The following is a 72,089-nucleotide window of genomic DNA, read 5'->3' on the forward strand; positions in this document are numbered from 1 at the left end:
ATCAGGTTCTACCTGTTCTCTCTCCCACTCCCTGTCTCTTTATAGCTCTTACAATGTGCCTTGGCATACATTCTACAAGTGTCTGGAACTGTATTGGAGGGATCTGGAATCATTCTTCCACGAGATATTCCATAATTTGGTGTTTTGTTGATGGTGGTGGAAAACGTTGTGTCTCCCCAGGGGTAACAGCTCCTCTCTCCCCAGGGGTAGCAGCTCCTCTCTCCCCAGGGGTAACAGCCCCTCTCTCCCCAGGGGTAACAGCTCCTCTCTCCCCAGGGGTAGCAGCTCCTCTCTCCCCAGGGGTAACAGCTCCTCTCTCCCCAGGGGTATCAGCTCCTCTCTCCCCAGGGGTAACAGCTCCTCTCTCCCCAGGGGTATCAGCTCCTCTCTCTCCAGGGGTAACAGCTCCTCTCTCTCCAGGGGTAACAGCTCCTCTCTCCCCCAGGGGCAACAGCTCCTCTCTCCCCAGGGGTAACATCTCCCTCTCTCCCCAGGGGTAACAGCCCCTCTCTCCCCAGGGGTATCAGCTCCTCTCTCCCCAGGGGTAGCAGCTCCTCTCTCCCCAGGGGTAGCAGCTCCTCTCTCCCCAGTGGTAGCAGCTCCTCTCTCCTCTAGGATTTGGAGACATCGGTGGCTTAGCCCATAGCAGTAGGGGGGTCCGGGAAGGAATTTCAACAGCTAAATCCATTAATACATCTACAGTGTATTGCCAAAAACCACTCAAAATATTCAAACATAGACTCTGACCTGTCCAATGAGCCAAACTGATTAAAGAATCCCACAGTACCTTAACTCCTCTCTCTCTCTCTCTCTCTCTCTCTCTCTCTCTCTCTCTCTCTCTCTCTCTCTCTCTCTCTCTCTCTCTCTCTCTCTCTCTCTCTCTCTCTCTCTCTCTCTCTCTCTCTCTCTCTCTCTCTCTCTCTCTGTTATGAGATATTTTTGTCAGATGTTACTATGGTATACTGAAGTATAATTACAAGCATTCCATAAGTGTCAAAGGCTTTTATTGACAATTACATTAAGTTTATGCAAAGAGTCAATATTTGCAGTGTTGACCCTTCTTTTTCAAGACCTCTGCAATCCGCCCTGGCATGCTGTCAATTAACTTCTGGGCCACATCCTGACTGATGGCAGCCCAGTCTTGCATAAAAATGCTTGGAGTTTGTCAGAATTTGTGGGTTTTTGTTTGTCCACCCACCTCTTGAGGATGGACCACAAGTTCTCAATGGGATTAAGGTCTGGGGAGTTTCCTGGCCATGGACCCAAAATCCTGATGTTTTGTTCCACAAGCCACTTAGTTATCACTTTTGCCTTATGGCAAAGTGCTCCATCATGCTGGAAAAGGCATTGGTCATCACCAAACTGTTCTTGGATGGTTGGGAGAGGTTGCTGTCGGAGGATGTGTTGGTACCATTCTTTATTCATGGCTGTGTTCTTAGGGAAAATTGTGAGTGAGCCCACTCCCTTGGCTGAGAAGCAACCCCACACATGAATGGTCTCAGGATGCTTTACTGTTGGCATGACACAGGACTGATGGTAGCGCTCACCTTGTCTTCTCCGGACAAGCTTTTTTCCGAAGCCCCCAAACAATCGGAAAGGGGATTCATCAGAGAAAAGACTTTACCCCAGTCCTCAGCAGTCCAATCCCTGTACCTTTTGCAGAATATCAGTCTGTCCCTGATGTTTTTCCTGGAGAGAAGTGGCTTGATCGCTGCCCTTCTTGACACCAAGCCATCCTCCAAAAGTCTTTGCCTCACTGTGTGTGCAGATGCACTCACAACTGCCTGCTGCCATTCCTGAGCAAACTCTGCACTGGTGGTGCCCCGATCCAGCAGCTGAATCAACTTTAGGAGATGGTCCTGGTGCTTGCTGGACTTTCTTGGGCGCCCTGAAGCCTTCTTCACAACAATTGAACCTCTCTCCTTGAAGTTCTTGATGATCCGATAAATGGTTGAATTAGGTGCAATCTTACTAGCAGCAATATCCTTGCCTGTGAAGCCCTTTTTGTGCAAAGCAATGATGACGGCACGTTGTCACGCTCTGGTTCCGGGACTTTGTTTGTTGAGCCAGGGTGTGTACGTTTCGTTGTGTTTTGTTTGGTTGGGTTGTCATGTGGTTATGTTTCCTTGTTTGTATTGAGTGACTCCCAATCAGAGGTAACGAGTGTCAGCTGTCGGCTCGTTATCTCTGATTGGGAGCCATATTTAAACTGTGTGTTTTCACCTTGTGTTTGTGGGTTTTTGTTCCTGTACAGTCATTGTCACTGTGGACTTCTCGTATCGTCATTTGTTTTGTGGTTTTCGTGTTGCACTTTAATTAAATAAAGTCATGTTCGCTCAACGCGCTGCGCTTTGGTCCACTCCTCTCGTAGACGATCGTGACAGAAAAACCCACCGTAAAAGGACCAAGCAGCGTGTCCAGGAGCAAGACAGCTGGACATGGGAGGAAGCGCCGGGTAAGGAGATCGAGAGGCTGGCGATGGCCCAGGTGGGCAAATCGTGGTCCTGGGAGGACATGCTCGGGGGCAAGGGACCTTGGGGGAGGATCAAGGCCCTGGCGAGAGAGGAGCAACGGCGTCCAGCAGGGCCATCGTTGGAAGGACGAGGCAACCCCAAAAAAATTTTTGGGGGGGCACATGGCTTGGGCGGCTGGGCAGCAGGCGGCTGCCACAGGACGTTTTGGAGAGAGGTCACCGGGTGTTGGGAGGCAGAAGGCAGGTTGGCGAGGCCTGGAGGTAGGCGGAACCAACTTCCCCGTACTCAGGCATGGCAGCATGAGGCGGGGCAGGTTCCGCGGTATGCGCGGAGCAGCGTGCACTGTGCCACGAGTGGTCCGGCACAGTCCTGTACGTCCTGTGCAAGCACCCCGCACGTGTCGTGCGAAGGGGGGGGATGCAGCCAGGACGGAGTGTGCCGGCTCTACGCTCGTGGTCTCCAGTGCCTCTCCCGCGGTCCCGGATATCCTGCTCCCGTATCGCGTGCTGTCATGTCGATACGGGTTCACAGCCCTGTACGTCCTGTGCGGATGCCCTCACGAGAGTGTGTGAAGGTAGGCATCCAGCCAGGACGGGTGGTGGCCGCTCTTCGCTCCAGGTCTCCTATCCGTCTCCACAGTCCAGTGAGGCCTGTTCCTGCTTTACGCACAAAGCCTACGGTGTAGCGTCGCCAGCCCAGCCCGGCCTGTTCCTGCCCACGTACGAAGCCTACGGTGTGCGTCGCCAGCCCAGCCCGGCCTGTTCCTGCTCCACGCACCAAGCCTACGGGGTGCGTCGCCAGCCCAGCCCGGCCTGTTCCTGCTCCACGTCACGAAGCCTACGGTGTGCGTCGCCAGCCCAGCCCGGCCTGTTCCTGCTCCACGTCACGAAGCCTCCACGGTGTGCGTCGTCAGCCCAGCCCGGCCTGTTCCTGCTCACGTACTAAGCCTAGGTGTGCGTCGCCAGCCCAGCCCGACCTGTTCCTGCCACTCGCACCAAACCTACGGTGTGCGTCGCCAGCCCAGCCCGGCCTGTCCCTGCCACTCGCACCAAACCTACGGTGCGCGTCGCCAGCCCGGCCCGGCCTGTTCCTGCCACTCGCACTAAACCTACGGTGCGCGTCGCCAGCCCCGGCCCGGCCTGTTCCTGCCACTCGCACCAAACCTACGGTGCGCGTCGCCAGCCCGGCCCGGCCTGTTCCTGCCACTCGCACCGCAAGCCAAGGGTGCGAGTCGTCAGCCTGGTCCAGCCCGTTCCTGCTACTCGCACCAAGCCAAGGGTGCGAGTCGTCAGCCTGGTCCAGCCACGTTCCTGCTACTCGCACCAAGCCAAGGGTGCGAGTCGTCAGCCTGGTCCAGCCCGTTCCTGCTACTCGCACCAGGCCAGGGAGTACAGTCGTCAGCCTGGTCCAGCCCGTTCCTGCTACTCGCACCAAGCCAAGGGTGCGAGTCGTTAGCCTGGTTCAGCTCGTCCCTGCTACTCGCACCAAGCCAAGGGTGCGAGCCGTCAGCCTGATTCAGCCCATTCCTGCTACTCGCACAAAGCCAGGGATGCGAAGTCGTCAGCCTGGTGAGGCCCGTTCGGCTCTACGCATCAAGCCTAGGGTGCGTATCGTCAGCCAGGTCCGGTCCGTTTCCTGCCTCACGCGCTGAAAGCCAGGGGTGCGCGTCGTCAGTCCAGATCCTACCAGCTGGGTCAGATCGGACCGGGGGCGCTACGGGGGATTGAAGAAGGGTGGTGGTCAAGCCCGGGCCGGAGCCGCCTCCGAGGAGTAATGCCCACCCAGCCCTCCCCTGTTTGGGGTTTTTGAGGGCGTGCTGATCCGCGCCTTTTAGGGGTACTGTCACGCTCTGGTTCCGGGACTTTGTTTGTTGAGCCAGGGTGTACGTTTCGTTGTGTTTTGTTTGGTTGGGTTGTCATGTGGTTATGTTTCCTTGTTTGTATTGAGTGACTCCCAATCAGAGGTAACGAGTGTCAGCTGTCGGCTCGTTATCTCTGATTGGGAGCCATATTTAAACTGTGTGTTTTCACCTTGTGTTTGTGGGTTTTTGTTCCTATACAGTCATTGTCACTGTGGACTTCTCGTATCGTCATTTGTTTTGTGGTTTTCGTGTTGCACTTTAATTAAATAAAGTCATGTTCGCTCAACGCGCTGCGCTTTGGTCCACTCCTCTCGTAGACGATCGTGACACACGTGTTTCCTTGCAGGTAACCATGATTAACAGAGGAAGAACAATGATTTCAAGCACCCCCTCCTTTTAAAGCTTCCAGTCTGTTATTCTAACTCAATCAGCATGACAGAGTGATCTCCAGCCTTGTCCTCGTCAACACTCTCACCTGTGTTAACGAGAATCACTGACATGATGTCAGCTGGTCCCTTTTGTGGCAGGGCTGAAATGCAGTGGAAATGTTTTTTTTGGGATAAGTTCATTTTCATGGCAAAGAGGGACTTTGCAATTAATTACAATTCATCTGATCACTCTTCATTCTGGAGTATATGCAAATTGCCATTATAAAAACTGAGGCAGCAGATTTTGTGAAAATGAATATTTGTGTCATTCTCAAAACTTTTGACCACGACTGTATACACACACTTAGAAATATGGGTACAGTATAGTTCCCTGGAGTACAAAATATCAAAATACACAATGTACCTTCAGAGATATGTAATGTATTGTCAAATACTTTATGATGATAGACTTTATGATGATAATATATGCCTAGGAACTAACTTGGTTAAGGCCACAGGACTGAAAATGAACGAATTCAACGACCATGTCTCTGTCACTAACAAGTACAGTCAGTGGTAACGTTACAGTTCACTATAAAAGGCAAGACACACTGGGAAATGATTTAGGAGGTGTGGCTTAGTGGGGGCAAGGCTTTCACATTACCTGGAGTGGGAGACGTACCGTGCTACAGACAAGCCCCCTTTATGAGAGTCACAAGTACGCATCAGGCACTGAAGGGAGGCAGTGTCATGGTGCGTTTGTTACCAAGTGGGAAGTGGGAATTTACTACATAATACTGGGAAAAATCCACTTGAACGGCCCTCCAACTGGTAATTACTAGTGGGAAACTGGTCTATCATCCTGAGCGCCCACTTCTCCCACATGGTGACCTCTGACCTCACCTACTGAGGAAATGGTTTCTAAAACAGCATTTCTGGCAGTTATATGCAACAACAAAACATTATTTATAAAAATCTATCTGTTTTTGAACTCTATAATTTGGTTACAAGCATGATAACTGTACTTTTAGTTCATGGTTGACGAAGTTGTTGGCCATTAGCCAACCACCGTTTATCAATGAGTTCAAATTAAATGAATGCATCCAACTGCTTTTTACGACTTCAGAACTGGTAAATTCCCAAACTTCCACATGGTTACAAACGCAGCATCAGAGTGTAAACTTGAGAGACCAAACATAACAATCCTGTCACAACAGAAAATGCCATTGTGAATGCTGAACAATAGGAATGTTCTTTTAAAGAGTCCTTGGCAGTTTGCACAGTGCAAGAAATCTTTCGGATTTCCATTTGGGAAACTGCTTTGTTTACAAGGAACTATAACACCTTTGCCTTCTCTTATGATTTGCCTGTTGTGTGCTCTGTCCCCACGTTGTCTCAGTATGGTCAGTGGGAGCTTCCAGTCTTTGGAGTTCTTTGGGAAAAAAGGGCCTTTTGCCACTTCAGCTTCACCTTTATGAATCATTTCCAGATTCCGGGCAATTTTTGATTGTGGTTTCTCACAAAAGAGACAGTAATGTTTTGATCAATCTTTAGTCTTTGTAACGTGCATGACTTCAAGTGAACTTGTGGATTCTTGCACAGAGGTGTCAACTCGTATTTCTATGTCCCTTATAGGCCTTTGTTCTTCCGTACAGTAAGAAGCTCTAAACTGCTCTGCGTTGCCACGTTCTGTTCCTGGCACATATTCATCTTCTGTTGTTTCTATGTTGCTGATTGGAGTCTTCAGAATCATATCCAAGCATTTGTTTGTTGAGCTGAAATCATAAAAACAATCAGAATTCATACAGTTGTTTTACTGAATACATTGTCTGATCAATGAAACATGAACTGTTTTACTCCATCATATCAACTCTTATTTACTAAACCAATAACTGTTCAATCATGTCCTGATTTTTTCTGAAAGGGTTATTTCATATAATCAAGAAAGAAAAACTGTAATCATTCCATTACCTATTTTGTAAGGCTAATGCACAGAATAGTAACGCCCCAAATCCTATGGGGACAGCCAAAGAACCCTTTTAGGTTCTAGATAGCACTTTTCTTTCCTAAGAGTGTAGAAAGATGATATCCACAGTATTTTGGCCTGAGCTCATGGTCTTCCTCTACCTCTTCTGTGACAGCCAGGGGGAGCAGGAAGCTGACTAGTGGTGGTTATTCAGCATGAATAACAAGAGCTTGACCTGTACGCTCTTGTTGGCTGGTCCTCACTACATGTTCGTCGTCAAACCCACTGGCTCCAGGCCCATCCTATAAATCACTGCAAGGCAAATCCCCGCCTTATCTTAGCTCATTGGTCACCATAGCAGCACCCACCCGTAGTCTGCGCTCCAGAGGTATATCTCACTGGTCATTCCCAAAGCCAACACCTCCTTTGGCCGCCATTCCTTCAGTTCTCTGCTGCCAATGACTGGAGCAGATTGCAAAAAATCTCTGAAGCTGGAGACTCTTATCTCCCTCAATAACTTTAAGCATCAGTTGTCAGGCACCTTACGATCACTGCACCTGTCCACAGCCCATCTGAAATTAGCCACCCACCACCTCATCCCTATATTGTTTATTTATTTTTGCTCTTTTTGCACGTATCTCTATTTGCACATAATCTCTTGCACATCTAGCATTCCAGTGTTAATACTATTGTAATTATTCTGCCACCTATAGCCTATTGAGAACACCATATGGAACTTGTGCTTCTCATATGAGGTGTTGAGTAAAGCTTAAACCATGTATTTAGATCGTAGGTAGGTAGTTTATTTGGGTAGTTATGTAGGTTCCCGTAGGCAATTTTGTAGGTAAGTATTGTTTACCTATTGTTTAAGTATTATTCACTGGCGGAGCCAGCACGGGCAGCAGGTGGCTACTATTAGCGTTTATTGGTTATTATCTGTTTAGGGCAATGGTGAAGTGGTTTCCAATGTTAATGTGCTAGCTAATGTGCCAGCTAGCCTAGCGTTTATTTTTTTGCTGCGTTATGAAAGACTTGGCACGGACATGAATTATCTGTTTTGTGTGTTAACACACTCTTGGTACCTGCTAGCTAGCTAGCGGGTAGCTACTGGTAGCGTTTATTGGTAATTATCTGTTTAGTGCAACGGTGGAGTTGTTTCCAATGTGTATGTGCTTCGCTTGCGTTTAATTTTTGCTGCGTTACGAGAAAAGAAACTAACACGGACATGAATTATCTGTTTGGTGTTGTTAACACACTCTTGGTAGTTTGTTGTAAGCAAGTATTGGTGCTAAACTGTGTGTTATTGGATGCTAGCATGCTAGTTAGCTGTGGCGTCATAGCTAGACATCGTGGGCTGTTGTGGTTAGTTACTGTGGGTTGGCATTGTTGTTCGGTCGGTGCGGAGGTAGCAGCTAGCTAGCTAGCCATTCCTCAAACAAGGTCACACAGTCGCAATTGCTAATAGCTCAACAACACGGACACGAATTATCTGCTTATGTGTTAACACGCTATTGAGTGGTTTGTTGTGACCAAGTGTTGGTGCTAAACTGTGTGTTTTTGGATGCAAGTGTTGGTGTAAACTGTGTGTTTTTGGATGCTAGCATGCTAGTTAGCTATGGTGTCATAGTCAGCTAAGCTGAATAAAGTGAGTTGAGTCTATTCCTTTACGAACCGCGTGGTTCACAACAATTCTGATTTCTAAAGGTGGAAGTTGGTAGGGTTTTTGTTCGGGTGGTTCAGTGGAAACAATTATAGTTTATGAGGTGAGGCGTTTTTGGTGAGGAGGCCCTGCTCTCTCTACTCTCTCCCAGATGTTTAGTTCATTTCATTCCGATCTCCTCTGCATTATTGTAGCCATTTGCTACAGCCTGTTCAACTATGCCTCTGCCTATCCCCGTTCTCTCCCTCTCTGCACAGGCTACTCAAAGCGCCCCACACCGCGTGGCTGCCTCCTCCTAGCCTGGTGGTCCCTGCACTGCACCCCACACCTGGAGTTCAGGTCTCAGGCAGCCTCTGGAACTGCCCCGTTCTACCTGCCAGCAAAGCTGACTTCCATCCCAGCCTATGCTAATCTCCAGTCCCTCGACTTCCTGGCAGCTGACGGAGGCATGGATTACCACTTAAAACCTGCATACTCTACTGCTCTCTCCTCATCTGACCATGTGTTCTCGCATACCCCGCATCTGGTCAGAGGTGGTGGCTCAGGAATCCTCATCTCTCCCAAGTGGACATTCTCAATTTTCCCTAACCCATCTGTCTATCTCCTCATTTGAATTCCATGCTGTCACAGTCACTAGCCCATTTAAACCCAATATCCTTGTCATCTATCACCCTCCCAGGTTCCCTTGGAGAGTTCATCATCGAGCTTGAGCCTTGATAAGTTCCTTTCCTGAGGATGGCTCACCCCTCACCAGTTTTGGGGGATTTCAACCTCCCTATGTCCACATTTGACTCATTTCTCTCTGCCTCCCTTCTTTCCACTCCTCTCCTCTTTTTGACCTCACCCTCTCACCGTCCCCCCTACTCACAAGGCAGGCAAACGCTGCCTCATCTTTACTAGATGCTGCTCTTCTACTAATCTCACTGCAACTCCCCTCCATGTCTCCGACCACTACTTTGTTTCCTTTTCTCTCTACTCGCTCTCCTCCCCACACCCACTCACTCTGCCCCTTCACTCAGATGGTAATGCGCCGCCCGCAACCTTCGCGCTCTCTCTCTCCCTACTACTCTCCCTCCTCTTCCATCCTATCATCTCTTCCCTCTGTCAATCCTTCTCCCCCAATCTCCTGATTCTGCCCTCCTCACCCTCCTCTCCTCCCTTTCTGCATCCTTTGACTCTCTGTGTCCCCCTATCCTCCCGGCCCGGCTCGGTCCTCCCCTCCAGCTCAAGGGCACGGTGACTCATTGCGAGCTCACAGAACAGAGCTCCGGGCAGCGGGCAGAAATGGAGAAAACTAAACCCCCTGCGACCCGGCATCTTTTCACTCCCCTCCTCTCTACATTTTATTCTCTGTTTCTGCTGCATATGGCCACTTTCTACCACTCTAAATTCCAAGCATCTGCCTCTAACCCCTAGGAAGCTCTTTGCCACATTTTCCCTCCCTCCTGAATCCCCCCCCCCCTCCTCTCTCTCTGTGGATGCTTCGTCATCCACTTTGAAAAAGAAGGTTGACGACATTCGATCCTCGTTTGTTAAGTCTAATGGCGCTGCTGGTCCTACTCACACTGCCCCTACCCAGCTTTGACTTCTTTCTCCCCTCTCTCTCCAGATAAAATCCTGCGACTTGTGACTGCAGCCCCCCAACAACCTGCCCGCTTGACCCCCATACCCTCTCTCTTCTCCAGACCATCTCCGGTGACCTTCTCCCCACCTCACCTCGCTGATCAACTCATCCCTTACCGCTGGCCATGTCCCTTCCGTCTTCAAAGAGCTAAGTTGCTCCCCTTCTCAAAAACCAACACTCGATCCCACTGTCTCAACAACTTTACAACCCATATCCCTTCTTTCTTTTCTTCAAAACTATTGAGCGTGCCGTCTTTGGCCAACTCTCTTGCTTGTCTCTCAGAATGACCTTCTTGATCCAAAGCAGTCAGGTTTGAGGGCTGGTCATTCAACTGAGACTGCTCTTCTCTGTGTCACGGGGCTCTCTCCCGCACTGCTAAAGCTAACTCTCTCTCCTCTGCTCTTGTCCTTCTAGACCTGTCTGCTGCCTTTGATACTGTGAACCATCAGATCCTCCTCTCCACCCTCTCCGAGCTGGGCATCTCGGCGCGGCTCACTCCCTGGATTGCGTCCTACCTGACGGTCGCTCCTACCAAGTGGCGTGGCGAAGCTGTCTCCGCACCCCGTGCTCTCACCACTGGTGTCCCCCAGGGCTCAGTTCTAGGCCCTCTCCTTTTCTCCCCTATACACCAAGTCACTTGGCTCTGTCATATCCCTCACGTGGCCTCTCCTATCATTTGCTACGCTGGCGATGCACAACTAATCTTCTCCTTTCCCCCTTCTGATAACCAGGTGGCGAATCGCATCTCTGCATGTCTGGCAAACATATCAGTATGGACGGCGGATCACCATCTCAAGCTGAACCCTGCAAGACGGAGCTGCTCTTCCTCCCGGGGGAAGGACTGCCCGTTCCATGATCTCGCCATCACCGGTTGACAACTCCGCTGTGTCCTCCTCCCAGATCGAAGAGCCTGGCGTGACCCTGGACAGCACCCTGTCGTTCTCCGCCAACATCAAGGCGGTGACCCGCTCCTGCAGGTTCATGCTCTACAACATTCGGAGAGTACAACCCTGCCTTACACAGGAAGCGGCACAGGTCCTAATCCAAGCACTTGTCATCTCCGTCTGGACTACTGCAACTCGCTGTTAGCTGGCCTCCCTGCCTGTGCCATTAAACCCCTACAACTCATCCAGAATGCCGCAGCCCGTCTGGTGTTCAACCTTCCCAAGTTATCTCACGTCACCCCCCTCCTCCGCACACTCCATTGGCTTCCAGTTGAAGCTTCGCATCCGCTACAAGACCATGGTGCTTGCCTATGGAGCAGTGAGGGGAAAGCGGCACCTCTGTACCTTCGGGCTCTGATCAGTCCTTACACCCAAACGGGGGCATTGCGTTCATCCACCTCTGGCCTGCTGGCTCCCTTCCTCTGTGGAATGCATAGTTCCCGCTCAGCCCAGTCAAAACTGTTCGCTGCTCTGGCACCCCCAATGGTGGAACAAGCTCCCTCACGGCTGCCAGGACAGCGGAGTCACTCACCACCTTCCGGAGACATTTGAAACCCCACCTCTTTAGGTACCTGGGATAGGATAAAGTAATCCTTCTAACCCCCACAAAAATAAATAAAATTGTTAAGTGATTATCCCACTGGCTATAGGGTGAACGCACCAATTGGTGAGTCGCTCTGGATAAGAGCGTCTGCTAAATGACGTAAATGTGCCCTTGAGCAAGGCATTTAACCCTAATTGCTCCTCTAAGTCGCTCTGGATAAGAGCGTCTGCTAAATGACTAAAATGTAAATGTAAATGTTTTTATTGCCTTACCTCCATAACTTGCTACATTTGCACACACTGTATATATATTTTCTGTTGTATTTGTGACTTTATGTTTTTTACCCCATATGTAACTCTGTGTTGTTTTTATTGCACTACTTTGCTTTATCTTGGCCAGGTCGCAGTTGTAAATGAGAACCTGTTCTCAACTGGCTTACCTGGTTAAATAAAGGTGAAATAAAATAAAAAATTAAAAATATGAAACGTCCATTGGGGTGGGGGCATGGTAAGACGTCTGTAGCATCCACAGTGTTTAGAAAACAACACAATACATTATTTAGCATTCATTTCAATTCGGCACAAAATAATCAGAAACGACCTGAACAAACTGCAAATGCATCCATGGAGTTTGAAGAGTCACAAGCTTGATGTATCCATTGCGTGCTAGGAACATGGGATACATACTACACTTTGGAAGTGGAACAAGTGAAACAAGCCCCAAAATGGCTACTGGACAAGTATCCCAAAAACATTTCCCTAACACAAGTGGTTAGTACCTGTGCAAGAATGAAATAATCACAGCCATTTTGTGTTGAGATATAAGAGTTGGGGTCAATTCCATTTAAATTCCATTCAATTAAAAAAGTTAAACCAAATTCCAATTCCACATTTTCCTAATTGAAAACTATTGAAGAGAATTGGAATTTTGTACTTCTTGAATTGAGTGGAATTGAAATAAAATTGACCCCAACCCTGTGTGATATACTGTACATTGATATTTACAAATACACTCTCTGCTCTTTCCAGTTGCGGAACCACTTCTCTGGTTGAAACAGATGTATTGTCAATTTTTGGGCTCGACTGAAAAATAAATCAAATAAGAACCATTTCAAGTAATGAAATGACAATCCTCATGTCAGTGACGTGGATCTTATGAGAGGTTGAATTGACTGGCTTCCAAAATAAAAACAGAAGGAAGCAAAGCTCTAGCAAACACATGTCTAAACATCTAGGTCAGGGCTGTTCAACTGGCAGCCCACAGCCAAGATCCATACCATTTATCAATTTAGAATGGCCCTTTGATAAATGCTGAACATTAATTAAAAAGAATCTGCAAAACAGTCCCAGTTCAAATGGAATGTTTAGGGCCAAAATGAGCCCTCGTTCAATATTCTCAATGGGAGAATCTGTTTTTCCCTATAGTCTTGCCCATTAAGTGCTGTCAATCAATATAAGTAACATACCAGTTGCAGCCAATCAGAGCTGCTAACAGGGAGTACAGGGACTGTCTGCCCGCCTACTGGCTCTTTCGCCACTGATAAGACTACACTGCCAGAGCGTGCTTTGGCTAAACTCAGCATTGACTTAAAAAACAATGGACTCAGTTATGGCTATCAGAAACTTTATCCGATCAACATTTATCCTTCAACATTGATGTTTCTTGGTCTGCTGAGCATCATGATATCCTTTTACATAATGAGGTTGGGTAGCTAAGTAAGGGTAGGCCTAATTCTCTCAAGAGAGTATGTGAGTTTAGGGAGGAGATCATTGCTTTGCTGTAATGACAGTGGTGAATTATCATTAAGTGATAACAGTCTGGGGGAACAAGGTATGAGGATACCTCTTTCCAAAACATGTCCCCTGGTCACTCCCAGTACATATATTTAAAGGAGCCCAAGGCACCTTGATTACATAGATCACACAGAGGAGCGGTTGTGATTTCTATTAAATGATTTTTTCTAGGTGTAAGGTTTACCCTGTGTATGAGATTAAAATGTATCAGTTGATAATTAGGATTGTTAGATGAACCCACTAAGTTCCTGATGAACTCAACTGGTGAGCCTCTTTAGCAGCTAATTCCATGGACACACTGATTCCAATGTCCTTTGCCAAGGTCAGATGACTTTCAGTCAACAGTCTCTTTTGTGTAGCTTCACTCCGTAGCCCACAGAGCTCACACCCAGTGGCTCTCCATGACCATGTTCAGAGAACACCTGACTCACTGATAATAGTCTATCACCTGGAAGGACAAGGGATTCTCTAAAATTATATTTAGTGGGTTTTAATGAAGGGTTTTAATTGAAGATATTGTTTAAAGATATTGTCCATCATGTTGTGTGCAGAAGAGGCTTTGGCCTTCTGGGCTTGTTCAATGTCAAGGCCATTATGGAAAGAGTTGTTCAGCTGTATAGACACATCAACACAGTAATTCAGTATATCTGGTCCTGGTTGCCATAGTTACAATAGGAGCCCACGTTGATGAGCTACAGGGATTTAGAATTTTAACCCAAAAGCTTAAATGAAGAGAAAAGTTTCCTGTTTCAGGTCAGGGGCCGTATCCACAAATCATCTCAGAGTAGGAGTACTGATCTAGGATCAGTTTAGCCTTTTAGATCATAATGAAACAGATTATATGGACAGGTCCTAGATCAGCACTCCTACTATGAGGCCCAGTATCCTGTTTCAGGTCAGTTCTACCTTTCTGTCTGAAAATGGAATGTTCTGAACATCCTGAAATCATAGCTTCATACTAGACTTGGGTAAAGGATTCATAATGTTAGTTACTGTATTTTAGATGAACTTGATTTCCACTGATCTTTGCACCTTTGGGACTATTCCATTCCATTTAAACAATAACTCGTAGTTGTGGTAAGAATAAATGGTGGTGTGACAGTGGCACTCTGACTCCACCTAGTGGTGTCCCCACAGAGTTACATATGGGGCTCCCTCAAAACCTGCCATGTCATATCAACAAATATGGTTGAGGGTTTGCATCACTGGGTTCACTCAGGTGCTGTAGTACAGGATATGTTCTGGATCTCTTTCTCCACTGAGGACAGTCATAGTCTCCTGAAGGAGCAGGTTTCTCCCAGTATCTGGTGATGCACTGTCTGCAGAACCCGTGTCCACAGGTGATAGAGACTGGATCCCTCAGCACCTGCTGACACACTGCACACCTGGACTGATCCTCTGGCAGAGTAGACCTTCCACTACAGAGATAAAGGAGAGAGAGATTGTAGATGTTAATACTGATCCTTTAACAGAGTAGATCATCCACCAATGTTCCCTCAACATTTTTGGGGCACTGAGCAACTTCCGGCGCACGTTTACAGTGAACACTGATGCTGTACCCTTACAGTTTTAGACAGTAGCCAACAGGCTGTACCCTTACAGTTTTAGACAGTAGCCAACAGGCTGTACCCTGACAGTTTTAGACAGTAGCCAACAGGCTGTACCCTTACAGTTTTAGACAGTAGCCAACAGGCTGTACCCTTACAGTTTTAGACAGTAGCCAACAGGCTGTACCCTTACAGTTTTAGACAGTAGCCAACAGGCTGTACCCTTACAGTTTTAGACAGTAGCCAATAGGCTGTACCCTGACAGTTGTAGACAGTAGCCAATTGGCTGTACCCTGACAGTTGTAGACAGTAGCCAATTGGCTGTACCCTTACAGTTTTAGACAGTAGCCAACAGGCTGTACCCTTACAGTTTTAGACAGTAGCCAACAGGCTGTACCCTTACAGTTTTAGACAGTAGCCAATAGGCTGTACCCTGACAGTTGTAGACAGTAGCCAATTGGCTGTACCCTGACAGTTTTAGACAGTAGCCAATAGGCTGTACCCTTACAGTTGTAGACAGTAGCCAATAGGCTGTACCCTGACAGTTTTAGACAGTAGCCAATAGGCTGCACCCTGACAGTTGTAGACAGTAGCCAATAGGCTGTACCCTGACAGTTGTAGACAGTAGCCAATAGGCTGTTGTGGCTATTTGAGTATAATGTAGGCCTACCAACCAAACCAATGGAGCAAATCCTATATGTGGTGTTCAATGCAGGCCTACATTGCATGAGACTTAAAAAAAAGTTTTTACCTTATTCAGGGCTTATTCAGGGCTTGCCATTCACCCTTAATAGTATATTGATGCACCAGGTAACCTAAGTAACATAAAAAAATCCCCAACAAAATCAGTCAGTTTAAGCTGGAGATATCGTCTCAATCCACCGCATCCGCCTATGTTGGCCTTCCACCTCTGCGGTGGAAGGTGGCGGATCTACAGCTGAGTTTGTCAGACCATGAGACATCCCGAAAATTAGTCTTCTCACGAAAATGTCTGTAGCATCTGTATGATCCCACTATGAAAAGGAGAGACTCTCATGAACATGGTAGTGTTCTCCGTTTTGCTCTACGACCCACACAAGTGCTACGGGACTCGTCTGAAGCTATCCCATACAAACTAATAGAAGTATGGAGGTAGTTTTGTGCCCCATAAATATGGGGTTATATGGGTAAAAAAAATAAAGAATCCTGATCTGTCTTATGTCTCCTAGATACAGGACAGACACTTCAAAACTTTATTGCTTATGATGTATTTTTTTGACTGTCTTTTTTTTTGCCATTTATGAATGTGTTATTCAATGAGTTTATATAGGCTTTAGTAGTAAAGGCCAAATTCAATATTTTATCAAATAATTTATATATATATATATATATTACTATTTGTTTTACATATAATGCTAGCTAGCTACCCAACCAGCCCATAGAGAGAGCATTGCGGATGTTGTAGTCAACTTTAACTGCAACAGATTTCCACAACAATTTTCACGTTGCTACCAACCTTACTATAACACGAAAATGTAATATTTGTTCACAAAAAACATTGTTCTCACATATTAGTGTTATTTAACGCTGTAAGTTATAGGAATTTGTGGTTTTGGGTGGATTTTTCCTTTAATTTAGGCACGACAGAAAAACATAAAAGCCCATTGATGTAGCTATGCTCTTTTAAGTAAATCAATGAAACAAGCTCCAGTAGGCTAATCTTTTTGAGTGTGGACTGTACTGTATGGTATTATACTGTATTATATGGACTGGAATTACACACATTGTTCAAACCATGAAGCTGGGAGAGAACATGCATGCTTTCGCAGCTGGGAGAGAACATGCATCCCCCCCGGGTGCACGTTGTGGTTTTTGCCCTAGAACTACACAGCTGATTGAAATCATCAAAGCTTGATGTCAGCCACACGAATGTGTCGGAGGAAACCACTTTCGACTGACAACTGAAGTCAGCTTGCAGGCGCCCGGGCTAGAGCGTGGCGAGCCAAGGGAAGCCCCTTGGCCAAACCCTCCCCTGGACAGCACTGGGCCAATTGTGCTCTGCCCTATGGGCTCGGTCATGGCCGGCTGTAGTGGCGCCTCAGAACTGGGATGCGTTGCCTTATGAAAGGAGAAATCCACTCATTCCTATAATTTACATTGTTAAATAACACTACTAATAATATTACTAATATGTGAGAACAATATTTTTTTGTGATCAAATGTTTAATTTAGCCGTTATAATAAGGTTGGTAGAAACATGTAAAAATCGTTTTGGGTATCTGTCGCAGCTCAGGTCGACTACAAAATCCACAATACAATGCTCTCTATATGGGCTGGCTGGCTGGCTAGCTAGCAAGCAAGCAAACGTAGCTACACACATTAATACCAAATACAATATCAGCATGTGAAGTAGCTAGTTAGCTGTAAAGTGGCCTAAACAAACTGCACTGTCAATTTAGGGGTCTACAATCTCACCATGTTCAACCTGCAGATCGATGTGCCTCACAGAGTGGAGTCTGACGTTCACAGCGGCAGAGATACTTTTGAGGAGATGGGGAAACTCCATTGGACTCCTGGTAACGCCCATTGGTGTACATTGCCCATGCTACGTCCATGGGCCGCGCGGTGCATTCTGGGCGATTCTGGGACAAGGAGAGCTCTCCATCAAGGAGTGAATGGGAGGCAATTGAGTGCTAGCTAAAAAATAAAAACATTATGCACGAATTTTCGTCAACAAGGTACAACATTACGAATCTTTTCCGAGTTATGATATAGTTGATCTCTTTATATCTGTAATATTGTATAGCTTTGGAATCGTCACATTATGTACTTTCGAGGAAAATAGGCACGTTTCTCGACTCATACCCTGACTTTGAGAAGGGATTGCGTGCTGACGATTAGTTTAGCAACCGCGTGACGCTGCATGACAACTTCAACGGGATTGGTCGACAGTCTGCTGGGTGGAGCGTTATACTCTCCGACGTGCATTGCCCAATGTGATTCCTATCTGTTTTCTCTAATATCTCTGGCAACGGCACCATGCAATGCACCCTGGACTGAAGAGGCAGACAAATAGGAGAAATGTGCTGACAGATGGTTTTATTTGGTTTTATTTCCTGCAGTGTCTATTCATTGTCCAAACGCAACCGCTTTCTGGCTTGCTCCTGACTGCTATAGAGTTAGTACACATCATTCCCAAACATTCAAAATAATTTATTAAAACGTGAAAATGAACATTTCTAAGTGGTCACTTGTCAGAAAATGTTTTAAAAGTATCATATTATTCCCGGGGGTGTATAATGCATTTAATTCAGTTGACTGATTGCCTTATATGAACTGTAACTCAGTAAAATCTTTGAAATTGTTTGCTGTTGCATTTATATTTTTGAGAGAAAGACTGCGAGAGAGTGCTGGCATGTGCATTGATTTAAAGCAACGATATTCAAGTGATAGGCTGTTTTAAAACTCTGCCGCTGCAATAAATAAAAATATAAGTATCTTTACAATAAAAAATTTGCCCCTCCCCCGAAACCAGATGTAGATGTGTAAATTAGACTCGCATTGTGTCCTTATGTTACTGTAGCAAAAGTTACCATGATGAGATGGTAGGTCTACATGCATTGTCTTGCGCTCCATCCTGAGAGGTGCTCTGTCCCCACCCGGAGGGTTGATGATTGATCATGCAGATAGCAGAGACAATGCCGTCGATAAGACAGATTTAGACATTGCATATAATTTAACAGTTCCATTTTACATTTTGCTGTTAATATAAACAATGTATTATAATCGACCCGGTTCCCGCTATTCAACCCTAATCACCATGCACTCCTTAAATATCTCAGTGTCAGTGAAGGACTTGGTGTGTTAAGTTAAAACCAGGGCTCTAATTGAGAGGGTATGTGAGTGTATTATGGCTTTTGTTAAAGAAAATGGCTGATTATATAAAGCGATCTATATGCCAGAAACAAGCTATAAAATGCAGGCGAAAGACGTGACCGATGCATATTGGACATCTTTGATTTGTCTATGATATTCAGAGGCTGCACAACATTTTATAGGATAAACAAAATTGACTTTGCTTAAGCAATGTGTGATTCTGTCACCATCAATTGATGTTCGACATTTCAACCGGCTGTTAAACAACATACTAACTCTAAATGAGTCAGGAGCCAGCCAGGTAGCCTAAGGAACGAAAATAAATTATTTAGGCTGTATTATTATTATTATTATTATTCCAAGGCTATAGCCTGCCATTTAAGAAATCAATTGTGAAGCATTTCAAATCAAAATCAAATTTTATTGGTCACATGCACATATTTAGCAGATGTTATTGCGGGTGTAGAGAAATGCTTGTATTTCTAGCTCCAACAGTGGAGTAGTATTTAACAATTCACAACAGTACACACTAATCTAAAAGTAGAAGAATGGAATTAAGAAATATATAAAAATTAGGACGAGCAATGTCGGAGTGGCATAGACTAAGATACAGTAGAATAGAATACAGTATATACATATGAGATGAGTAAAGCAGTATGTAAACATTATTAACGTGGTTAGTGTTCCATTATTAATGTCGCCAGTGATTCCATGTCTGTGTATATCGGGCGGCAGCCTCTAAGGTGCAGGGTTGAGTAACCGGGTGGTGGCCGCCTAGTCATGGCATGTAGCATTGGTCACATGCTGCATGCTGGCAGGAGCATTCAGCATTTCAACAACACATGAACAACAGCACTTCAACAACATGCCTATACATTGAGCATTTAGGCTGTATAAAACGCATGCCTTATTAAGCTATACAGTGCCTTTGAATTTACTTTTTAGAAACACGAGTTTGGCCAGTCTTTGGTTTGAGGATCATGTGGTGAGTTATAAATGCCTGGTTTGTTAATTTAGCCTAGCAGAGGCTAGTGTATTCCCACGCCCTAATCACAGTCAACACAAATCTATTTTGTAACAACAATATCATGGAATGAAATAGAATACATTAGAAAATGATAGTTTCCCAAAAAATAATTTACAAGTGCACATTTGCCCACCTGATGATTTGCGGCTGCTGTGTTGAAAAATGAATAACTTTTTCTCGAATTCATTGATGATCAGATACTTCAGTTGTAACTGGTTCTGTTGCATTCCATGTTTACAGTTGATGGACATAATGTAGAATAATAGTGAAGACATCAAAACTATGAAATAACACATATGGAATCATGTAGTAACCAAAAAAGTGTTTTTTGCTACCCTTTGCCTTCATAACAGCTTTACACACTCTTGGCATTCTCTTAACCAGCTTCACCTGGAATGCTTTTCCAACAGTCTTGAAGCAGTTCTCACATATGCTGAGCACTTGTTGGCTGCTTTTCCTTCACTCTGCGGTCCAACTCATCCCAAACAATCTCAAACGGGTTGAGGTCGGGTGATTGTGGAGGCCAGGTCATCTGATGCAGCACTCCATCACTCTCCTTCTTGGTCAAATAGCCCTACACAGCCTGGGGGTGTGTTGGGTCAGTGTCCTGTACAACAAATGGTAGTCCCACTAAGCGCAAACCAGATGGGATGGCGTATCGCTGCAGAATGCTGTGGTAGCCATGCTGGTTAAGTGTGCCTTGAATTCTAAATAAATCACAGACAGTGTCACTAGCAAAGCACCCCCACACCATCACACCATCACACCTCCTCCTCCATGCTTCACGGTGGGAACCACACATGAGGAGATCATCTGTTCACCTACCCTGCATCTCACAAAGAAACGGCGGTTGGAACCAATCCAAAGATAGGATAGGTGGGAGCTTTGTGGACAACAACACTCATTGTGAGGGCAGAGAGACGGATCTTGTCAGTGTATCCATAATCTTTGATTGCACTGAATTGAATTTGACTTTCTGTTACTCAAATTCAAATTCCTGCGGGATGTGGCCAATTAGAATTTCAACTCATGAGCAATGTTCTCTCCAACTTGATAGTTTTCCCGATTAGTTAACACTATTAACATTTGCCTCTACTGTGGGAATTCTGATGGAATCAACACAATATTAGCCACTTTCAGTCCAACATACTGAAATAAAGCAAACTATGCAAGACTTAGTATATAAAACTAACTATGCAATAGATTTTGTAGGCAGAGCGCATTAGAGAAGGATTCTGTAGCATTGCCAGGCACGACTCAGGCCTGTACTCTGAGCCATAGTACTCATGCATAAGAAAACAACAAAGGAAAGAAAAGCATTGCAAGTTTATATTTTGCAAAGTTAGTGTGGGAGAGGTAGAATTGTTTTTGTTATCGATCAATAATGAAAAACCTCCTGGCATTGACAACTTAGATGGGAAGCTACTGAGGATGGTAGCTGACTCTATAGCCACTCCTATCTGCCATATCTTTAATCTGAGCCTAGAGGAAAGTCTTTGTCCTCAGGCCTGGAGGGAAGCCAAAGTCATTCCGCTACCCAAGAGTGGTAAAGTAACCTTTACTGGTTCTAACAGCAGACCTAGCAGCTTGCTACCAGCACTTAGCAAACTGTTGTGTTTGACCGAATACAATGCTATTTCTCTGTAAACAAATTAACAACAGACTTTCAGCATGCTTCTAGAGAAATGAATATACTTGGCCACTGTTAAAACTGTAACTTCCAGCTGGGACAGCCTCAGTGTTCACAGTAAACGGGTGCCGAAAGTTGTACAGAACTTTCACAACATTCAAGTTTGCGCTCAGCAGACCTGAAATTTGCTCAATGACGATTAATTTTCCTCATGAGTTGAATGGGAGTCAATTCAAAAATTCTGAATTGAGCCCAACCCTGATTGCTACACATATTATGACCTGTGTCTTTATCTAAACCAAAGCAGTTTGACTTCTTAGCAATGGAGTTGCAACTGTGAGCTGCTGTAAACCTATGTGATTGGGTACAAAGGTTGAGTCTCTAGATTCCCTTGCTGCACTGGGGAAATAATGAAATGGTTGTCATGGTGATTTAAACTGGGTCTGGTTATCTCCCAACTCGGAGGCCATGTCATTTGTTACATTTCAGCCAATTGATAAGAGCAGCTACAAGGCTGAACCTAAAAGACAACTCTAAATAGATACTTATTTATATTATCCTATAATCCTTTATCTCATTCTATTGAGTCTCTTTGTTCAACAAGTAGTCTATGATATTAATATTGTAGCAAACAGCGGGGCAGGGAAGTGAACCCGGGTCGCTGGCGAGAAAGGCAAACACCCTACACATGGCAATAGGGTTAACCCACATGGTGGGAATTGTAACGTGGCTCACTACACAGCCCCCTCCAAAACAGGAAGGTATTGGGGATTTTTCAGTAGACTATAGTTCATTCCTTTTAGACTCAGTAGACTATAAGTTAAACAGTTAATCACAACATGACAAGCACGGAGCCAGGGTTAAACATAGTTACATCTCTGTTGCTAGGCAGGAACTTCATTGGTTCCTCTCGCTGGTGTAGTCATGGCCCTGCCTGATGCTAGAACCTTCGTGGGCGTGGAAGTTTCTTCTCTCGTCATCTGATCTGACTTCGGGTCAAATTCCTCGCTCCTCCCTAATCCATGGCTGTCCTGCCTTATCAGTGACTGAAACCAGACTGTTGCCCTTTGCCTCCCTCCTTAGGCATATTCCTGGAACGGAGCCAGGGGTTAAACATAGTTCAGACTATAAGTTAAACATGGTTAATCACAGCATGACAGGTGTTGGGACTGAGTGGTACAGAAGGAAGAGGCTTGGAAGAATGCCTGCAATGTGTGAGAACTGCCTGCTATGTGTGGGAACTGTATATGATTGAGAAATTCATTATGGACCTGCCATGTTTAAGCCATGTTTAAGTACCGACTGATAGGTATGGGAATCAATTAGGGGGTCAGAATGGAGCTAGGAAATGGCTCTGCTATTTTTACAGGACAGGGCTGCTATTTCTACAGGACAGGGCTGTTATTTCTACAGGACAGGGCTGTTATTTCTACAGGACAGGGCTGTTATTTCTACAGAAAGGGCTGTTATTTTTACAGGACAGGGCTGTTATTTTTACAGGACAGGCCTTGGTCCCGCCACTAATGTTTCCAGACACTGAATTAGAAGGGAGAGAAGTCAGATACCGCCATTATTATAAAATAAGGAAGTGGGCGGAGCGGTCAAGAGGTGAAAACTGGAGACAATGGTGGAGGAACCAAACAGGGAGGGATTAAGCTAAAATGTATGTAAAATGAGTAAGGATGAAACTGTATATAAACTGAGAGCTGAGAGGTGGAAAGTTAGATGCTCTGCAGACCACCTCGGCTATATTATCTGTGTAATAAAGTCTATCTTAATTCTACAAAAACTCTGAAAGTACTTTTTGTTTCACTGACGACAAATACAATTTTCGACATCAAAGGCACTACTCAGCCCCCTCACACGTCCAGGCTTTCTGATGGCCTCATGGCCACCATCCCACTTCTGACACCAATGTAGCAAACGGCGAGGCAGGGAAGCAAACCCGGGTCGCTGGCGTGAAAGGCAAACACCCTACACATCATGCCATTGGCACTAAGAGGGTTAACCCACTTGGTGGGAATTGTAACGTGGCTCATATACTGACGATCGTTGCAATATAGTGGAACAAATATGATACAATTACATATTTCATACGAAATGTGAAATGTAGAACTATGATATATTCATATGCAATATGTTTTAGAATTTGACTTACCCAATCCCAGTTAGCGCCTGTCCCAGGATTCACTATACTATAATTACACCATGCATATAATTTCTCTACACACTTCACAATAATCTCACCTTGTAGCCTGAATTCACTACCAGAACGTGTCAAATCATTGAGATGTTTCCCATTCTGCTCAGAGAGCAACTTCCTGATGACGAGCGGTCTGTATCTATGTTCTAGGTGCAGTTGATCTCCCGTTCTGCTCAGAGAGCAACTTCCTGATGACGAGCGGTCTGTATCTATGTTCTACATTTACATTTTAGTCATTTAGCAGACGCTCTTATCCAGAGCGACTTACAGTTAGTGAATACACTTTTTTTTTTTATACTGGCCCCCCGTGGGAATCGAACCCACAACCTTGGCGTTGCAAACGCCAAGCTCTATCAACTGAGCTACATCCCTGCCGGCCATTCCCTCCCCTACCATGGACAACGCTGGGCCAATTGTGCGCCGCCCATGAGTCTCCCGGTCGCGGCCGGCTGCGACAGAGCCTGGATTCGAACCAGGATCTCTAGTGGCACAGTTAGCACTGCGATGCAGGGCCTTAGACCACTGCGCCACTCAGGAGTTCAAGGTACAGTTGATCTCCCATTCTGCTCAGAGAGCAACTTCCTGATGACGAGCGGTCTGTATCTATGTTCTAGGTGCAGTTGATCTCTCATTCTGCTCAGAGAGCAACTTCCTGATGACGAGCGGTCTGTATCTATGTTCTAGGTGCAGTTGATCTCCCATTCTGCTCAGAGAGCAACTTCCTGATGACGAGCGGTCTGTATCTATGTTCTAGGTGCAGTTGATCTCCCGTTCTGCTCAGAGAGCAACTTGTATTTGCCACATGCGCCGAATACAACAGGTGTAGACATTACAGTGAAATGCTTACTTACAAGCCCTTAACCAACAATGCAGTTTTTGAGTAGTATGAGAAATCACCCTGGATCATTATTAAACCCCATAGTATTTCATACAGTAATGATGATCAGTAGTATGAGAAATCACCCTGGATCATTATTAAACCCCATAGTATTTAATATAGTAATGATGATCAGTAGTATCAGAAATCACCCTGGATCATTATTAAACCCCATAGTATTTCATACAGTAATGATGATCAGTAGTATCAGAAATCACCCTGGATCATTATTAAACCCCATAGTATTTCATACAGTAATGATGATCAGTAGTATGAGAAATCACGCGGGATCATTATTAAACCCCATAGTATTTCATACAGTAATGATGATCAGTAGTATCAGAAATCACCCTGGATCATTATTAAACCCCTTAGTATTTCATACAGTAATGATGATCAGTAGTATCAGAAATCACCCTGGATCATTATTAAACCCCATAGTATTTCATACAGTAATGATGATCAGTAGTATCAGAAATCACCCTGGATCATTATTAAACCCCCATAGTATTTCATACAGTAATGATGATCAGTAGTATCAGAAATCACCCTGGATCATTATTAAACCCCATAGTATTTCATACAGTAATGATGATCAGTAGTATCAGAAATCACCCTGGATCATTATTAAACCCCATAGTATTTCATACAGTAATGATGATCAGTAGTATCAGAAATCACCCTGGATCATTATTAAACCCCATAGTATTTCATACAGTAATGATGATCAGTAGTATCAGAAATCACCCTGGATCATTATTAAACCCATAGTATTTCATACAGTAATGATGATCAGTAGTATCAGAAATCACCCTGGATCATTATTAAACCCATAGTATTTCATACAGTAATGATGATCAGTAGTATCAGAAAGCACCCTGGATCATTATTAAACCCATAGTATTTCATACAGTAATGATGATCAGTAGTATGAGAAATCACCCTGGATCATTATTAAACCCCATAGTATTTCATACAGTAATGATGATCAGTAGTATCAGAAATCACCCTGGATCATTATTAAACCCCATAGTATTTCATACAGTAATGATGATCAGTAGTATGAGAAATCACCCTGGATCATTATTAAACCCCATAGTATTTCATACAGTAATGATGATCAGTAGTATCAGAAATCACCCTGGATCATTATTAAACCCCACAGTATTTCATACATTTTTTGTTACAAGTGGAACCCTTTCACCACTAAAAGGTTCTAAGTAGAACCTTTTTTCACTACCCAAGGGTTCTACCTGAAACAAAAAAGGGTTTTCCTATGGGGACAAACGAAGAACCCCTTTGCGTGTAGTATCAGAATAACTATAAATGGGAATTATCTTCTTGGAGATAAGTGTCAGAATCTGGGCACTAAACTCGCTGTGTTTATGTTTTAATCACTGTTTATATCAATTTCTACTCAGAACAGACTAATAATACCCACCCAGTCCTGTAGATGAATACCTCTCTGAGTGGTTTTACAGTGTCTCAGTCCTGTAGATGAATACCTCTCTGAGTGGTTTTACAGTGTCTCAGTCCTGTAGATGAATACCTCTCTGAGTGGTTTTACAGTGTCTCAGTCCTGTATATGAATACCTCTCTGAGTGGTTTTACAGTGTCCCAGTCCTGTAGATGAATACCTCTCTGAGTGGTTTTACAGTGTCCCAGTCCTGTAGATTAATACCTCTCTGAGTGGTTTTACAGTGTCCCAGTCCTGTAGATGAATACCTCTGTGAGTGGTTTTACAGTGTCTCAGTCCTGTAGATGAATACCTCTCTGAGTGGTTTTACAGTGTCCCAGTCCTGTAGATGAATACCTCTCTGAGTGGTTTTACAGTGTCCCAGTCATGTAGATGAATACCTCTCTGAGTGGTTTTACAGTGTCTCAGTCCTGTAGATGAATACCTCTCTGAGTGGTTCTACAGTGTCTCAGTCCTGTAGATGAATACCTCTCTGAGTGGTTTTACAGTGTCTCAGTCCTGTAGATGAATACCTCTCTGAGTGGTTCTACAGTGTCCCAGTCCTGTAGATGAATACATCTCTGAGTGGTTTTACAGTGTCTCAGTCCTGTAGATGAATACCTCTCTGAGTGATATTACAGTGTCTCCGTCCTGTAGATGAATACCCCTCTGAGTGGTTTTACAGTGTCTCAGTCCTGTAGATGAATAACTCTCTGAGTGGTTCTACAGTGTCCCAGTCCTGTAGATGAATACCTCTCTGAGTGGTTCTACAGTGTCTCCGTCCTGTAGATGAATACCTCTCTGAGTGGTTTTACAGTGTCCCAGTCCTGTAGATGAATACATCTCTGAGTGGTTCTACAGTGTCTCAGTCCTGTAGATGAATACCCCTCTGAGTGGTTTTACAGTGTCTCAGTCCTGTAGATGAATAACTCTCTGAGTGGTTCTACAGTGTCCCAGTCCTGTAGATGAATACCTCTCTGAGTGGTTTTACAGTGTCCCAGTCCTGTAGATTAATACCTCTCTGAGTGGTTTTACAGTGTCCCAGTCCTGTAGATGAATACCTCTCTGAGTGGTTTTACAGTGTCTCAGTCCTGTAGATGAATACCTCTCTGAGTGGTTTTACAGTGTCCCAGTCCTGTAGATGAATACGTCTCTGAGTGGTTTTACAGTGTCCCAGTCATGTAGATGAATACCTCTCTGAGTGGTTTTACAGTGTCTCAGTCCTGTAGATGAATACCTCTCTGAGTGGTTCTACAGTGTCTCAGTCCTGTAGATGAATACCTCTCTGAGTGGTTTTACAGTGTCTCAGTCCTGTAGATGAATACCTCTCTGAGTGGTTCTACAGTGTCCCAGTCCTGTAGATGAATACATCTCTGAGTGGTTTTACAGTGTCTCAGTCCTGTAGATGAATACCTCTCTGAGTGATATTACAGTGTCTCCGTCCTGTAGATGAATACCCCTCTGAGTGGTTTTACAGTGTCTCAGTCCTGTAGATGAATAACTCTCTGAGTGGTTCTACAGTGTCCCAGTCCTGTAGATGAATACCTCTCTGAGTGGTTCTACAGTGTCTCCGTCCTGTAGATTAATACCTCTCTGAGTGGTTTTACAGTGTCCCAGTCCTGTAGATGAATACATCTCTGAGTGGTTCTACAGTGTCTCAGTCCTGTAGATGAATACCTCTCTGAGTGGTTCTACAGTGTCTCAGTCCTGTAGATGAATACCTCTCTGAGTGGTTTTACAGTGTCTCAGTCCTGTAGATGAATACCTCTCTGAGTGGTTTTACAGTGTCTCAGTCCTGTAGATGAATACCTATCTGAGTGGTTTTACAGTGTCCCAGTCCTGTAGATGAATACCTCTCTGAGTGGTTTACAGTGTCCCAGTCCTGTAGATGAATACCTCTCTGAGTGGTTTACAGTGTCTCAGTCCTGTAGATGAATACCTCTCTGAGTGGTTTACAGTGTCCCAGTCCTGTAGATGAATACCTCTCTGAGTGGTTTTACAGTGTCCCAGTCCTGTAGATGAATACCTCTCTGAGTGGTTTTACAGTGTCCCAGTCCTGTAGATGAATACCTCTCTGAGTGGTTCTACAGTGTCCCAGTCCTGTAGATGAATACCTCTCTGAGTGGTTTTACAGTGTCCCAGTCCTATAGATGAATACCTCTCTGAGTGGTTTTACAGTGTCCCAGTCCTGTAGATGAATACCTCTCTGAGTGGTTTTACAGTGTCCCAGTCCTGTAGATGAATACCTCTCTGAGTGGTTTTACAGTGTCTCAGTCCTGTAGATGAATACCTCTCTGAGTGGTTTTACAGTGTCCCAGTCCTATAGATGAATACCTCTCTGAGTGGTTTTACAGTGTCTCAGTCCTATAGATGAATACCTCTCTGAGTGGTTCTCCAGTGTCCCAGTCCTGTAGATGAATACCTCTCTGAGTGGTTTTACAGTGTCTCAGTCCTGTAGATGAATACCTCTCTGAGTGGTTTTACAGTGTCCCAGTCCTGTAGATGAATACCTCTCTGAGTGGTTTTACAGTGTCTCAGTCCTGTAGATGAATACCTCTCTGAGTGGTTTTACAGTGTCCCAGTCCTATAGATGAATACCTCTCTGAGTGGTTTTACAGTGTCTCAGTCCTATAGATGAATACCTCTCTGAGTGGTTCTCCAGTGTCCCAGTCCTGTAGATGAATACCTCTCTGAGAGGTAGATGAATACCTCTCTGAGTGGTTCTCCAGTGTTTCTGTGTTTAATCTACATGATATATCAGCTCTTACTGGTCAGAATTGAAGGAAAGATGGATGGCGCAAAACACAGGTAAATTCTTGAGGGAAACCTGTTTCAGTCTTCCAGAGATTTGAGACTGGGACGGAGGTTCACCTTCCAGCAGGTCAATGACCCTAAGCATACTGCTAAAGCAACACTTGAGTGGTTTAAGGGGAAACATTTAAATATCTTGGAATGGCCTAGTCAAAGCCCAGACCTCAATCCAATTGTGAATCTGTGGTATGAGTTAAAGATTGCTGTACACCAGCGGAACCCATCCAACTTGAAGGAGCTGGAGCAGTTTTGCGTTGAAGAATGGTCAAAAATCCCAGTGGCTAGATGTGCCAAGCTTATAGAGACATACCCCAAGAGACTTGCAGCTGTAATTGCTGCAAAGGTGGCTCTACAAAGTATTGACTTTGGGGGGGGTGAATAGTTATGCACGCTCAAGTTTTCAGTTTTATTTGTCTTATTTCTTGTTTGTTTCACAATAAAAATATTTTTCATCTTCAAAGTGGTAGGCATGTTGTGTAAATCAATTGATACAAACCCCCAAAAAATCAATTTTAATTCCAGGTTGTAAGGCAACAAAATAGGAAAAATGCCAAGGGGAGTGAATACTTTCGCAAACCACTTATATATATATACATTTATAATTAAAATTAATATGTTTTGTTTAACTGATACTTTTATTTGTGGTGTGGTTTTCATATCAGCCCTTTTGAGCTTCCCATCCTCACCTGAACACCGTTTTTACCTGTTTATTTATCTGTGTCACGATCGTCTAAGGAGGAGGACCAAGGCGCAGCGTGAAGAGCGAACATACTATACTTTATTAAGTATCACACGATAAACAAAACAATAAACGATAACGTGGCGTCCTAGGTCTAAACACAACCAACACGGAACAAGATCCCACAACTACTGTGGGAAAACAGCCTGTCTAAATGTGGTTCCCAATCAGAGACAACCAGCCACAGCTGACACTGCGTTGCCTCTGATTGAGAACCACACTGGCCAACATAGAAATAGAACAACTAGAATCTACAACCTAAAACATAAACACATAGAATATACACACCCTGGCTCAACATATAGAGTCCCCAGAGCCAGGGAGTGACAATCTGCAGTGTTTTGTCTTTCACATCTTTTCTTTGGTGTGAATAAAACCTAAAACCTAATTCAGAAATGGTTTCACTTGCAATGACTTGTTATGTTTAAACCGTGATTTAAACTGAGACTCAGTGATATGACATGTAAGGCTGTGTGTCTGCCTGTATTCATATATGTACCTGATTTCCATTCAGACTGCTTTGTCCAGCCAAGTGGCACTTTGTGGGATACATTGAATGCAATGGAGTTGAAGTTGTGTTCCCAGCTGTCCACAGGATGGCGCCAGAGCAGCATAACTGGACGGGTGAGACATGAGTAATATACCAGGGAAATACACTATATATACAAAAGTATGTGGACAACCCTTCAAATTAGTGGATTCGGCTATTTCAGCCAAACCCGTTGCTGACAGGTGTATGAAATCGAGCACACAGCCATGCAATCTCCATAGACAAACATTGGCAGTAGAATGGCCTTACTGAAGTGCTCATTGACTTTCAACATGGCACCGTCATAGAATGCCACCTTTCCAACAAGTCACATTTCTGTCCTGCTAGAGCTGCCCCGGTCAACTGTAAGTGCTTTTATTGTGAAGTGGAAACGTCTAGGAGCAACAACGGCTCAGCCGTGAAGTTGTAGGCCACACAAGCTCACAGAACGGGACCGCTTAGTGTCTATGGAGATTGCATGGCTGTGTGCTCGATTTTATACACCTGTCAGCAACCGGTGTGGCTGAAATATCCAAATCCACTAATTTGAAAGGGTGTCCATATACTGCTGTATATATAGTGTATAGTTACACAGTGCTTTCGGAAAGAATTCACACCCCTTGACTTTACCACATTTTGTTACGTTAAAGCCTTATTCTAAAATTGATTAAACAGTTTTTTTCCCTCATCAATCTACACACAACATCAAATAATGACAAAGTTATGGGTTTTTAGAACTCCTGTGTTGTCTTGGTTGTGTGCTTAGGCTCATTGTCCTGTTGGAAGGTGAACCTTCACCCCAGTCTGAGGTCCAGAGCGCTCTGGAGCAGGTTTTCATCAAGGATCTCTCTGTACTTTGCTCTGTTCATCTTTCCCTCGATCCTGACTAGTCTCCCAGTCCCTGCCACTAAAAACATCCACACAGCATGCTGCCACCACCATGTTTCACCGTAGTGATGGTGCCAGGTTTTCTCCAGACGTGACGCTTGGCATTCAGGCCAAAGAGATCAATCTTGGTTTCATCAGACCAGATAATCTTGTTTCTCATGGTCTGAGAGTCTTTAGGTGCCTTTTGGCAAACTCCAAGCGGGCTGTCATGTGCCTTTTACTGAGGAGTGGCTTCCGTCTGGCCACTCTACAATAAAGACCTGATTGGTGGAGTGCTGCAGAGATGTCCTTCTGGAAGGTTCTCCCATATCCACAGAGGAACTCTGGAGCTCTGTCAGAGTGACCATCGGGATCTTGGTCACCTCCCTGACCAAGGCCCTTCTCCCCCGATTGCTCAGTTTGGCCGGGCGGCAAGCTCTAGGAAGAATCTTGGTGGTTCCAAACTTATTCCATTTAAGAATGATGGAGGCCACTATGTTCTTGGGACCTTCAATGCTGCAGACATTTTTTGGTACCCTTCCCCTCGGCACAATCCTGTCTCGGAGCTCTACGGACAATTCCTTCGACCTCATGGCTTGGTTTTTGCTCTGACATGCACTGTCAACTGTGGGACCTTATATAGACAGGTGTGTGCCTTTCCAAATCATGTCCAATCAATTGAATTTACCACAGGTGGAATCCAATCAAGTTGTAGAAACATCTCAGGGATGATCAACGGAAACAGGATGCACATGAGCTCAATTTCGAATCTCATAGCAAAGGGTCTGAAAACTTCTGTAAATAAGGTATTTCTATATATTTGCAAACATGTCTGAAAACCTGTTTTCACTTTGTCATTATGGGGTATTGTGTGTAAATTGATGGGGAAAAATAACTAATTTAATCTATTTTAGAATAAGGCTGTAACTTAACAAAATGTGGAAAAAGTCAAGGGGTCTGAATACTTTTTTGAATGCACTGTAGATATGGTGTGGACTGTATACTCAATACAATCTAAATCTGATACCTCACTGTCTGTCTTGGACTGATACTGCTTTTTAAACTGCTCTGGTCAGTCTACTCAAATATTTGGACTATACATTTTTATCTCTACAAGCAATACTTTGATAATTTGTCATTTCTAATAATGATACATCCATTTATGAATAGATAGAGCAGGTTTCAGGACACTGATTTAACTGAAAATGTTGAAAAAATATACTGCCACTATTTTCACCACCAAAGAATAGCAGTGTGGTTTTAATATGATTTGACTCTTTGCAGGCTGTCAGGCTGTCTAGTCACAGAGGAAGGCTGTGCTTCTCTGATCTCAGCTCTGAGGTCAAACCCCTCACACCTGAGAGAGCTGGATCTGAGCTACAATCACCCAGGAGACTCAGGAGTCAGACTGCTCTCTGCTGGACTGGAGGATCCACACTGCAGACTGGAGAAACTCAAGTATGTAGAGGGTTTATGTCAATGTTCATATCAGACATGTTGGAGTTATCAGGCTAGTTAAGACAAACATTCTGACCACTACTTGGACTAAGTTATGCGATGTCCGTCTCCAGTCCTTTTCTGCCGTCCATGACGATGTTAACTCCAGTGGTGGAAAAAGTACCCAATTGTCATACTTGAGTAAAAGTAAAGATACCTTAACAGAAAATGACTCAACTAAAAGTGAAGTAAAATACTACTTGAGTAAAAGTCTAAAAGTATTTGGTTTTAAATACACTTAAGTATCAAAAGTAAATGTAATTGCTATAATATACTAAAGTATCAAAAGTAAAAGTACAAGTATAAATCATTTCAAATTCCTTACATAAAGCAAACCAGATGAATTTCTTGTTTTTAAAATGTACGTTCAGCCAAGGCACACTCCAACACTCAGACAATTTACAAACAAAGCATTTGTGTTTAGTGAGTCCCCCAGATCAGAGGCAGTAGGGAGGTTCTCTTGATAAGGGTGTGAATTGGACCATTTTCTGTCCTGCTAAGCATTCAAAATGTAACGAGTACTTTTGGGTGTCAGGGAAAATGTATGGAGTAAAAAGTACATTATTTTCTTTAGGAATGTAGTGAAGTAAAAGTAAAAGTTGTCAAAAATATAAATAGTAAAGTCAAGTACAGATACCCCAAAAAACTACTTAAGTAGTACTTTAAAGTATTTTTACTTAAGTACTTTACACCACTTGTTAACTCTCTTTCTTAGCTAGCTAGACTATGCACTTGCCTCTGCTATCAATACACTGTGCTAACATTAGCCTATTCTGCACCACAGAAAATAACAGTTTTAAACAGTTGTAAAAACCCACTTCTTCCAGACAGAATAGTTCCTGTAGATTCAGACTTACTCATCACCAATCTTTTGTTATGTCTCGTGGGTTTCATAACCACGTCTGTATAATAATTCAATAATTATGAGACAGGAGACAGGAATCAGTTCAACCATTTATCTGGAACGTGATCATCTCAATACATACAAACCCCCATGATGCTCTGCAGCACAAACCCAATATACAACAAATACATACATAAGTAAATGGACACTAAACAAAACTCATAGAGGAATTTAAATGTTCAGTTGTTGAAAGTAGGGCCATGGGATAGGGTCAGAAAGGTCAGTATGTTTGATAACTGGTTCCAGAGGTGACATAACAAGCATAAGGTCCATTATAACACAGTGAAGTAGAGGTGGGAGCTAAAAGCAGACATGGACAGTGAGACGGTGTGAGGAGGTCAGGGGTGAAACACTAGATCAGGACAGGTAGAAATGGCAGGGCTGGTTGTGTTCAGTGTGTGTGTCCAATGTGTGTGTGTGTGTGTCCAGTGTATGTATGTGTGTCCAGTGTGTGTGTGTGTGTGTGTGTGTGTGTGTCCAGTGTGTGTTTGTCCAGTGTGTGTGTGTGTGTGTGTCCTGTGTGTGTGTGTGTTCAATGTGTGTGTGTCCAGTATGTGTGTGTGTTCAGTGTCAGTGTGTGAGTGTGTGTGTTTCCAGTGTGTGTGTGTGTGTGTGTTTCCAGTGTGTTTGTGTCCAGTGTGTGTCTGTCCAGTGTGTGTGTGTCCAGTGTGTGTGTGTGTGTGTGTGTGTGTGTCCAATGTGTATGGATGTGTGTGTCCAGTGTGTGTGTGTGTGTGTGTGTGAATCCAGTGTGTGTGTATGTGTGTGTGTGTGTCCAGTGTGTGTGTGTGGATGCGTGTCCAGTTTGTGTGTGTGTCCAGTGTGTGTGTGTCCAGTGTGTGTGTGTGTGTCCAGTGTGTGTGTGTCCAGTGTGTGTGTGTGTGTTCAGTGTGTGTGTGTGTGTGTCCAGTGTGTGTGTGTGTTCAGCGTGTGTGTGTTCAGTGTGTGTGTGTATCCAGCGTGTATGTTTAGTGTGTGTGTTCAGCGTGTGTGTGTTCAGTGTGTGTGTGTGATCAGTGTGTGTGTGTCCATTGTGTTTGTGTATCCAGTGTGTGTGTCCAGTGTGTGTGTGTGTGTGTGTTCAGTGTGTGTGTGTGTGTGTGTGTGTGTGTCCAGTGTGTGTGTGTCCAGTGTGTGAGTGTGTGTGTTTCCAGTGTGTGAGTGTGTGTGTTTCCAGTGTGTGTGTGTCCAGTGTGTGTCTGTCCAGTGTGTGTGTGTCCAGTGTGTGTGTGTGTGTGTGTTTGTGTGTCCAATGTGTATGGATGTGTGTGTCCAGTGTGTGTGTGTGTGTGTGTGTGAATCCAGTGTGTGTGTATGTGTGTGTGTGTGTCCAGTGTGTGTGTGTGGATGCGTGTCCAGTTTGTGTGTGTGTCCAGTGTGTGTGTGTCCAGTGTGTGTGTGTGTGTCCAGTGTGTGTGTGTCCAGTGTGTGTGTGTGTGTTCAGTGTGTGTGTGTGTGTGTCCAGTGTGTGTGTGTGTGTTCAGCGTGTGTGTGTTCAGTGTGTGTGTGTATCCAGCGTGTATGTTTAGTGTGTGTGTTCAGCGTGTGTGTGTTCAGTGTGTGTGTGTGATCAGTGTGTGTGTGTCCATTGTGTTTGTGTATCCAGTGTGTGTGTCCAGTGTGTGTGTGTGTGTGTGTTCAGTGTGTGTGTGTGTGTGTGTGTGTGTGTCCAGTGTGTGTGTGTCCAGTGTGTGTGTGTGTGTGTCCAGTGTGTGTGTCCTGTGTGTGTGTGTGTGTGTCAGGTGTGTGTGTCCAGTGTGTATGTGTGTGTGTGTCCAGTGTGTGTGTGTGTGTCCAGTGTGTGTGTGTGTCCAGTGTGTGTGTGTGTGTCAAGTGTGTGTGTGTGTCCTGTGTGTATGTGTGTGTGTGTCCAGTGTGAGTGTGTGTGTGTGTGTGTCCAGAGTGTGTGTGTCCAGCGTATGTGTGTGTGTCCAGTGTGTGTGTCCACTGTGTATGTGTGTTTGTGTGTGTCCAGTGTGTGTGTGTCCAGCGTGTGTGTGTGTGTGTGTGTAAGTGTGTATGTGCGTGTGTCCAGTGTCTGTGTGTGTGTCCAGTGTGTGTGAGTGTGTGTGTCCAGTGTGTGTGTGTGTCCAGTGTGTGTGAGTGTGTGTGTGTGTCCTGTGTGTGTGTGTGTCAGGTGTGTGTGTGTCCAGTGTGTGTGTGTGTCCTGTGTGTGTGTGTGTCAGATGTGTGTGTTTCCAGTGTGTGTGTGTGTCCAGTGTGTATGTGTGTGGGTCCAGTGTGAGTGTGTGTGTGTGTGTGTGTGTGTGTCCAGCGTATGTGTGTGTGTCCAGTGTGTGTGTCCAGTGTGTGTGTGTGTTTGTGTGTGTCCAGTCTGTGTGTGTCCAGTGTGTATGTGTGTGAGTGTGTGTCCAGCGTATGTGTGTGTGTCCAGTGTGTGTGTGTGTGTGTGTTTGTGTGTGTCCAGTGTGTGTGTGTGTGTGTGTGTGTGTCCAGTGTGTGTGTGTGTCCTGTGTGTGTGTGTGTCCAGTGTGTGTGAGTGTTTGTGTGTCCAGTGTGTGTGTGTGTCCTGTGTGTGTGTGTCAGGTGTGTGTGTGTGTGTGTGTGTGTCCAGTGTGTGTGTGTGTCCTGTGTGTGTTTCCTGTGTGTGTGTGTGTGCGTGTGTGTCCAGTGTGTGTGAGTGTGTGGGTCCAGTGTGTGTGTGTGTGTGTCCAGTGTGTGTGTGTCCTGTGTGTGTGTGTCCAGAGTGTGTGTGTGTCCAGTGTCCAGTGTGTGTGTTTGTCCAGTGTGTTTGTTCAGTGTGTGTGTGTGTGTGTCCAGTGTGTGTGTGTGTCCAGTGTGTGTGTGTGTGTCAGTGTGTGTGTGTGTGTCCAGTGTGTGTGTGTGTGTGTATGTGTGTGTGTGTCCAGTGTGTGTGTGTGGATGCGTGTCCAGTGTGTGTGTGTGTCCAGTGTGTGTGTCCAGTGTGTGTCTGTGTGTCCAGTGTGTGTGTGTCCAGTGTGTGTGTGTGTGTTCAGTGTGTGTGTGTGTGTGTGTCCAGTGTGTGTGTGTGTTCAGCGTATGTGTGTTCAGTGTGTGTGTGTATCCAGCGTGTATGTTTAGTGTGTGTGTGTCCAGTGTTTGTGTGTGTGTGTGTGTGTTTGTGTGTTCAGCGTGTGTGTGTTCAGTGTGTGTGTGTGATCAGTGTGTGTGTGTGTGTGTGTTTTCAGTGTGTGTGTGTGTTTGTGTATCCAGTGTGTTTGTGCATCCAGTGTGTGTGTGTGTGTGTGTGTTCAGTGTGTGTGTCCAGTGTGTGTGTGTGTGTGTCCAGTGTGTGTGTGTGTGTGTGTCCAGTGTGTGTGTCCTGTGTGTGTGTGTGTCAGGTGTGTGTGTCCAGTGTGTATGTGTGTGTGTGTCCAGTGTGTGTGTGTGTGTGTGTCCAGTGTGTGTGTGTGTCCAGTGTGTGTGTGTGTGTCCAGTGTGTGTTCTGTGTGTGTGTGTGTGTCAGGTGTGTGTGTCCTGTGTGTATGTGTGTGTGTGTCCTGTATGAGTGTGTGTCTGTGTGTGTGTCCAGTGTGTGCGTCCACTGTGTGTCTGTGTTTGTGTGTGTGTGTCCAGTGTGTGTGAGTGTGTGTGTAAGTGTGTATGTTTGTGTGTCCAGTGTCTGTGTGTGTGTCCAGGTGTGTAAGTGTGTGTGTCCAGTGTGTGTGTGTGTGTGTCCAGTGTGTGTGAGTGTGTGTGTGTGTGTCCTTTGTGTGTGTGTGTCAGGTGTGTGTGTGTCCAGTGTTTGTGTGTGTGTGTGTGTGTGTGTGTCCTGTGTGTGTGTGTGTGTCAGGTGTGTGTTTGTCCAGTGTGTGTGTGTCCAGTGTGTATGTGTGTGGGTCCAGTGTGAGTGTGTGTGTGTGTGTGTCCAGCGTATGTGTGTGTGTCCAGTGTGTGTGTCCAGTGTGTGTGTGTGTGTGTGTGTGTGTTTGTGTGTGTCCAGTGTGTGTGTGTGTGTGTGTGTGTGTGTGTGTGTGTGTGTCCAGTGTGTGTGAGTGTGTGTGTGTGTGTGTGTGTGTCCAGTGTGTGTGTGTGTCCTGTGTGTGTGTGTCAGGTGTGTGTGTGTGTGTGTGTGTGTGTCCAGTGTGTGTGTGTGCCTTGTGTGTGTTTCCTGTGTGTGTGTGTGTGTGTGTGTGTGTGTGTGTGTGTGTGTGTGTGTGTGTGTGTGTGTGTGTGTGTGTGTGTGTGTCAGTGTTACCATGGTTATTATTTACTGGGACACTGAGGAGTCATCCCAAACCCAAAACCCTGGATAGAGGGGCTCAGTGAATGTGGAGTGGAATGTGTTCAGGTGGGTCAGTGTGTCAGAGGAGACTCTGTAGAAGGACAGAGTGCCGGCTGGCCAGTCCAGATACACTCCTACTCTGTGGGAGCTGGAGGAGGGGACGTCTATCGTAGTGATATTATTATTGTGTCTGGCAGAGTAACTGTTGCCAGAGCAGATCAGACTCCAGGACTTGTCATTCCATCCAATCAGACAGTCATTAACCCCTCCTCTCCTGCTGATTCCTTTATATGCCACTCCTATATCAGCCCCTCTCCCACTCCACTCTACCTCCCAGTAACAGAGCCCAGTCAGACCCTCTCTACACAGCACCTGTCTACATATCTCAAATCTCTCTGGGTGATCAGGATACGGCTGCTCCTCTCTCATACATGTCACCTTTCTGTTCTCCTCAGACAGAGAGAGGAATCTGTTTACTGTGTTTAGGTCCAGTGTGAGATCACAGACATCTGATGGATGAAACCAGACACAATATTAGAAATCATCATCATTCACATTAGAATGTTAACTCACTTTTCACTAATTCATTTAATGTAGATGTTTCTAGGTATCAAAAGGAGAAGTTAAGGTAACTTGAGATTTGTTCAATGATCATATGTTATACTGTATGGTAATATAAAACACACTTATTCCCATTAATTACACACACACACACCTGTATACATGCATGAACACAGACACACATTTCTAAAGTAACACGAACACGCCACACACACACACAGACACACACATTGTCAAAGCAACTCTTTGTAAACTTTGGTGTCCCTGATTTGTGCTTCTGTAGAACTACAGCTGATATTTAATATGACCAAGTAAGTAATGATGGTGGTCTTTGACTTTGACTTCACATGAATTAAGACTTATTCTTAGTCATATTCTTCACAGCAGTCAACACTCACATTTTCTAAGTCCAGGTTTCATTGTGTTCTCTCCACCATGTTCCACACTGTAGCGGTAAGCAGAAGAACAGACAGTCATTGAGGGATACACCTGAACTCACTCACACACACACACACACACACACACACACACACACACACACACACACACACACACACACACACACACACACACACACACACACACACACACACACACACACACACACACACACACACACACACACACACACACACACACACAGTCTTTATATAACTTAGTCCAAGTGGTGGTCAGAATGTTTGTCTTAACTAGCCTGATAACTCCAACATGTCTGATATGAACATTGACATAAACCCTCTACATACTTGAGTTTCTCCAGTCTGCAGTGTGGATCCTCCAGTCCAGCAGAGAGCAGTCTGACTCCTAAATGTCCTGGGTCATTGTTACTCAGATCCAGCTCTCTCAGGTGTGAGGGGTTTGACCTCAGAGCTGAGATCAGAGAAGCACAGCCTTCCTCTGTGACTAGACAGCGTGACAGCCTGCAAAGAGTCAAATCATATTAAAACCAAACTGCTATTCTTTGGTGGTGAAAATAGTGGCAGTATATGTTTTCTACATTTTCAGATATATCAGTGTCCTGAAACCTGACATATCTATTCATAAATGAATGTATCATTATTAGAGATGACAAATTATCAAAGAATTGCTTGTAGATGGAAAAATGCATATGACAAATATTTGAGTAGACTGACCAGAGCAGTTTAAAAAGCAGTATCAGTCAAAAGACAGACAGTGAGGTATCAGATTTAGATTGTATTGAGTATACAGTCCACACCATATCTAGTTTGACAGTGAAGCTAACATTTTAAATGTGGCTCTGTACTCCAGCATTTTGGATTTGAGATCAAATGTTTCATATGAGGTGACAGTATATAATGTCACCTTTTATTTGAGGGTATTATAATACATATCTGTTTCACCGTTTAGAAATGAAAGCACTTTATGTATCTAGTCCCCCTATTTGAAGAAGTCATAAGTATTCTGACCAATTCACTTACAGTGTATTAAAGTAGTCAAAAGTTGAGTATTTGGTCCCAAACTTGTTGGTTATATTTGCAGTTTGTTTTGGGTTATGTTTTGCCCGATAGTAACTGAATGGTGGATGATGACTGGAGTATTTTAATACATATCTGTTTCACCGTTTCGAAATGAAAGCACTTTATGTATCTAGTCCCCCTATTTGAAGAAGTCATAAGTATTCTGACCAATTCACTTATAGTGTATTAAAGTAGTCAAAAGTTGAGTAATTGGTCCGATATTGTCTCCCGAGTGGCGCAGTGGTCTAAGGCACTGCATCGCAGTGCTAGCTGTGCCACTAGAGATCATGGTTCGAATCCAGGCTCTGTCGTAGCCGGCCACGACCGGGAGACCCATGGGGCGGCGCACAATTGGCCCAGCGTCGTCCAGGGTAGGGGAGGGAATGGCCGGCAGGGGATGTAGCTCAGTTGGTAGAGCATGGCGTTTGCAACGCCAGGGTTGTGGGTTCGATAAAATAATGTATGTGCTAACTGTAAGTCGCTCTGGATAAGAGCGTCTGCTAAATGACGTAAATGTAAATGATATTCCTTGAACACAATGACTACATCAAGCTTGTGACTCAAACTCGTTGGTTGCATTTGCAGTTTGTTTTGGGTTATGTTTTGCCCGATAGTAACTGAATGGTGGATGATGACTGGAGTAATTTTCTATCTAAGTGAGTAGATAACATGTTTCTAAACACTACTAAATTAATCCTGATGATGCAATGATTAAGAAAAATCATGAATGAATCATGAATAATAATGAGTGAGAAAGTTAGAGGCTACAACAAAACATGCTAACCTCTCACCATTACCAATAACAGAGGGGGTATGATCCTTGTTCCTCTGTAACTTTCTCATTCATCATCATTCACGATTCATTCATGATTATTCATAATCATGGTAGCGTCCACATGAATGTAGAAGTGTTCAGAAACATCTTATATTCTTACTGACAATACAAGTGAAGTGACTCCAAAATGACAGGACATTATTCACCATTCAGTTTCTATTAGGAAAAACATAATCCAAAACACAACCAAGACAAACTGCAAATGTATTCAACAAGTTTGTAGAATCAAAAGCTTGATGTAATCACTGCAGGTAAGGAATATGGGACCAAATACTAAATTTCTGACTAAATTAATTTGTCCAAATAATTACGACTTCTTCAAATGGGAGAACTAGACACATAAAATGCTTTCGTATGTAAACGGAAAAACAGAAATGTATGAAAAACCTAAAATAAAAGGTGACATTCTGTACTGTTGCCTAATATGAAACATTATATCTCAAATCCAAAATGCTGGAGCATAGCACCAAATGTAAAACTGTAAACTTCACTGTCCAAACACATATGGTGTGGACTATGTGTGCCTGGTAAACACATGTGGATCTGGTGAACAGTTATCACTTGTTGACTAACTACAGGAATACTGACCTCAGAGTCTCCAGTTTACAGTGGGGATTCCCCAGTCCAGCAGAGAGCAGCTTCACTCCTGAATCCTTCAGGTCATTGTTACTCAGATCCAGCTCTCTCAGGTGTGAGGGGTTTGACTTCAGAGCTGAGACCAGAGAAGCACAGCCTTCCTCTGTGACTAGACAGCCTGACAGCCTGCAAAGAGTCAAATCATATTAAAACCACACTGCTATTCTTTGGTGGTGAAAATAGTGGCAGTATATTTTTCTACATATTCAGATATATCAGTGTCCTGAAACCTGCCATATCTATTCATAAATGAATGTATCATTATTAGAAATGACAAATTATCAACGTTTTGCTTGTAGAGAGACAAATATAAAAGTACAAATACAGTGGTGTGAAAAAGTGTTTGCCCCCTTCCTGATTTGTTATTTGTTTGCATGTTTGTCACACTTAAATGTTTCAGATCATCAAACAAATTTAAATATTAGTCAAAGATAAAATGCAGTTTTGAAATGAAGGTTGTTATTATTAAGGGAAAACAAAATCCAAACCTACATGGTCCTGTGTGAAAAAAGTGTTTGCCCCCTGTTATAACACAACTCAACTGTGGTTTATCACACCTGAGTTCAATTCCTCTAGCCACACCCAGGCCTGATTACTGCCACACCTGTTCTCAATCAAGGAATCACTTAAATAGGACCTGCCTGACAAAGTTAAGTAGACCAAAAGATCCTCAAAAGCTAGACATCATGCCGAGATCCAAAGAAATTCAGGAACAAATGAGAAAGAAAGTAATTGAGATCCATCAGTCTGGAAAAGGTTATAAAGCCATTTCTAAAGCTTTGGGACTCCAGCGAACCACAGTGAGAGCCATTATCCACAAATGGCGAAAACATGGAACAGTGGTGAACCTTTACAGGAGTGACCAGCCGACCAAAATGACCCCAAGAGCGTAGCGGCGACTCATCAAGAGATCACAAAAGACCCCACAACAACATACAAAGAGCTGCAGGCCTCACTTACTCAGTTAAAGTCAGTGTTCATGACTCCACCATAAGAAAGAGACTGGGCAAAAATGGCCTGCATGGCAGAGTTCCAAGAGGAAAACCACTGCTGAGCAAAAAAAAACATTAAGGCTCGCCTCGTTTTTGCCAGAAAACATCTTGATGATCCCCAAGACCTTTGGGAAAATACTCTGTGGACTGACGAGACAAAAGTTGAACTTTTTGGAAGGTGTGTGTCCCATTACATCTGGCATAAAAGTAACACCGCATTTCAGAAAAAGAACATCATACCAACAGTAAAATATGGTGGTGGTAGTGTGATGGTCTGGGCCTGTTTTGCTGCTTCAGGACCTGGAAGACTTGCTGTGATAAATGGAACCATGAATTCTGCTGTCTACCAAAAAATCCTGAAGGAGAATGTCCGGCCATCTGTTCGTGACCTCAAGCTGAAGCAAACTTGGATTCTGCAGCAGGACAATGATCCAAAACACACCAGCAAGTTCACCTCTGAATGGCTGAAGGAAAACAAAATGAAGACTTTGGAGTGCCCTAGTCAAAGTCCTGACCTGAATCCTATTGAGATGCTGTGACATGACCTTAAAAAGGCAGTTCATGCTCGAAAACCCTCCAATGTGGCTGAATTACAACAATTCTGCAAAGATGAGTGGGCCAAAATTCCTCCACAGCGCTGTAAAAACTTCATTGGAATTCAAATGTTTGATTGCAGTTGTTGCTGCTAAGGGTGGCCCAACCAGATATTAGGGTTGTAGGGGGCAATCACTTTTTCACACAGGGCCATGTGGGTTAAGGGTTTCCCTTAATAATAACAACCTTCATTTCAAAACTGCATTTTGTGTTTACTTGTGTTATCTTTGACTAATATTTAAATTTGTTTGATGATCTGAAACATTTAAGTGTGACAAACATGCAAACAAATAAGAAATCAGAAAGGGGGCAAACACTTTTTCACACCACTGTAAAACTGAAAGCTTCACTGTCCAAACACATATGGTGTGGACTATGTGTGCCTGGTAAACACATGTGGATCTGGTGAACAGTTATCACTTGTTGACCAACTACAGGAATACTGACCTCAGAGTCTCCAGTTTACAGTGGGGATTCCCCAGTCCAGCAGAGAGCAGCTTCACTCCTGAATCCTTCAGGTCATTGTTACTCAGATCCAGCTCTCTCAGGTGTGAGGGGTTTGACTTCAGAGCTGACACCAGAGAAGCACAGCCTTTCTCTGTGACTAGACAGCCTGACAGCCTGACAAAGAGATCATCATGATATCACAAACACACTGTTAATTTAACACCAGTAGTGTAGAAGGACAATGGCAGATGCATTTGGTTTATTCTCTTAAACAACATATAGATTCATCTTCCGTCTCCTAGAATTGCATGGTCATATTGTTATACTAATATGAACATCAATGCATTGATTCAGTACGTTTTTCAATGTAATATGATATATTATATACATATTATAATACATATATTTCTCTGAACATTTCTTCCTGATGATTAGTACTTAAATGTCATGTTATGTACTCACAGAGCAGCTCTGGAGGCTTTGACCACTGGCAGCAGCCTCAGAAGACCTTCCTCTGATCTGGAGTATTTCTTCAGGTCAAACACATCAAGCTCATTTTCAGAAGTCAGCAACACAAAGACCAGAGCTGACCACTGTGCAGGTGACAGTTCTTCTTCTGAGAGACTTCCTGATCTCAGGTAGCGTTGGATCTCCTCCACTAGAGAATGGTCATTCAGTTCATTCAGACAGTGAAACAGATTGATGCACCTCTCTGGAGAGGGATTCTCCCTGATCTTCTCCTTGATGTACTTGACTGTTTCTTCATGGCTCTGTGAGCTGCTTCTTGTCTTTGTCAGTAGACCTCGTAAGTGCTTCTGATTGGACTCCAGTGACAGGCCCAGAAGGAAGCGGAGGAAAAGGTCCAGGTGTCCTGTCTCACTTTGTAAGGCTTTAACTACAGCACTCTTGTAGACAGTAACTTTACGCTTGTGTCTGATTCTCAAAGAAAAGTTCCTGGACGTTGATTGAGGTTTGGCCATTAGATTCTCATTGTTGTTGATGAATGAGAGGAACACATATACAGCAGCCAGAAACTCCTGAATGCTCAGATGCACGAAGCAGTACACCTTGTCCTGGTACAGCCCACAATCCTCTTTAAAGAGCTGTGTGCACAATCCTGAGTACACTGAGGCTTCATTGACATCAATGCCAGCCTCTTTCAGGTCTTCTTCATAGAAAATCAGATTGCCATTCACAAGCTGTTGAAAAGCCAGTTTTCCCAGTGACAGAATGCTCTCTTTATTCCAGTGTGGACCGGTCTCTTCTTTCCCAAGATATTTTTCATTCTTCTGTTTGGTATGAAACTCCACAAGGTGTATGAACATCTCAGTCAGGGTCTTGGGCATCTCTTCTCTCTTATGTTTCAGCATGTGTTCAAGGACTATTGCAGAAATCCAACAGAAGACTGGAATGTGGCACATGATGTGGAGGCTCCTTGATGTCTTTATGTGTGAGATGATTCTGCTGGCCAGATCCTCATCACTGAATCTCTTCCTGAAGTACTCCTCCTTCTGTGGGTCATTGAACCCTCGTACCTCTGTCACCTGGTCAACACACCCTGAAGGGATCTGATTGGCTGCTGCAGGTCGGGTAGTTATCCAGAGGAGAGCAGAGGGAAGCAGATTTCCCTTGATGAGATTTGTCAGCAGAACATCCACTGAGGTTGACTTTGTGACGTCACAACAGATCTTGTTCTTCTGGAAGTCTAGGGGCAGTCGGCACTCATCCAGACCATCAAAGATGAACAGAACTTTGTACTTGTCGTAGTTGGAGATTCTTGATCGTTTGGTTTCCTGTGAGAAGTGATTGAGAAGTTCAATCAAAGTGTGTTTTTCACCTTTCATCAAATTCAGCTCCCGAAAAGGGAATGAAAATACAAATTGGACATCCTGATTTGCTTTTCCTTCAGCCCAGTCCAGAATGAACTTCTGCACAGAGACTGTTTTTCCAATGCCAGCGACTCCCTTTGTCAGCACAGTTCTGATAAGTTTGTCTTGTCCAGTTAAGGGTTTGAAGATGTCGTTACATTTGATTGCAGTCTCTGGTCTTGCTTGTTTCCTGGTTGTTGTCTCAATCTGTCTCAGCTCATGTTCATTATTGACCTCTTTTGTTCCACCCTCTGTGATGTAGAGCTCTGTGTAGATCTTATTGAGAAGTGTTGGGTTTCCTTGTTTAGCGATCCCCTCAAAAACACATTGAAACTTCTTCTTTAGATTAGATTTGAGTTCACGTTGGAAAATCACAGCAAGCTCATCTGAATGAAGAACTAACACAGAGGATATTAATATTACATCAGTTTTAATGCCTACAGTATTGTAAGACTGTGTCATAAAGTTTTAAATTAAAAGTGTACATTTTTAATGCATTCCACACTGGAGTGACTGATTCTATCACTATTATTATTTGGCATTATTAAAGTTGCCTATATTTCTCTTTCTGTCTAAATTAATCACCACTCTCTCTCTCTCTCTCTCTCTCTCTCTCTCTCTCTCTCTCTCTCTCTCTCTCTCTCTCTCTCTCTCTCTCTCTCTCTCTCTCTCTCTCTCTCTCTCTCTCTCTCTCTCTCTCTCTCTCCTCTGTTTCTCCTCTTCTCTCTGTCTAAATTAATCAACACAACACACCCCTGCTGCTACTTGATGAGGTCACTAGGTGTTGTGTTAAGGCTGCTACAATATCATTGAGTTACACAGCTACTTTAGCTGTACTTTAGCTACAGCTTTTAAATGTTCTAAAACAGCATTCAACATGAGGCAGACAGCTCTTACTTTTCTCCAGTGTGTCAGCAAGCTCCTTCTGGTTCATTTTCCTCAGGACGTGCAGTGTGATCTTCAGAGCCCCCTCTCTGGCACTGCTCTCCTGCTTCTCATCTTCAGCATCCACCACTTCCTTATCCTGCTTCTGACTCTCAAAGCCTTCTGGGAGTTCTGGACTAAGAATCCTCTTGAACATCTTCAGCTCGTTCTTCACAAATGTCATAATATTCTCTTCAAGCAACTGAAATAAATCAAGTAAATAAGTTAAGCAAGAGACTTAATGCTTTCTCATTAACACATGAATGAATGATTGACAGATCAACTTTACTTGAGGTAAACAAAAACAAATGTACATAACAGGACCACATACACTGAATATGGAGGCCAGGTCCTCTCTAAAGTTTAGAGGTTCTTCCATAGATATAGGACGACCCATAGACTTGTCACTCTTCATGGACACACAGCTGGGTACAGGGGAGGCTGGTCTCTCCTGCGTGATTGGGCTTCAACACAACAGAGACAAACATTACATCTCTCATCTACTCTGAGCTGAGATGGGGAAATATAAGAAGAGTTTCATTCCAAAACGCTATATATCCATTTTTAGAAATGTTCGTTAATTAGCTTTTATTGTTTGAAGAAATTATGAAAGAGATTGGTGTGTTTTTTCACCATCTAGTCATGGTATGGGATTGTTCAATGACAGCGATGTATTTGTTTAAAATCTATCACTTGATGGTTTCATTTCAGAGAGACAAATAATCATGTTTTTTTGCAAAATAAAATATATCTGCCTCACTCTCAGAGAAATAAGTAGTACTGCTAGGTTTTACACAGTAATAATATATCTGCCTCACTCTCAGAGAAATAAGTAGTACTGCTAGGTTTTACACAGTAATATATTTCTGCCTCACTCTCAGAGAAATAAGTAGTACTGCTAGGTTTTACACAGTAATAATATATCTGCCTCACTCTCAGAGAAATAAGTAGTACTGCTAGGTTTTACACAGTCAAATGTGGCCGACCGGCTCGATTCGGTCTTATGTAGCAAAATTTGAAATTATGTTTTTCTACATTGGATAAAAGTAGAGACTCAGCTAGAAAAAGGTATATCATACACTACAGTTGAGGAACAATGGGAAAGTAATTCTGCTTTGAAAGATGATAAACTTGTAACCTCAATTTTGATAAAATGGCCTTTGAATGTTTTGGTTCACCTACTGGAGAGCTCTTCTTTATCTACAGTGTTGTTACTTTGGCAGATAATGTCACCCATCTAAATAAATAGCATATATATATATATATATATATATATATATATATATATATATATATATATATATATATATATATATATATATATATATATATATATATATATATATATATATATATATAGCTAACTAAATGTATGGTGTTTTTGGTTTATGTCAGTTTCATTGTTTGTTATGCTATAAATGGTTATTTTATGGTTGTAAGTGGTAAAATGAACTAGAAAATGTCATATTTTGCAATTCTGAGTAATTACTACTTTAGTAAGGATATACTTTATTCAGTACTACTGCAGTTGCTAATTAATTTCAATAGACAGCAGCATTTGATCACGAATGACATTTCAGAAGGTTAGTTTAGTTTTCTCCCTGGATACACCACCAATCCCCCCCCTCACAGGAAAACTCCTGCACACGCTTTTTATTGTCCCTTTTCCACACTGCTATTAATAGTCAGATTCATCAACCAGCAGCGAGCACTCTGCCTTATAGCACAAGTGAGGGGCATGTTGAGGTACATTTGCTAACCGGGAGGGTTGCATGATGTAATTTATTGGTGGGCTTGAAGACGCACTCTTGTCTTATCTATTCCAAGGTTGTTTAATCACAATATTAGATATTTTATAATGCATGTATACTAGGGTTGAGGTTGGAGCATCTGACTAGTGATTATTTACCAGGGGTTCAACACCTGCTATAGTCACTATTTAATTGCTCTTCCAAAAGCATCACAGGCCTAATATGAGATATATAGCTAACTAAAGTAATGAGTGACCATTTTAGAAAATCATGGGACATATAGTATTTGGGTGCATGCTATTTTATGTCAATCATATTGCTGCTTGTAGCCTATAACTGATTTATTTATTTTATTTTTTATTTATTTTTTGTAATGTAGCAGATGCTCTTATCCAGAGCGACTTACATGAGCAATTAGGGTTAAGTGCCTTGCTTAAGGGCACATGGACAGATTTTTACAACCTAGTCGGCTCGGGGATTAGAACCAGCGACCTTTCGGTTACTGGCACAACGCTCTTACCCACTAAGCCACCTGCCGCCCGTTTTGTGGTCTTATGCTGCCATCTATTGGAAAAATTTTGCAATTAAAAGTTATTAATTCACGTACAGCCTTGCAATAATAAACATCATAAAATAACTAATAACCAAAAAAACCCAGCAAAAAACGCTTAGACAGGTTTTGATTAACAAAATAATCAAAGTGCTATTTAGTTCTATCATTTTATTTACTATGATAATATTATTACTATAACAGTTTTTAAAGGTGTTCTAGGCTACCCTACCCAAGAATTAGGGTTAGGGTTAAGGCTAAAATAGGTTATAACTAGGGTTAGGGGTTAGGGTTAAGGCTAAAATAAAATTAGGGTTAAGGGTTAGGGCTAAAATAGGTTAGACCTACGGTTAGAGTTTCTGTATAGCACTTTGTGACATCTGCTGATGTAAAAAGGGCTTTATAAATACATTTGATTCATTGATTGATTGTTAGGTTTAAACAGTATGGGTTTATGGCACTCTTGCTCCTCCCTGTGGCCGTCTGTGGGTACTACATAACTCATTTACGACACCTGCTAGGCTCATAATCTGAGGTAGCAACTGCGTCAGATCTACAAATCCATTAGCTAGACCACCCGATTAGACAACAATCACCCCATTATATCAATTTGGTTTGCAACTCAGTGAACCTGCGCAGCATTCGCTCAATTCGATACCTACGAACGAAGATTTTGATGCATATCAAATTACCTAGCAGCCATTTAGAAACAAGTCGTCAAGAAAAAGGTTATTTCTTAATAAAAAAAAATTTTCTGGCTGTTTAAATCGGCCACATCTTGAAAGAGAGGACAGGGACATGCGTTTTGTTTAGATTGTACACTTTTTCTTAAAACAAATATAGTTAACCATGACCAGAAAATGTTTAATGTTTGATGGCTTTGCGCCAGCCATCGCCTCTTAAACTGTGTTTCACCTCACTATTGGTGACCACAACATGTACTCAGGTGTACAGTGTGCGCGCTCACCAAGTAGCCATAACCTTGTTAATAATAAGTTACCTGAGGTAAACCTACAGGGTTAACGCTCACCAAGTAGCTGTAACCTTGTTAATAATAAGTTACCTTAGGTAAACCTACAGGGTTAACGCTCACCAAGTAGCAGTAACCTTGTTAATAATAAGTTACCTGAGGTAAACCTACAGGGTTAACGCTCACCAAGTAGCCGTAACCTTGTTAATAATAAGTTACCTGAGGTAAACCTACAGGGTTAACGCTCACCAAGTAGCCGTAACCTTGGTAATAATAAGTTACCTGAGGTAAACCTACAGGGTTAACGCAGGCAGGTCTCATTAATAACAATAGTGAAGCTGGCATTGTGACGCAGAACAATGGGCTGGGAATAGAACGTTCTGAAGGTGAGTCGGTGTCACGGAGCTCAATAGAACTAATAGGAGCTGGTAGGGTGAAAAATGCCCTAAAATAAGGCTTGTTTTTTCGCGATTACTTCATAACCAGGGATAGAAGGTAATTTTATGAAACTGGGCTCCATGGCGGATGCAATGAACTAATTTTATCAGAAATAAACGTTGTAAAAAATGTCACTTGAGGCGCCCCGAAAATAATATTCAAAAGTTTGGTCCTTGGACACAGAGGGGTTAAACACTAAAGTTACCGTCCATCTAGTGAAGAGGAGAACCGGACAGAGGGATGGTAGGTAGCCAGCATCCGTCAACGAGAGAGGGAGAAGCCCTCCACCGTATTTAACAGGTGGAAGAAACAACCCGGGAGCTCCATCGGTCCACAAGAAATGCAGGCAGCCGGTGTTGATGTAGTGGTAGCTAGGATAACTAGGATGCTGCTGGTAAAGAGTAGCTAGCTTAGCTAGCTGTACCGACTAGCTTGGCTAGCTAGCAGGTTGTTCGTCTGTCCCTCGAGGATGATGACGAATCCGGTGAACCACAAAATGAAACAAGAATAGCGAGTGAAAAGGATCTGGCTACACTCATACTGTCACTGACCATTACGCAAAAAGCAAATTGAACAATAAACTTCGGTGTCTCAACACTGTAACGAACTCCGTCGTTATTGCCCAAGATCACCTCAGACCACTCTGCGCGTAACTGGACAATATGCTTGGCGCCAAACCGGACGTGGACGCGGACAGTTCTGTACGGGGACGCAGACAGTTTCAGAACGCAGACATGAGCAGAGCAACACAATAAACTAAAAGCAGTCTTTAAAGTCGGGTATATTAGTAATATTCTTTTTTTATTATGTCAAAAAAAAACAGTTTTTTAAAACAATATTTTGAGATCTGGGCCCATATCCAAAAAGCGTCTCAGAGTAGAACTCCTGAGTGGCGCAGTGGTCTAAGGCACTGCATCGCAGTGCTAACTGTGTCACTAGAGATCCTGGTTCGAATCCAGGCTCTGTCGCAGCCGGCCGCGACCGGGAGACTCATGGGCGGCGCACAATTGGCCCAGCGTCGTCCAGGGTAGGGGAGGGAATGGCCGGCCGGGATGTAGCTCAGTTGATAGAGCATGGTGTTTGCAACGCCAGGGTTGTGGGTTCGATTCCCACGGGGGGCCAGTATAAAAAAATATGTATTCACTAACTGTAAGTCGCTCTGGATAAGAGCGTCTGCTAAATGACTAAAATGTAAATGTAAAATGTAGAAAATGTGTCGTATATGTGCTGAGAATAAAGCCGTTTTAGTCCTACTCTTATGGGTATAAATTAAAGCTATGCATGAAGCCTCTTTATTCATAAGTGTCCCACCTAGTTGGCAGATATTTAGGACACCTCATGAGCTGTCCTAACCAGTTAAGAGGTACCAGCAGGTGTCTTGATAATAGAAACATGCAGCGAGTCAGTGGTTCCTGTGCAACTTGTAATTGCTTTGGAGCAGTGGTGACCTGTCATTCAGGGCAGAGCCCCACCTGTTTAGCAGATGCTCTTACCCAGAGCGATTTACAGTAAGTGCATTCATCTTAAGATAGCTAGGTGAGACAACCAGATAATACAGTCAAATATACAGGATACGAACATTCAATTTCAGCTAAACAATGGATATATAGTGTTTTGCAAAAAATAAATAATAATAATAAACATTCAGAATCTATTAATTAAACATCTGAGAACAGTAATATTGAAGGTACCCATAAGCAACCATTTCTGATTAAAAAACTCATGTGAAAAATTGTGGAAATAGCATTTAGGAAATAAACTCTTAATAATTCTTAAACAAAATTGTCATCTCACCTCTTAGCTTTGGTGTCATGTTCCCCAGAGCGACTCATTTTAGAGGCAGGGCCCCCCTCCTCTCTCTCCCCACAGAGACTCATTTTAGACCACTGACCCCTAAACAGAGATCCAACATGTTGGCTGTAGTTAACACAGTAATTCTTGAATGTGAATTGTTATCACATTCAATTGAATTGAATTGTTATCATTTATTAATTATCTCTTATAAAACATTTACTAACAGACATATCGAAACAGTCAGGTGATTTAATGCAATCACATGAATATGTAGTTGTGACATCTCTTCACCATGGCCATGTCACACACTTATTTGTATTCATTAAAAGTCGGCCATTTATTATTTTTGAATTTGATCTTTTCTAAACGTATCTGAGAATGTAGACAGAAGGGCTAAAACAGGCTTGATTTATCTGGGGGGATCAGTGATCTATACAGAAAGGTTTTTTGCAACAATTAAGATATTTTATATTATTTAAAGTAGGCTAGGTTATAATGTATAACAGTTTTTGTTGTTGTTGTGTAAAGCAGATCAAGGTCTATACCTCAGCAAGTGGCGACCCGTCATTCAGGGCAGGTGGCCTTTCCTGTTTTGCATGTTATTGTGGCATTAATATGTCACATATGAGTTTGCTAACAATGTAAAAAATATATACACTACCGGTCAAAAGTTTTAGAACACATACTCATTCAAGAGTTTTTCTTTATTATTTACTATTTTCTACATTGTAGAATAATAGTGAAGACATCAAAACTATGAAATAACACATATGGTATCATGTAGTAACCAAAAAAGTGTTAAACAAATCAAAATATATTTTATATTTGAGATTCTTCAAATAGCCACCCTTTTTCCTTGATGACAGCTTTGCACACTCTTGGCATTCTCTCAACCAGCGACCCGTCATGGGCAGGTGGCCTTTCCTGTTTTGCATGTTATTTTGGCATTAATACGTGTCACATATCAGTTTGCAAAAAATACAAAAATATATATATATATCATTGAGTTAATATAGCCGCATACAAACATGGTCTCTTTTTTGTTTTCTTGAGTAAGGCAACTCCAAAATGCAGGTGTTTCAGCCTAACTCAGTGCTTTCTGTGGTGGTGGGGCAAGCCAGAAGAAAATACAAAGTGTTGCTTCGTGATTGGCTCAGTGTTCTGTCACTCATAGGGACACTACGTCACCGCCAAGACTAAGGGTAGAGCTAGAAAATTCAAGCCCCTTCGGTGCTGCCATAGAGTTACATTAGAAGTGTCCATCCAAGAAGGTCATTGGCCAACAGATAAAATGACGTCAAATCACATTATATCTACAGTAGCTTTGATTGAACTGATCAGGTCAACATCATACTTTCAAAATCTTAGCCAGCAGTCATCATCATGAATCAAGTCGACAATCTACAGGCAAATCCTTTTTAATCCTTGTCATATGAAGAGAAATAATGAAGAGAAATGATAAGACAGCTGTTGGGACTCTGCTGTCGGGACTCTGCTGTTGGGACTCTGCTGTTGGGACTCTGCTGTCGGGACTCTGCTGTCGGGACTCTGCTGTCGGGACTCTGCTGTTGGGACTCTGCTGTTGGGACTCTGCTTGCTGTTGGGACTCTGCTGTTGGGACTCTGCTGTTGGGACTCTGCTGTTGGGACTCTGCTTTATGTAGGCCCTAACAGTTTGTGGCCACCGTTTGTCACCGTTATAGTGCAATGAATGTATTGTTTAGTGTTGTGTTGTGGAGTGGCTTTGCTGGCATGCATCCCCCTTTATTTATGTTTTGCCCCACCAAGATTGACATGCTAAAATCGCCACTGACCTCAGCTATAGCCTAGATGACCAGCCTAAACCTGTTCAGATCAGTTCCCATAACGTTATAACAGTAACAGTAGCAGGAGCCTAGTCCTGATACAGATGGAGGTCTATACCTCAGCTATAGCCTACATATCCTAGATGACCAGCCTAAACCTGTTCAGATCAGTTCCCATAACGTTATAGACCTAACAGTAGCAGGACAGAGCTTGTAGCCTAGGCATGGTATTTTACACACCATTTCAAACGGAGACCATCAGGTTGATCAGCATGATATGTGATCATAGCTCAAACCTACTCTGACTATTGAATGTCTGACGTCGACCTAACCTTATAATAGTTTGTAGTTTAGCCTAGACTTACCAGGGTCTGCCCGTCTTTCCTACATATCAACACATTTATCCGACTTCTAATGTTACCGAGAAATATGTGCCACAGTTTCAACAGCCATTGTGTAACTGCGTAGGCTACACACTTACTTTCACGTTCATTTGAGGAAATCACATAACTTCTTACAGTCGCTGGTGCAGCCGCCTGTTCTCTTGCAGATGAAGTAGCTTTTATAGGTGACTCATTCAACCAGCCTAAACAACAGTAAATAAAAGATGTCAAATGGTCAAAAGTCAATCCTGATATAGCCATGTACATCAAAGAGAGGTGTATTGCTACAGATGTAGGATCTTAATTTTAGCCAGTTTGCTACAGCAGGAAAATAATCCTGCAGCAAGAGGACATTTGAATTATTATGGGAATGGCCGGCAGGGATGTAGCTCAGTTGGTAGAGCATGGCATTTGCAACGCCAGGGTTGTGGGTTCGATTCCAGTATAAAAAATAAAAATGTATGCACTCGCAATGTATGTAAGTCGCTCTGGATAAGAGCGTCTACTAAATGACTAAAATGTAAAAAATCACCATGTAGAATTATGTGTACAGATGTAGGATCTTAATTTGATCACCCCCCACTGCAGAATAACTTTCCCTCAACGCAGTAAATGTAAAACTTGTAGTGTATTTGAGGTTTTAAAAGGCTTCTGAAGTTTGTAATTTCCACTTAGAAATGGCAGACTTGAGTTTCCCTTACTAAAAATGTATCAACCGTTCCAAAAATGTCCATTAATTATAAATCACATTTACTGTTGCTGCAGAAATATTTTCCTGCTGTAGCAAACTGGCTCAAATTACGATCCTACATATGTACATGCAAATGTACTTGGCGAATAAAGGTGATTCTGATTCTGCAAGGTTGAGTCTCTAGATTCCCTTGCTGCTCTGGGGAAATAATGAAATGGAAATCATGGGTGATTTAAACTGGGACTGGTTTTCTCCGAACTCTGAGACCATGTCATTTATTATATTTCACCCAGCTAGAATGCTGAACCCAGAAGATATTATCCTAATATCCTTCCACTCATATTGTTGTGTCTCTTTGTTCAACGGACGTTGGGTAGCCTGTGATATTAATATTGTAGCAAACAGCGGGGCAGGGCAGTGAACCCAGGTCGCTGGCCAAAACTAGGTTAACCCTATTGCTGCGATGGGAATTGTAACCTGTCTCACACTGCCCCCTATAAAAGCAAGTCTCGTGCTTCGACTACTCAGACCCCTCACACATCCGGGCCGTGCAATCTGATGGCCTCACAGACACCATACTACTTCTGACACCAATGTAGCAAACAGCGGGACAGGGAAGTGAACCCAGGTTGCACTTGTAAAAAGGCAAACAGCCATTGGCGCCAATTGGGTTACTTGGTTGGAATTGCATCATAGTACATGGGAATAATGATGCATTTTATTTAGTAAAGTGGTTTCTTGCATCAAACACAACAACATTTTTAGTCACCTCCTCCTTGTGTGAAGGACAAGTAGATAAACAGGTTAATGTCAAGCTCTGCATGTTTTTTGGAATGTCTCATGGAATGTAGGCTTACATTGAACACCACACATTGGCTGCTACTGTAGGCTGAATGATAGAACAGCCAGTTCCATGTTAAATGTTATTGGAGGCCTTTTTTACATTATGATCAAATAGCCTACTTGGTCTCTGTCTAAACTGTAACTTAAAGTGGGTACAGCCTCAGTGTTCACAGTAAACTCACGCCGGAAGTTGCACAGATCGCTACACTATAGTAGAACTATGATACAATTACATTTATCATACGAAATGGGAAATGTAGAACTATGACGAATGAATATTGATGTATTGAATTCACAGGAGGTTGGTGGCACCTTAATTGGGGAGGACGGGCTTGTGGTAATGGCTGGAGCGGAATAGGTGGAATAGTATCATTAATATGAGCCGTCCTCCCCTCAGCAACCTCCACTGATTGAATTTGACTTGCCCACATCCAGTTAGCGCCATTTTGTATGATTAAACTGTCAAGTCATTATATATTTTCCGTTCTACTGAGAGAGCACCTTCCTGATGACTAGTACTCTGTACATTCCTATGGATGAGGCCTGAGCTGGAATGTGAAGCTAACTGAAGCTAGCTAGCTTTAGAAAACCAGTATATCTAGCTAGCATCATAGTCCACCCCTCAGGCTAAGTTCAGGTTACAGCATGAGGCAGACATCAACAGCCGAGTTGTAGGCTACTACCTGGGTCGTATTCATTAGTTTACACAGCAGCCAACAGTTTTGCAACAATGCATAAACAGTTTACTCCAAACGCTGTACAACGTGACCTAAACGGTTTCTGTTGCCAAACGTTTTTCTACGGTGGGCACAAATGAACACACACAACCTGTTTTGAGGAAGTGTAAATTGTTGTTAGTCTTTCCACAGTATTTATTTGTCTCTCTTTCACACAACATACCTTCCTGAGTGAAAAGCGTTAACAGTAGATTAGAAGAGAGAAAATGTTAGTTGCTTGTTGTGTTTTAAGCCTGTTTTGAGAAGACAAGTCTATAGACCTATGATACAGTACACTCTTAGAAAAAAAGAGTTCCAAAGGGTCCTCTGGCTGTCCCCATAGGAGAACGCTTTGGGTTCCAGGTAGAACCCTTCTGGCTTCCATGTAGAACCCTCTGTGGAAAGGATTCTTCATGGAACCCAAAATGGTTCTACCTAGGACCAAAAGGGTTCTACAAAGGGTTCTCCTATGGGGACAGCCAAATAACCCTTTAGATTCTAGATAGTGTATGAGCGATCACCCTGGGGCACATAGATGGAAACAGAAACGAATTCACCCCACGCATCAAATTTATATCCAAAACATTTTAAGGAGAGTAGGCCTATTATAACACTGTCCACAAAACATATCATCAACTATATTAATACACATAACAATATCATCAACTATATAAATACACATAACAATATCATCAACTATATGAATACACATAACAATATCATCAACTATATGAATACACATAACAATATCATCAACTATATGAATACACATAACAATATCATCAACTATATGAATACACATAACAATATCATCAACTATATTAATACACATAACAATATCATCAACTATATGAATACACATAACAATATCATCAACTACAGTAATCCCTCGTTTATCGCGGGGGTTACGTTCCGAAAATGACACGCGATAAGTGAAATCCGCGAAATAGAAAACTTTTTTTTTTTTACAATTAGCAACTATTACATGTATACAAATACAGTGACTCACGTGTAGGCCGTTTCGTCGACATTATGGGTTTAGAAGATGTTCGAAATTACAAGATAATTTGGCCAACTTAATGTAAATTTGCCAAGCTGTTTTATGTACGTACACATAACTGCACGAGACGACAAAATGATAGCACAATTCGTAGCATGTTTTGATACAAGAAGCGGGAGTGAGTTTTTAGCGAATCAGAATGCAGAGCACAATGCACCAAAAAAAAAAAAAAAATGCATTATGAAAATCCGCGAAATAGCGAATCCGCGATAAGTGAACCGCGAAGTGGCGAGGGATCACTGTATATGAATACACATAACAATATCATCAACTATATTAATATCATAACAATCGTCGTCTTACCTTTTATATGTCTCTCAATAGAAGTAGAGTCTGGAATGATCATTCGGTGGTGGAAAGTTCCTTTAGTTTGTTCTGCTCATTTCCATATCAGGTTCTACCTGTTCTCTCTCCCACTCCCTGTCTCTTTATAGCTCTTACAATGTGCCTTGGCATACATTCTACAAGGGTCTGGAACTCCAAATGTAGTTCTGATTTAGTGTTCCAAAAGAAAACAATTTGATTAAACTGGTTAATATGGTTAAAATACATTAAGACTGAGTAATGCTGTGATTGTTTTTATTATTTTGTTATGTATTGAAATGTTTGACTTTATTTTCCCTATGTCCTTTCAATATAGGAACAATTTGTGAAATGACAGCCTTCTGTAAATATGGACAAAAGTATATCGGATTAATTTGATGGTATGTGTCTTGCAACATTATGTAAAATGACAGGTTGAGAAACACTGCATCTTCCTAGGTGCATATGTGAGAAGGAATGCAAACTGTCTCCCTATGTGTGCCATCCCTAAACATCAAGTGTTTGTGGTTCATTAAAATGTTTATTGTCAAGAAGAAAAAAAAAGAAAAAAAAAAAGTGTCTTGAACTCCATTGAAGGGATGTGACATCATTCTTCAGCTCCTCTCTCCCCAGGGGTAACAGCTCCTCTCTCCCCAGGGGTAACAGCTCCTCTCTCCCCAGGGGTATCAGCTCCTCTCTCCCCAGGGGTAGCAGCTCCTCTCTCCCCAGGGGTAGCAGCTCCTCTCTCCCCAGGGGTATCAGCTCCTCTCTCCCCAGGGGTATCAGCTCCTCTCTCCCCAGGGGTAGCAGCTCCTCTCTCCCCAGGGGTAACAGCTCCTCTCTCCCCAGGGGTAGCAGCACCTCTCTCCCCAGGGGTACCAGCTCCTCTCTCCCCAGGGGTAGCAGCTCCTCTCTCTCCAGGGGTAGCAGCTCCTCTCTCCCCGGGGTAGCAGCTCCTCTCTCCCCTAGGATGTGAAGACATCGGTGGCTTAGCCCACAGCCAGTAGGAGGGTCCGGGAAGGAATTTCAACAGCTAAATCCATGAATACATCACCAGTGTATTGCCAAAAACCACTCAAGAACTTCAAATATAGACTCTGACCTGTCCAATGAGCCAAACTGATTAAATAATCCCACAGTACCTAAACTCTCTCTCTCTCTCTCTCTCTCTCTCTCTCTCTCTCTCTCTCTCTCTCTCTCTCTCTCTCTCTCTCTCTCCACACACAGACACACTGCAGTAATTAGAATCCCTATATCAGCTTTTAGTGATAGTCTACTGTTTGTTCTCCCTCCTCTGTCTCTCTCCATCACTTTCTCTGTGTCGTCTATTGATTTCTCTCATCTTGTCTGGCGTCTCTCTCCATTATATCCTATTCTTCTGTTGCTGTCTCTGTGTCTTGTCTAGTGTCTCCATCATATCCTATTCTTCTGTTGCTGTCTCTGTGTCTTGTCTGGTGTCTCTCTCCATCATATCCTATTCTTCTGTTGCTGTCTCTGTGTCTTGTCTGGTGTCTCTCTCCATCATATCATATTCTTCTGTTGCTGTCTCTGTGTCTTGTCTGGTGTCTCTCTCCATCATATCCTATTCTTCTGTTGTTGTCTCTGTGTCTTGTCTGGTGTCTCTCTTTAGTTTTGCAATCCAAATTTGGAGCTATTGGAATTGTAACATGTTGTCCCATGTACATGGTGTAATTTACTGATGGTCCCTAACTAGCCCCATAGGGATATCCAAAGTCAACCCAAATTTACCACAGGCATTACGATTGGGTCGCATGCAGTTGCATTCTGAATTTATTATTACTTGGTGTGGGCATGTGGGCAACCTTCATTCACGTTGTGATGCAGTCACAACCACAAGTCTCACTAAACTCAGTTTTGGACAAGACTGACTTCATGACCAAAATTATCTGCGGAATTGTGCCATGTTTATTCTGGTGATAACTGGATCACTGGCTGTCTCATGGAGTGTATGAGGGTGAGTGTCATGGTCGGGATGGCCTGAACTCAGAGCCTGATAGAATACCAAGGAAAACCGTAGTAACTGCAGTAGAACATGGTGGAACAAAGCCAGATGGCAGTAACCTCACTTACTGCTGTTTCCTTGGTTTTTACTGGGATTTTGTAGTTACAGCAAATTTGACCCTCCATTTTCTCTGAAACAGAAGATAATTGAACCAGGACACTTTTGTCACAAGATATAACAGATACTATGAAGCCTGATTTAGGTCTGAACTCATCTTTGACCAAATGTCTAGCAGCAGTTTGCAATTGTACGGCAGAATAGCTGTGCACATAATCCTAATACCTCTTCATGGACTACATTTGAACACTTAAACATTGTCTTCTTTTAGGCGGGACCTGGTATGGTATGGTCACATTGCCTAGCGGTTAGAACGTTGGGCAAGTAACTGAAAGGTCGCTGGTTCAAATACACGAGCCGTCAATGTGAAAATCTGTTGATGTGCCCTTAAGCAAGGCACTTAACACTAACTTGCTTCATGGGTGCTGTACTACTATGGCTGACCCTGTAAAACAACACATTTCACTGCACCTATCCGGTGTATCTGACAATAAAAACATATATATTTTTTTGCAATTACAACAGTTAATTTAACAAAGCTGGTTATAACTCTTGTTGACGTTGATCCAAGGACACCTTGACTTGCATTACCCTCTTACTGCAGAAAAATATTCTCATGAAATCATGTGACTTATAGTTAGAGAGAACGATTCCTGTAAACGCACACTGCTACAAGCAGGAAACAAGGTATGAACAAACCAGAAATGTGACATTTCTGTTTGATAGTAACCCTGAATGATGAATGTGTGATCTATCTTGTCATCTTTTTGGCCAACCACATTGGAACATTCTAATCTTTAAGGACATGAAGTATGGAGTCATTGTTTTCAGGAAGGTGTCTCCATGGCGATAGGAGGGACAGGAGGCAGACTAAAGGGCAAGGGAAGCCACCTGAACTACTGCCCTACAAAGGCAAAGAGCAGTCCACGCAAATGTCCGTGCATATCAACCATTACCACTGATCTGACCTATGACCCCTAAAATGCTGATACTGAACTCTGCCTTTGTATGACCTTAAACAAGTATATGGGTAATGCAACGGCAAAGTGCAGCGTCAAGAATTCTAAATATGTTGATCCAACTTTCTTGATGTTTATCTGTTTGATGGAAACTGTTTGATAGTTGTTACTACCTTCCAAATGTATTTAATGGTGTTATGTAGTTGTGTTTTCATGTTTTCAATGTTGTATAATAGTAGGCCTAAGGTTATTTCATCATGGAGAATGTTTATATTTAAGAAATATTTGACATTGTATGGCTATCATTATAATGCTGTTTTACCATTATTTACTCTCTCTCTCTCACACACACACACTCTCACAGACACACACACACACACACACACACACACATATCCCCCCCCCACACACACTCACTGTGCAGTAATTAGAATCTATAGAGCAGCTTTAAGTGATACAGTCTACTGTGTGATCTCCCCTCCTCTGCCTCTCTCCATTACTTTCTCTGTCTTCTGTTGCTGTCTCTCTTGTCTTCCCTCTTCTGTTGCTGTCTCTCTTGTCTGCCCCTTCTGTTGCTGTCTCTCTTGTCTCCCCTCTTCTGTTACTGTCTCTCTTGTCTCCCCTCTTCTGTTGCTGTTTCTCTTGTCTGCCCTCTTCTGTTGCTGTCTCTCTTGTCTGCCCTCTTCTGTTGCTGTCTCTCTTGTCTCCCCTCTTCTGTTGCTGTCTCTCTTGTCTGCCCTCTTCTGTTGCTGTCTCTCTTGTCTCCCCTCTTCTGTTGCTGTCTCTCTTGTCTCCCCTCTTCTGTTGCTGTCTCTCTTGTCTCCCCTCTTCTGTTGCTGTCCCTCTTGTCTCCCCTCTTCTGTTGCTGTCTCTCTTGTCTTCCCTCTTCTGTTGCTGTCTCTCTTGTCTCCCCTCTTCTGTTGCTGTCTCTCTTGTCTACCCTCTTCTGTTGCTGTCTCTCTTGTCTCATCTCTTCTGTTGCTGTCTCTCTTGTCTCCCCTCTTCTGTTCCTGTCTCTCTTATCTACCCTCTTCTGTTGCTGTCTCTCTTGTCTCCCCCTTCTGTTGCTGTCTCTCTTGTCTCCCCTCTTCTGTTGCTGTCTCTCTTGTCTCCCCCCTTCTGTTGCTGTCTCTCTTGTCTCCCCCTTCTGTTGCTGTCTCTCTTGTCTCCCCTCTTCTGTTGCTGTCTCTCTTGTCTCCCCTCTTCTGTTGCTGTCTCTCTTGTCTCCCCTCTTCTGTTGCTGTCTCTCTTGTCTCCCCTCTTCTGTTGCTGTCTCTCTTGTCTGCCCTCTTCTGTTGCTGTCTCTCTTGTCTCCCCCCTTCTGTTGCTGTCTCCCTGACTTTATGACCAAAATTATCCTGTTTACACTTTAAAGTTAATTTTGACAGTATAATAATAAATGTTTCTGACTCATATCGATGCCAGAGGCTGTTTTCCAAATGAGAAGTTGGTTTTAAGGTGCAGTTGATCTTTAAAGTTACTGTATACTGACACGACCAGGGCAACTCAACTGGAAAATAAAATTCAAGTGTCCACATAACAGCGCAACAGAACTCCAAACACCAAATCAAACCAAATGTTATTTGCCACATGCGCCGAATACAACATGTCTAGACATTACAGTGAAATGCTTACTTACAAGCCCTTAACCAACAATGCAGTTTTTATGAAGAAAAGTTAAAAAAATTAAAAAATAGAAAATGTTAAGTAAAAAAATAGATAAATAATAATAATTAAAGAGCAGCAGTAAAATATAATAAAAGCAGGGACATGACAATAATAAACATAATAAACAGACATGACAGATAAGAAGCTACAGTACAGAGCCCTACATGGCCCCCAGGGTACATGAATATGGTGATTTCAATACAGCTACATGGCCCCCAGGGTACATGAATATGGTGATTTCAATACAGCTACATGGCCCCCAGGGTACATGAATATGTTGATTTCAATACAGCTACACGGCCCCCAGGGTACATGAATATGGTGATTTCAATACAGCTACATAGCCCCCAGGGTACATGAATATGGTGATTTCCATACAGCTACATGGCCCCCAGGGTACATGAATATGGTGATTTCAATACAGCTACATAGCCCCCAGGGTATATGAATATAAAGAGACATGGGACAAAACAATGGACCTGTAGAATGGAATAAGTTATAAGACCTCTATGATTCATTTCATTTGTCAGTTCTTCCAGCTAATGTGAGATGTTTAGATGACATAACATTTGAGGACACATACTGTAATTTAGCTGGCCATCTTTTCCCCTCCCTTTCTGGCTGTCCTCCCCCTTCCCTTCTAAGTTCAAGTAAAAAAATATGGTTTATTTGTCATATACACACGATAAACATGATGGGTGGGTTCACTGATACAGATTCATCCTAGACTAAATTGCACTTTTAAACTGGACTAACTGAAATGGCATTTCTCAGACATGGCTATGAATACATAAGGGTGCTAATTTAAAAAAACTCACAAAAGCTCTGACAATGGTATGCAGTAAAGCTTATGAAAGAGCAGTGATACTATCAACAGCAGTGATACTATCAAGAGCAGTGATACTATCAAGAGCAGTGATACTATCAAGAGCAGTGATACTATCAACAGTAGTGATACTATCAACAGCAGTGATACTATCAAGAGCAGTGATACTATCAAGAGCAGTTATACTATCAAGAGCGGTGATACTATCAAGAGCAGTGATACTATCAACAGCAGTGATACTATCAACAGCAGTGATACTATCAAGAGCAGTGATACTATCAACAGCATTGATACTATCAAGAGCAGTGATACTATCAAGAGCAGTGATAATATCAAGAGCAGTGATACTATCAACAGCATTGATACCATCAAGAGCAGTGATACTATCAAGAGCAGTGATACTATCAACAGTAGTAATACTATCAACAGCAGTGATACTATCAAGAGCAGTGATACTATCAAGAGCAGTGATACTATCAAGAGCATTGATACTATCAAGAGCAGTGATACTATCAAGAGCAGTGATAATATCAAGAGCAGTGATACTATCAACAGCAGTGGGTGGGTTTCTTCTCTTTTTTCTCATCTTATTGAACTGTTACCAGGCACCTGCAAAAAGACAGTTCAGATGTGCGAAAGTGCCTTTGAAGTTTAAACTGGACTAACTGAAATGTCATTTCTCAGACATGGCTAAAAATAGTCTCAGATTTGCTCTAGTCTATAATGAAAAAGTCTGATTCCCAGAAGGACGATTACAGTTAATCTAGATCTAAGTGAAGTCTTAAATTAAACCTGGTCAGAGGTAGGTTTAACTTCAGATTAATGGATGTTGGCTCCCAGGTTGACCTTGGTAATGGAGGAAAATGGATTACCTGGACTATATCAATGATGATCACAGAGCATCACCAAGACCTGACAGCAGGGCAGTTATAGACAGGAGCATCCACTGAAGGATTTGGATGAAATCAATTTCTGTGACCTTTTCCGTATGTACAAAGAAAATACAGCTGACATCATTTGTTTGCTTGAGCCAGGCATCCCTCCTTCCCTACAAGTACTGATCACCTTGACGTTTTTGGCATCTGGAACCTTCCATCGTGAAACAGGAGATATGAGTGATGTAAGTGAACTGACTATATGCAGAATAGTCCACAAAGTCTGCAATGCTACAGGTGAACTGAAAGACAATTCCATCAAGTTCCCTGATGCTGCTGGCCAAGCCAACTACAAGGTAGAGTTGTATGAATATGGGATCTTCCCTGGAGTCATTGACTGTATAGATGGATGTCATATTCCCATCGAGTGTCCCTCTACAGCAGAGTATAGGAATCGTAAAAACTGGTTCTCAATAAATGTACAAAGTGTGTGTACTCCCAATGCGCAGTTCTCCAACATTGTTGCACGTTGGAAAGTTGCAACTTATGACTCAAGGATTTCCCAAAATTCTTCTTTGTGTGCTCAGCTTGAAGGAGGAGAACATAGTGGAATCATACTTGGTGACAGTGGGTATGTACAGACTAACTTCTTGTTCACTCCCTATCTTCATGCAATAGGACCTGAACAAAAACGGTAAAACCAAGTTCATATCCACACCAAATGTTTGGTGTATGGAAGTCGTTTCCAGTGTGTTTGGTTCAGTGGTCCCGAACCCACAACCCTGGCGTTAAAAGCTCCATGCTCTACCAACTGAGCTACAGAGGACCACGCATAGATGCTTATGCTATGCAACACTTCTTACAGCAAAGATAGCTCAAGTCATTGAAGCAAACAATAGCCATGGATTGGTAACAAAAAGCTTTTTAATTCACAAATGGAAATATTGGGACCCTGAACAGACAACAAGAAAGGAGATGGAGACACCACCTGGTCTCACTGGAGACACCACCTGGTCTCACTGTAGACACCACCTGGTCTCACTGGAGACACCACCTGGTCTCACTGGAGACACCACCTGGTCATACTGGAGACACCACCTGGTCTCACTGGAGACACCACCTGGTCATACTGGAGACACCACCTGGTCATACTGGACACACCACCTGGTCATACTGGAGACACCAACTGGTGATACTGGAGACACCACCTGGTCTCACTGGAGACACCACCTGGTCATACTGGAGACACCACCTGGTCATACTGGAGACACCACCTGGTCTCACTGGAGACACCACCTGGTCATACTGGAGACACCACCTGGTCATACTGGACACACCACCTGGTCATACTGGAGACACCAACTGGTGATACTGGAGACACCACCTGGTCTCACTGGAGACACCACCTGGTCATACTGGAGACACCACCTGGTCATACTGGAGACACCACCTGGTCTCACTGGAGACACCACCTGGTCATACTGGAGACACCACCTGGTCTCACTGGAGACACCACCTGGTCATACTGGAGACACCACCTGGTTATACTGGAGACACCACCTGGTCATACTGGAGACACCACCTGGTCATACTGGAGACACCACCTGGTGATACTGGAGACACCACCTGGTGATACTGGAGACACCACCTGGTCACACTGGAGACACCACCTGATCATACTGGAGACACCACCTGGTCTCACTGTAGACACCACCTGGTCTCACTGGAGACACCACCTGGTGATACTGGAGACACCACCTGGTGATACTGGAGACACCACCTGGTCATACTGGAGACACCACCTGATCATACTGGAGACACCACCTGGTCATACTGGAGACACCACCTGGTGATACTGGAGACACCACCTGGTGATACTGGAGACACCACCTGGTCATACTGGAGACACCACCTGATCATACTGGAGACACCACCTGGTCTCACTGTAGACACCACCTGGTCTCACTGGAGACACCACCTGGTCATACTGGAGACACCACCTGGTCTCACTGGAGACACCACCTGGTCATACTGGAGACACCACCTGGTGATACTGGAGACACCACCTGGTCTCACTGTAGACACCACCTGGTCATACTGGAGACACCACCTGGTCATACTGGAGACACCACCTGGTGATACTGGAGACACCACCTGGTCTCACTGGAGACACCACCTGGTCATACTGGAGACACCACCTGGTTATACTGGAGACACCACCTGGTCATACTGGAGACACCACCTGGTCATACTGGAGACACCACCTGGTGATACTGGAGACACCACCTGGTCTCACTGTAGACACCACCTGGTCATACTGGAGACACCACCTGGTATCACTGGAGACACCACCTGGTCATACTGGAGACACCACCTGGTCATACTGGAGACACCACCTGGTGATACTGGAGACACCACCTGGTGATACTGGAGACACCACCTGGTCACACTGGAGACACCACCTGATCATACTGGAGACACCACCTGGTCTCACTGTAGACACCACCTGGTGATACTGGAGACACCACCTGGTGATACTGGAGACACCACCTGGTCATACTGGGGTCGTTGACAGTCACACACACTCCAAGGTTAAAACCTCAAACGTAAACAGTTGTTCACACACACTTTTCATCATGCAGGAAGCTCTGACAGGTTTTGTGCAGAAGCTTTGAAGAAGTCGTTGAACACTGGAGGAACAAGGATCCTATCAGCTCCCAAAATGCACGTTTTAGAGGAATGTGAAAAATCCTCTGTTGCACAAGCAAGGAAAAGTTCAGTGGATGACAGTAAAAGAGACTAGAAGCCGACCACAAAGCCGTTCGTGCAAATGGTCACAAAACCATCATAAGGTTTACCTCCTATTGAGGACAGAATCCCAACAGGGAGAATAAACCATGGCACAAAACCCTGCACCAACATCACAAGGTTGACCTCCTATTGAGTACAGGATCCCAACAGGGAGACCAAACCATGGTGCACCAACGCTTCGTTCTGCAAGCAACATCATACAACCACAGTAACAGCCACTAACACCCACAGATGGCGCTAATGTACAAGCAACTCAAAGTGCAGGTTCCGACCAGGCTAATGCTACTAGCTGACAAGATAATGCTACCATTTACCATGCTAATGCTACTAGCAGACAAGCTAATGCTACCAGCTACCATGCTAATGCTACTAGCCGACAAGCTAATGCTACCAGCTACCATGATAATGCTACTAGCCGACAAGCTAATGCTACCAGCTACCAGGCTAATGCTACTAGCCGACAAGCTAATGCTACCAGCTACCATGCTAATGCTACTAGCCGACACGCTAATGCTACCAGCTACCATGCTAATGCTACTAGCAATCAAGATTCTCTGACCAATGCTATCCAAATCACTGAATTTCTGATAAAACAGCAACAGCTCTCTCTACTGAATGTATCTCACTGGGGAAAGCATCCGAGCGAGTGAAACAGCGCCCCTCTGTCCCTTTATGTGTAGGCCATCTATCTGATGCTGTCTGGTCCAAAAGAGTATGACATTGTTGCCGCCCGTAGCATTGAATGCAAGGGAAGCCAGCGAGCATTTGGCCTCCCTTGACTAAAAAAAAGTATAAAATAATAGCCAATCTGCGTTGAGCTAAACTGAGTGAGCTCAACTGTGAATGGTCCTGGCACACCAAAAAAAAGTGTCAAGGGAAGCCAGCTTGGATTTGGCGTCAATCCGATCAAATACGTCATTGACAGAAACAACTTGAATTGTTGCATCTCGTTGTGTTGTTGTCGACCGTTGGCTAGCTAGCTAAAATTGTCCCTTTCCTAAATTAGCCATGGATGGAGATAGGGATTTGGACTTGTGGTTTTACTTAATTCTCCGTACTGGCCAATGGCTATAGCGGCGATTCTGATCCAACCATTCATTCATACATTGCTGTGCCCCTGGCCTGAGAGGATGGAAGTTCAATATGTAGCTAGATGTAGAAGGCTAATGTTAACTAGCTAACGTTGCCCATGAATGGAAGTTAGGCTAGAGAGCAAGCATTTTAGCCAGGTAGCCTAGGACAACAAAAAATAAAAGCCTGTACTGTATGACAGAGTGATAGACTGTTACATCAACATGAAAGAGAGGAGGATGCCATTGGTGTTTCTCTACAAGTAGGGTGAGTCAACATTTTTTTCTACTTGCACAAACGCGTGCGCAGGCACACACACACACACACACACACACACACACAAACACACACACACACACACACACACACACACACACACACACACACACACACAAATCAGAACCATGGACAGCCACATATTTAGCTTACTTTGACTGGACTAAATTGTTTTAGGTATCTTTCAGTTGTCACTGTATTAGACTAAGCGTAGGTGATTTAAAAATGTTGAAATGTTGAAGTTGAAATGGTGCTGGAATAGTGGAGGCAGCTCCTGTTTTCTTTGCGACTTGCGGTAACTCCCCGTGGTTCTAAATCAATAATTGTTTAGTGGTCCGAAAATGTCGGAAACATAAACTTGCTTGACCATGCTGTAGGTCATGTAACTGTTTGTTACATTCAATAAGCTTTGTGGACTTCACCGGACAGAAGTTGCTCTCTGATTTAGTGATGAATCAAAGGTGTGGTTAAATAGTTTATACCACTGTGTCTTCTTATTGTCTTTAGGTCTATATATATCACTACCTAACACCTATTACCACTGTGTCTTCTTATTGTCTTTAGGTCTATATATCACTACCTAACACCTATTACCACTGTGTCTTCTTATTGTCTTTAGGTCTATATATCACTACCTAACACCTATTACCACTGTGTCTTCTTATTGTCTTTAGGTCTATATATCACTACCTAACATCTATTACCACTGTGTCTTCTTATTGTCTTTAGATCTATATATCACTACCTAACATATATTACCACTGTGTCTTCTTATTGTCTTTAGGTCTATATATCACTACCTAACATCTATTACCACTGTGTCTTCTTATTGTCTTTAGGTCTATATATCACTACCTAACATCTATTACCACTGTGTCTTCTTATTGTCTCAGCCTTTAGGTCTATATATCACTACCTAACATCTATTACCACTGTGTCTTCTTATTGTCTTTAGATCTATATATCACTACCTAACATCTATTACCACTGTGTCTTCTTATTGTCTTTAGGTCTATATATCACTACCTAACATCTATTACCACTGTGTCTTCTTATTGTCTTTAGGTCTGTATATCACTACCTAACACCCGGCAGGTTTAGAACTCTCTACTAAAGCTTTACAAGCAATACAAACCTTGTAATAATATTAATACGTTTGGTCCTTGGACACTGAGGGGTTAACCACTAAAGTTACCGTCCATCCAGTGATGCAACCCAGTCTCTCATTAATTATGTACTATGAGAGACTGGGTTGGCAGACAAAACAGGCCTTTTGCAATATTTCAAATACAATCGAGGGAAAACGCAGGTTGGAAAGCAAATGGCTCCTGCTGAAAAGAGAACTCTATGCTGTAAGCTAACAAAATGTCATGAACCCTGCGTCCTGAGTCTGTTCCTGCCTGTGTTGCCGTTTTTCTGCTCTGTATCTCCTGTTTTCTGAGGGTTCCTGAACGCACCCTGTCTGGTTGCCGGGCGACGTTGCTAGGCGGGTGATCTCTCGATTACCCGCACCTGCTTCTCATCAGCTTCGGCACACCTGGTCCTGATCATCAGCCCTTCATAGGCTCTGACCTGACATCCATTCCCTGCCGGATCGTTAGCCATGAACAGTATGTTTGTCAGCGTATCAGCCTCTGAGTTACTAGCGTTAGTTTTGTTGTTTTGCACCTTGTTGGTTTGCCGTGTACTTACCTCCGTTTATTTCTGTCTACAGTCATTCTCCCGGAACCTTCACCAAACCCCTGCCTGGTTGTCGGCGGCTGCCGTGCCATCATTGGATCTGCCACTTCACTCCCACCAACTCACCTCCGCTGCCCGCTCCGTCTCCTGGGTTATTCTGCACCTTTTTTGAACCTGTTAATAAATACTCACCTTCGTTCAACTCGCCTTGTCCTGGTCTGCTTCTGGGTTCTGGCTTAGAAAACCGTGACACAAAATATTGGAGACACAGTGGTAATAGATTTTTTTTTTCAAAAAAGAGAGGCTTTTGCCAATCACCAGCAAGTGAGCTGGGCATCATTGGGTGAGTCAGTGAAACTGGAAAGCATTTTTAGGACTATAATATCATCCTCATATTGTAGCCTACAATATGTGTCTCCACACACATAGGCCTAGGCTATTGATGGATTCAAGACAAGATCGTTTTTATTTATCTCAGTTTGTCCGTGTCAAGGTAGCCTGCCATTTTGACAATTTGTGCGGTATAAAAAAATATTCTGCCAAAGGCTACATCAACCCTCCTTTAACCCTGGTCTCCATCTACCTTCCGTTAAAACTAGTCTCCTTCAACCCTCCTGTAACCCTACTCTCCATCTACCTTCCGTTAAAACTAGTCTCCTTCTACCCTCCTTTAACCCTGGTCTCCATCTACCTTCCGTTAAAACTAGTCTCCTTCTACCCTCCTTTAACCCTGGTCTCCATCTACCTTCCGTTAAAACTAGTCTCCTTCTACCCTCCTGTAACCCTGGTCTCCATCTACCTTCCATTAAAACTAGACTCCTTCAACCCTCCTTTAACCCTACTCTCCATCTACCTTCCGTTAAAACTAGTCTCCTTCTACCCTCCTTTAACCCTACTCTCCATCTACCTTCTGTTAAAACTAGTCTCCTTCAACCCTCCTTTAACCCTGGTCTCCATCTACCTTCCGTTAAAACTAGTCTCCTTCTACCCTCCTTTAACCCTGGTCTCCATCTACCTTCCGTTAAAACTAGTCTCCTTCTACCCTCCTTTAACCCTGGTCTCCATCTACCTTCTGTTAAAACTAGTCTCCTTCTACCCTCCTTTAACCCTGGTCTCCATCTACCTTCCGTTAAAACTAGTCTCCTTCTACCCTCCTTTAACCCTGGTCTCCATCTACCTTCTGTTAAAACTAGACTCCTTCAACCCTCCTTTAACCCTACTCTCCATCTACCTTCCGTTAAAACTAGTCTCCTTCAACCCTCCTTTAACCCTGGTCTCCATCTACCTTCCGTTAAAACTAGTCTCCTTCTACCCTCCTTTAACCCTGGTCTCCATCTACCTTCTGTTAAAACTAGTCTCCTTCAACCCTCCTTTAACCCTGGTCTCCATCTACCTTCCATTAAAACTAGACTCCTTCAACCCTCCTTTAACCCTACTCTCCATCTACCTTCCGTTAAAACTAGTCTCCTTCAACCCTCCTTTAACCCTGGTCTCCATCTACCTTCCGTTAAAACTAGTCTCCTTCTACCCTCCTTTAACCCTACTCTCCATCTACCTTCCGTTAAAACTAGTCTCCTTCTACCCTCCTGTAACCCTACTCTCCATCTACCTTCCGTTAAAACTAGTCTCCTTCTACCCTCCTTTAACCCTGGTCTCCATCTACCTTCTGTTAAAACTAGTCTCCTTCTACCCTGCTTTAACCCTGGTCTCCATCTACCTTCCGTTAAAACTAGTCTCCTTCTACCCTCCTTTAACCCTGGTCTCCATCTACCTTCTGTTAAAACTAGACTCCTTCAACCCTCCTTTAACCCCTACTCTCCATCTACCTTCCGTTAAAACTAGTCTCCTTCAACCCTCCTTTAACCCTGGTCTCCATCTACCTTCCGTTAAAACTAGTCTCCTTCTACCCTCCTTTAACCCTGGTCTCCATCTACCTTCTGTTAAAACTAGTCTCCTTCAACCCTCCTTTAACCCTGGTCTCCATCTACCTTCCATTAAAACTAGACTCCTTCAACCCTCCTTTAACCCTACTCTCCATCTACCTTCCGTTAAAACTAGTCTCCTTCAACCCTCCTTTAACCCTGGTCTCCATCTACCTTCCGTTAAAACTAGTCTCCTTCTACCCTCCTTTAACCCTACTCTCCATCTACCTTCCGTTAAAACTAGTCTCCTTCTACCCTCCTGTAACCCTACTCTCCATCTACCTTCCGTTAAAACTAGTCTCCTTCAACCCTCCTTTAACCCTAGTCTCCATCTACCTTCCGTTAAAACTAGTCTCCTTCAACCCTCCTGTAACCCTGGTCTCCATCTACCTTCCGTTAAAACTAGTCTCCTTCAACCCTCCTGTAACCCTACTCTCCATCTACCTTCCGTTAAAACTAGTCTCCTTCAACCCTCCTTTAACCCTGGTCTCCATCTACCTTCCGTTAAAACTAGTCTCCTTCTACCCTCCTTTAACCCTGGTCTCCATCTACCTTCTGTTAAAACTAGTCTCCTTCTACCCTGCTTTAACCCTGGTCTCCATCTACCTTCCGTTAAAACTAGTCTCCTTCTACCCTCCTTTAACCCTGGTCTCCATCTACCTTCTGTTAAAACTAGTCTCCTTCAACCCTCCTGTAACCCTGGTCTCCATCTACCTTCCGTTAAAACTAGTCTCCTTCTACCCTCCTTTAACCCTGGTCTCCATCTACCTTCTGTTAAAACTAGTCTCCTTCAACCCTCCTGTAACCCTGGTCTCCATCTACCTTCCGTTAAAACTAATCTCCTTCAACCCTCCTTTAACCCTACTCTCATCTACCTTCTGTTAAAACTAGTCTCCTTCT

This window comes from Coregonus clupeaformis, unplaced genomic scaffold (assembly GCF_020615455.1).
Source record: "Coregonus clupeaformis isolate EN_2021a unplaced genomic scaffold, ASM2061545v1 scaf0106, whole genome shotgun sequence".
In the NCBI taxonomy this organism is placed as follows: Eukaryota; Metazoa; Chordata; class Actinopteri; order Salmoniformes; family Salmonidae; genus Coregonus; species Coregonus clupeaformis.